The sequence below is a fragment of the Aethalodelphis obliquidens genome, unplaced genomic scaffold, assembly GCF_003676395.1.
Source record: "Aethalodelphis obliquidens isolate GAN/ISIS:26980383/991018 unplaced genomic scaffold, ASM367639v1 scaffold53, whole genome shotgun sequence".
NCBI classification, from domain to species: Eukaryota; Metazoa; Chordata; class Mammalia; order Artiodactyla; family Delphinidae; genus Aethalodelphis; species Aethalodelphis obliquidens.
Window position 1 is genome coordinate 12,957,181 of NW_020837997.1, and position 60,948 is coordinate 13,018,128.

The 60,948-nt window shown below is 56.2% G+C and overlaps 3 protein-coding genes across 20 annotated transcripts in view; 1 reads left to right on the forward strand and 2 right to left on the reverse strand.

Moving 5' to 3' along the window:
• MOB3A (MOB kinase activator 3A) overlaps positions 1 to 10,995 on the reverse strand; it is a 22,699-nt gene extending 11,704 nt beyond the window's left edge. The window contains exons 1-4 of one of the 8 annotated variants that reach the window (XM_027085652.1): positions 10,846 to 10,995; positions 10,192 to 10,251; positions 645 to 757; positions 1 to 320 (exon numbers count right to left, since the gene is read on the reverse strand). The exon at positions 1 to 320 is cut by the window's left edge and continues 204 nt beyond it. In XM_027085652.1, coding sequence (XP_026941453.1) covers positions 1 to 217 — 217 coding nt within the window. In that variant the 5' untranslated portion in view covers positions 218 to 320; positions 645 to 757; positions 10,192 to 10,251; positions 10,846 to 10,995. Of the gene's footprint in view, positions 321 to 644; positions 758 to 6,046; positions 6,163 to 6,297; positions 6,630 to 9,677; positions 9,762 to 10,191; positions 10,252 to 10,845 lie in introns of those variants that run through there. The other 7 variants (XM_027085651.1, XM_027085654.1, XM_027085650.1 and 4 more) reach the window with 7 other exon arrangements.
• A 327-nt stretch (positions 10,996 to 11,322) lies between these two features.
• Positions 11,323 to 14,175, forward strand: IZUMO4 (IZUMO family member 4). 8 transcript variants are annotated; one of them, XM_027085662.1, is made up of 9 exons: positions 11,323 to 11,606; positions 11,689 to 11,769; positions 11,886 to 11,957; positions 12,435 to 12,461; positions 12,570 to 12,645; positions 12,793 to 12,840; positions 12,919 to 12,933; positions 13,272 to 13,289; positions 13,850 to 14,175. In XM_027085662.1, exons 1-9 carry the CDS (start codon positions 11,393 to 11,395, stop codon positions 13,938 to 13,940), a joined length of 642 nt encoding a protein of 213 aa, XP_026941463.1. In that variant the 5' UTR covers positions 11,323 to 11,392; the 3' UTR covers positions 13,941 to 14,175. The 8 variants fall into 8 exon arrangements, 6 of the variants coding, with proteins under 6 accessions (XP_026941463.1, XP_026941459.1, XP_026941458.1 ...); XM_027085658.1 differs by having other exon boundaries at positions 13,738 to 14,170; XR_003428421.1 differs by having other exon boundaries at positions 11,367 to 11,606; positions 12,543 to 12,645; positions 12,919 to 12,982; positions 13,850 to 13,948.
• A 1,691-nt stretch (positions 14,176 to 15,866) lies between these two features.
• On the reverse strand, positions 15,867 to 60,641 carry AP3D1 (adaptor related protein complex 3 subunit delta 1). 4 transcript variants are annotated; one of them, XM_027085665.1, is made up of 32 exons: positions 60,311 to 60,640; positions 39,175 to 39,270; positions 38,502 to 38,582; positions 37,388 to 37,468; positions 35,848 to 35,955; positions 34,092 to 34,221; positions 33,243 to 33,382; positions 33,066 to 33,139; positions 31,831 to 31,880; positions 30,835 to 30,884; positions 30,693 to 30,741; positions 29,481 to 29,626; positions 29,257 to 29,405; positions 28,950 to 29,180; positions 28,304 to 28,535; positions 27,397 to 27,542; positions 26,816 to 26,957; positions 26,163 to 26,234; positions 25,452 to 25,527; positions 24,920 to 25,119; positions 24,502 to 24,575; positions 24,173 to 24,350; positions 23,789 to 23,845; positions 23,170 to 23,268; positions 22,844 to 22,987; positions 22,576 to 22,623; positions 22,080 to 22,269; positions 21,785 to 21,873; positions 21,618 to 21,703; positions 20,974 to 21,095; positions 20,788 to 20,867; positions 15,867 to 17,015 (listed from the first exon to the last, which is right to left on the reverse strand). In XM_027085665.1, exons 1-32 carry the CDS (start codon positions 60,404 to 60,406, stop codon positions 16,920 to 16,922), a joined length of 3,612 nt encoding a protein of 1,203 aa, XP_026941466.1. In that variant the 5' UTR covers positions 60,407 to 60,640; the 3' UTR covers positions 15,867 to 16,919. The 4 variants fall into 4 exon arrangements, with proteins under 4 accessions (XP_026941466.1, XP_026941465.1, XP_026941468.1 ...); XM_027085664.1 differs by having other exon boundaries at positions 22,844 to 22,990; positions 60,311 to 60,639; XM_027085666.1 differs by lacking the exons at positions 15,867 to 17,015; positions 20,974 to 21,095 and having other exon boundaries at positions 20,865 to 20,968; positions 22,844 to 22,990; positions 60,311 to 60,641.
• Positions 60,642 to 60,948: the final 307 nt, after the last annotated feature.

Sequence of the window (60,948 nt, forward strand, 5' to 3'; positions counted from 1 at the left end):
TGACGCGGTTGAAGAAGTCGACCACGTGCACGGCCACCCAGTCGTTGAGCTCCTCGCCGGCGGGCAGCTGCACGGCCAGCTTCAGGTCTAGCCCCGCATTCAGCGATGCCTGCGCCTTCTTGTGCAGCTCGAAACGCTGGGTGCCCGGCTCGAACTTGCGCTTGGGCCGGAAGGTCTTGTCCTTGTTGAAGACCTGCTTCAGGAAGGGGTTGGACATCTCCGCTGCGCGCTCAGGACGCCCCCCGCGAGGCCTCCACGGGGAGGGCCGGGCGGGACGCTCACGATGCGAAGGTCACCGGGCCCCCGGGTCTCCCCCAGACCTGGAACACACAAAGAGGAAGCACTGTCACCCTTCTCAGAACCCTGTTCTGTAAGCACCGGCGGGCAGACTGGGGACACTCCCGGGACTTCTGGTTTTGAGTTTCACCAAAAGGGCGCACAGCACTGCCCCAGGCACATCCCCCTGCCTCAGAGCAGAAGACACTGAGTCGGGCCCTGCATCATCCTCTCCACGCCTGGACGCTTTCAGTAAAGCGGAGAGAGCTGCTAGCTCCCACACGCTGGCTGAGGGCGGCCCCCACAGGCGAGGTGGTCTCTTCATCTCCACGAAGAGACATCCACAGCCCTGGGACTGGCGAATGGACCTTATCTGGAAGAAGAGACTTTGCAGTCTTCGCAGATGTGACTGGGTTAAGGATCTTGGGATGCCCTCTTCCCGGATTATCCCCGTGGGCCCTAAGTCCAATGATGAGTGTCCCTATAAGAGAAGACAGACACCCAGGGAAAGACCATGTGATAACGGATGCAGAGATGGAGTGATGTGTCTACAGGCTAGGGGACACCAAGGACTGCCAGCACCATTAGAGTCGGGAGAGAGGCCTGGGACATATGCCCCCTCAGAGCCCCAGGGCGAACCGGCCCTGCCCACACAGATCTGGGGCTTCTGGCCTCCGGGACTGGGAGGGGGTACAATCCTGCTGCCTCTCTGATCTTCCCTGTGTCTCGTGTCCCAATCTCGTCACTGGATTAGGGGCCGCCGTGACCCATCGTGACCTCATCTCTCCATTGTGACATCTGCACAGACTCCATTTCCAAGGGGGGGATATGAATTTGGGGGGACACTATCCACCCCAGTGCACTAAGTAAGATGCCTCTATGAGCTGTCTGGACTCGTGACTGACGCCGCCCGTTTTGGGGGATGAGGCCCCGATATAGGGGCTGCAGCTGCCATGGCCCTGCCGTGATGCCCGGTCCCCCCCGGCTCCTCCCGAGTCTTTGCTCTGCACCGTCTCCTCTGTTACAAACCCCACCTCGGAGGGCAGGAAAGGATGAAATCGAGCACAAGGAGCTCAGGTCGGGCTCACGCTCGGGACTGGTCACGGCGCCATCCCCGTCCCCATTGCTGCTACGATGACAGCGCTGGCCCGCCGCCCCTGGCTCTCCATCTCCGGCCCAGGAGATGCGCTTTCCCGGGAGTGTGGACCTGGCCGGCACGGGGGTGTCCTGGGCGCTCACCCAGGAGCAGCCACAGAAAGGGAAGTCGGCCTAGAGGGGAAGCGGAAGCAGAGCCTCTGCACCGCCCAGGCCGGGCTGCACCGCACGCACCCATGCACCCCCGTATGACGAATGACCACTTATCTGGAACGTTTTAATAAATCCCTCGGCAGTTGGTTTCTGGGCCCTGGGACCAGCAGCCTTGTCAGGTGGCCCGCCCTCCAGACTAGCACACTGTGTGGCAAACTGCCAGAAACTGAGGGGCTTTCAACAGCCCTCCTTCATTATCAGAATGTTCTGGACGTCCCACATCTGAGCCGGGCCTCATGTGTCCTTGAGTAGGGACCTGTCACCCCCCAGGCCCAGGGCGGCCCTGCAGAGAGGACGTCAATGCCACCAGGACGGCCTCAGTGACAGAGAAGCCGTTCCAGGTGGGCAGGCCCGAGGCCGGCAGGTCTGGTCACCCCGACCTTGGAGGACCTGTGTCCGCGGGTCCAGGCGGAGCAACCGGGATGGGGAGGATCTCAGCAGACAGTAAGAGCTGAGGCACGACCCACCACGTCCTGTAGGCCAGCGTCTCCTGCAGGCTCAGCCCTTCCACAGCTCAGAGGTCTGGAAACCCCCGCAGGCCCAGGGCTCCTGGCCTGGCCTTCAGCAGCTGCCTCGAGAATGTGAGCCTCTGGGTTAATTCCGGAGGCTGGAGAGATGATGTCTAGGGCTCAAACCAGCCTTCTAGCCAGGGCGGTCCTGCCCCCAGGGCAGCAGAGCCAGGAGGATGGAGACTTTAAGTTATGAGAATTTACAAAGAAAAACATTGCTCTGGCCTAAAGGGAGATGGTGCTCGAGCTGAGCCTGGAGAGCAGATCCTTCTGGAGCCCAGGCGTGGGGAGGGTGGGGCCCGATGGAAGGGGGCGGAGGAGACCCCAGCGTCTCTCCCCTCAGGGCGGGAGTGACCCTGACCCTACCTCCTCCTGTGTCCTCAGTGTGTCCACAGGGCCTGCTCACAGAGGGCTCAAAAAGAATCCAATGTGAAAGCATGGAGGAGGCCTCCCTGCCCTGGTTAGGGGAGAGGGCGTGGTCAACAGGATAAGGGCCCCAGAGACACCCCCGTCCTGGTCCTGGGCCCCGAGGACATGTCACCTCAAACGGCAGAGGGAACTTTGCAGACAGAATTAAGTTGAGGCCCCTGAGACAGGGATGACCCTGGATTCCCTGGGGGGTCCAGTGTCATGACTGGGTCCTTATAAGAGGGAGGCAGGGGGTGGGGGGGGCATGTCAGAGGCAGAGAGACACGGGAGATGCTGTGCTGCTGGCTGTGAGGATGCAGGAGGGGCCGCAAGCCAGGGGTGCGGCGCCTCTAGAAGCTGGAAAAGGCGGGAACCGATGCTGCCCTGGAGCCTCCGGAAGGACCAGCCCTGCCCACACCTGGATTTAGCCCCGTGAGGCCCGAGTCAGACTCCTGACCTCCAGAACCGTGAGATAATAAACCTGTGTAGTTTTGGGCTACAAAGTCTGTGGTGACTTATTACAGCAGTCTTAGGAAACTCAGACAGAGGCTACGCAGATAATCCTAATGAGCGCTGGGCAAAATAACTTGTAGTTGATGTAACTGGATCTGGTTACATGTGGGCCTGGGATCTTCTGTTCTCCCCGCTGGCAGGCAAAGCCCGCTCACGCTTCTGGGCCCCGCTGGACACTACGGGTGTGGGAAGGTCAACTCAAGGCAGCATGAACTGTGCAAAACACAGGAGCTGAGCATCCGGGGATGGAGCCAGATGGACGGGAGGAGCTCCAGTGAAGAGCGGAGGGACCCACCTCCCCCCATAAGGACGGCCGTAATCAAAAAGGACAATCAATAGGGCTGTTGAGGACGTGGACCAGTCGGAACCCTCCTGCACTGCTGGTGGGAACGTAAAATGGGGCCACCGCTGTTGAAAACAGCCTGGCAGTTACCAAAACACGGTTAAACCTCACCCAGCGATTCTCTCCTAGGTGCCCAGCCAAGAGAAGTGACAACACATGTCCACACAAAAACCTGTGCATGTGCCCAGCAGCATGATTCACAACAGCCAAAAGGCAGACACCCAAATGCCCAGCAACGGGTGCACTGATCCACACACGGGAACATCACTCAGCCCTGAAAAGGGGTGAAGCTCTGACACTTGCTACCACGTGGATGGACCCTGAGGACACGATGCTCAGTGAGAGAAGCCAAACACAGAAGGACCCACTGTGTGTGATTCCATTGACGGGAAACGTCCAGAACGGGCCAATCCACAGACACAGAGAGTGGGTTCCTGGTTGTCAGGGGCTGGGGAGGGGATGGGGAGTGACTGCTGTTGACGATGGGGCTTCTTCTGAGGTGATGGAATGTTCTGGAACTAGACACAGATGGTGGCTGCAAACGTTGTGAATGTACTGAAAACGCTGGAATGTACACGGGAAACAGGCGGAAAGTCCGGCATGTGAATGACAGTCAGTGAAGCTGCCATTTTGAAAGCAGGGCGCGGGGGACAAGCAGAGCAAGTGCGGGCTGAGCCGCTACCCCAGGCACCATAAAGAACTGAAGCAGTTTCCCTCTCAGCTCAAATCGAGGTCAGCACTACCTGTAAAATCTGTTTACCGTGAAAGGTAACAACACAAGCACGGAAAACTGCATGGGATAAAAGGTGCAGTCACTGATGCGCCACAGAGTGAACACTCGCTGTGTAAGGGCCCCCCGGCAACGCAGCTGGAGGCCACCTGTGCTCTGGAGCAAGAAGGCCCCGTGCCTCGTCCACAGACCAGCAGTGCCTTCGCTTCCTTCCCCAAAGCCATCATCACTTCCTGCCACCTTGGTTAACACCCAGTGAGGCATTCACAGTAACCCTCAGAACAAAACAGAACCCCCACTTTACATGGGAAGACTGAGGCCCAGACCTAGCACTGCTGACATTAGGGCCGTCCCAGGTGCTGTGGGGGGCGGAGCAGCATCCCTGCCCCCATCCCCTCGATGCCAGGAGCTCCCCCCAGTCCCGAAGACCACAGATGTCCCCAGACATGGCCCAGTGTCCCCTGGGGGCAGGACCACCCTAGGTGAGAACCACCAGGTTAGAAGATGGTGACTCAGTACCACTAGTTAATGATTAGTAAATCAGTGCTAAGCCACGCAGCTGGCAGCAGGAGGAGTCGACTCCACACCCTGAACCGTGGCTCCTTCTGCCTGCCACCGCCTCCACAGCCCCACCCCTCTGCTATTCGAGCTTCTGTCCGTCTCATCCCAAACCCAGGGCCAAGTGCCGTCTGGGCCGGGGCTGCTCCCGCACCAGGTGCCTCCACAATGCCTGCAGGCCGGCTGGGTACTTCCGGCTCCGACCCTCCCTGGTTTTGGGGGTGCAGGCAGGGATGCTGCAGGAAGGTGGTGCCTCCGAGAAGGGAATGCAGCTGAGTACAGGGTGCAGCCACAAACGCCCCACCTGCCCGCTTCTCTCCCGACATGGAGGACCTCAGACCCCGCAGGAGGCACTGATTAAAAGAGGCCACCTGCCCCGACCCTCTGTTGCAGAGACTGGCCGTGTCCCCTGCGCCGGGCAGCCAGGACCCCTCTACGCGAGGGCATGGGCGCTGGATGTGTCGCGTAGGGACCCTGCGGCCCCACCTGTGACTGCAAACTTCCCAGGGCACCGTGAACCTGCCCAGGTGATTAATCTGCAAACCAGCCACTCTCAGGCCACTCGGCTGCAGGTCAAGGGACGGTGACCCTGTGTGGACCCACTAGCGACTCAAGCCGTCCTGCCCCGTTCCCACCACCTGCCAGCGGCACAGACTGATTTCAGCCTCCAAACACCCTTCAGCCCAGGCTGAGCACAGCCCCACTTTGGTCACGAGGAGATGAGGCGGGGTGCTCCCCGCTGTCCAGCCGGCGGGTGGCAGGGCTGGGAGAGCTGGGCCAGACCAGCCACCGAGCCCTGGCAGCAGCTTCCGTGCACCCACCCGCCCAGGTTCCTTATCCACCCTGCAGCCAGCCTTCTAACCCTCACAGAAACCACAGCGTCAAGAAGAATGCAGCCCGCTAGTGTCCCGCTGCTGCCTTCTATTGATCCTGGGGCCTCTCTGCGGACAGGTTTGGGAGTCTAACTCCCCACGATGTTACCTGGAGACGCATGACATGTCAGACAGGTGTGGCTGTGGGGTGGAGAGGAGGGTCTCAGGGAGGGGGCTGGGGCAACCCTGCGGCTCTATCCACAGCCCATCATGCCGTGGGCTGACCCATGCCAGGACAGTTCTGGAAGACAGGGCGGGGCAGCGGAAGGGGATTGTAAGGTTCCTGCCTGCCCTTCTGTCTCCTCAGAAAGTGGGAGGGTTTTTTTTCTAACTGGAAGCAACGATTTTCTGAACAACTCCCTGGATGGGCAAAGGTCCCATCAAAAGCAAAGAGCTTTCTATCAGAAACACATGCTCCCGCGGCCGCGGGGTGGCCGGCCACCGGAAAGTGCCTTTTCCTTGAGAAGCGCTGCCACAGGCCAGGGCGCCCGGGAGTTGCTGCCCACCACCGCCCCGCCGTTCCAGGTACCATCTCTGGAGCTGCTTTGTCTTGGTCCTTCTCAGAACACCTCCAAGGACGGCGGGGCCGGGGGGAGCCAGGACAGGCTTCTCGGAATTCAGCACTAAGGGCTCCCCTGGTTCTTCCTGCAGATGAGATGCGTGTGGCACTCAAACTCTGTGACAAAAGTAAAGGTGACAAAGCTCCCCTCCCCGGCACACACGCACCCCCGTTTTCTTCTAAGAACAAAATGAAACAGTTCTTGTAAGCAACTGCCGCACCTTGGCCCGGCAGCCACTTCCTTCCGGTGCTTCCACATCCTGGCCGGCCACCACCGCCATGGAGACAGGCCCCAAGCTCAGAAGTCCCTCATGTTTTCGGTTGACATGTAAGCCCTGGCCCCTGGCCTGGAAGGCTAAGTGTCTGGCTGGAAGATGCTCACGGCCCAGGATCTGTCCTGTTAAAGATGGCTGCGCTCCAGAGCTGTCTTCCATCAACTAAATGTTTATATTTAAATACTGCGACTGCAGCCTGGGTGGGGAGGCTGCCCGCCATCCTGCAGGACACACATGAAAGCCAGGTGCTTTAGGCATGTTCTGTATATTCCAGCCCTCCTGATAATCTTTTTTTTTTTTTTTTACACAAAAGCCAATTGAGGGCTTCCCTGGTGGCGCAGTGGTTGAGAGTCCGCCTGCCGATGCAGGGGACACGGGTTCGTGCCCCGGTCCGGGAAGATCCCACATGCCGTGGAGTGGCTGGGCCCGTGAGCCACGGCCGCTGAGCCTGCGCGTCCGGAGCCTGTGCTCCGCAGTGGGAGAGGCCACAACGGTGAGAGGCCCGCGTACCGCAAAAAAAAAAAAAAAAAAAAAAAATGCCAATTGAGATATAATTCACACAGCTATAAACTCCACCCTTTAAAAGTATACAATTCAACGGCTTTTAGAAACATCATGAAGTATGCAACCATCACCACTATCTAATTCCAGAACATTCTCATCACCCCACAACGAAACCCCGTGCCCATCAGCAGTCGCTTCCTATCCCCCTTTATGAGCTAAATCACATTCCCCGGCCCCAGAAGACATACTGAAGTCTTAACCCCCCAAACCTGTGAAGGGACCCTGTTTGGAAGTGGGGTCATTGCATACATAATTAACTTAAGATGAGGTCACACTGGAGGACGGTGGGCCCTAGGCCAATGACTGTTGTCCTTATAAAAAGAGGGAGATCTGGACACAGACACCGGGAGACAGCCATGTGATGGAAGCAGAGATCGGGTGATGTGTCTACAAGCCCTACAAGCCAAGGAATGACCAGGACGGCCGGCCGCACCAGAAGCCGGGAGAGAGGCACGAAGGTCCCTCCCTGGGGCCTCTGAGAGCCCTGAGCCCACAGCAGATAAGAGCTGGTCTGGGATCTAAACCCGGCTGTCCCCACGTCCACGGCCTTCACTCCACCCAGACGGAGAGGGGCTGCCGGGTGCACACAGCCCAGCGCCACGATTCTCCTCCGAACCTCCTTCCTCAGTCTCAGTTCCCCATGGGGGCAAACGCGATTTTCTGTTCAACAGAACGGTGTCACGGGGGGGTGGGGGTGGGGACAGAAAGGAGAAACGCGGGGGGAGGTCATGGGTGGTGTGTCTGTGTAGGAGCCACACCTCTTCCTTCTGAGGACCCGGTCTGAGGCTGCAAGAGCCATCACCGCGTGTTTAACTGACCTGAGTCCTGAGTGTCAGAAAGGGTAACGGACAAGAAACCGCGGCCCGATCTCCCGTCCACCGCGAGCTCCCCTTCGCTGGCTGCCCAAACTTCCTCTCAACATCAGGGTCCTCGGGATCTGGACTTGCCTGTGTGCTGACCCAGTCTGTGGGGAGGGTGTCCACCAAGGACCGCACTCTCTCCAGGCGCCAGCAAGAGCTCCTGCCACGCTCCACTGCAGCCGTGGGTCTCGAATGAGGCGACCCGGCCCCCAGGGGCCACGGGGGACATCTGTGGTTGTCACGACTGGGGATGCTCCTGGCACCGAGTGGATGGAGGTCAGGGAGGCTGCTCCACACCCCACGGCGCCCGGCACGGCCCCCCCAGAGAGTGACCCGGCCCCGGATGTCTTATTTGGGACTCAGGAGCTGCAGGAATGACCATCTCCTTCCCAGAACTCAGTTTCTGAAGTCGGATTCGCCTCTTTTGCTGCAGCAATCTGAACCTCGCAATTCCAGGAAGTCAAGAGCGGGGCTCACCAGCTGGGGCATGTCCAAAAGTTCCCAGAGTAAAAACCCGAGTTCCAAGCCGGCTGCCTGGGGAATTTCTGTTCAACCTCCATTTCGAGAAGCCCTGGAGATGTGAGAGCAGCTCCCGGAATGATGGTTAATGGCTGACTTTTCCATGAACTCTGGCTGGCTTGGGAGTGTCATCACACATGAAACAGACTAGCTTAACCTTCTTAGGAATACGGATCATCTAGAGTCCTGGAACTGAAAACAGCACTTCCAAGAACCCCCTCAGGGACTAAAATAACCACTTATGCTTTTGCTGAGAGACAGAGGTGATCTTAGAACTCAGCTTGTCACAGCTATTTGGGGCACCTGGTGTGCGAACGCCACGGTCCAGATTTTCAAGATGATAGAGTTACTCTTCTCCTTTAGGGAGGTCCAAATAAAAAGCAAATTATCAAGCCACGAAAAGAAACGAGGAACTGTAAACACCCACCACCAAGTGAACAAAGCCCGTCTGAGAAGACGACACTGCGATTCCAACTCTGTGACGCTGTGGAAAGGGCAGAGCAGAAAAGGACCAGTGGTTGTGGAAGGCAGTGGGGGTGGGGGCTAAGGGACAAATGAATGGGGGGCACACGGGGTTTTTAGGGAAGCAAAACTACTCCATGTGATAAGATGTTGGGTACATGTCAGTACACATTGTCCAAACCCAGAGAGCATACAACACCAAGAGTGAACTCAGGGGGCTTCCCTGGTGGTGCAGTGGTTAAGAATCCACCTGCCAATGAGGGGCACACAGGTTCGAGCCCTGGTCTGGGAAGATCCCACATGCCGCGGAGCAACTAAGCCTGTGTGCCACAACTACCGAGCCTGCACTCTAGAGCTTGTGAGCCACAACTACTGAGCCCGTGCACCACAACTACCGAAGCCTGCGCGCCTAGAGCCCGTGCTCCACAACGAGAAGCCACCGCAATGAGAAGCCCGCGCACCACAACAAAGAGTAGCCCCCGCTCGCCACAACTAGACAAAGCCCGTGTGTGGCAACGAAGACCCAATACAGACAAAAATTAAAAAAAAAAAAAAAGAATAAATGCCATGGAACACATTGAAATATAATGTACACCACGTATGTAATTTTTAACCTCTGGTAGCCACACTGAAAAATAAAAAATGAAAAAAATGACTTAAACATTGATAATATATACTATTTAACCCAAGAGCACCAAAACATCACTTCAACACCTAACAAACATAGAAAATATTAAGGAAATAATTTGCACACACTCCCCGCCCCACCCCCGCCTTAACACACAGAGTCTGCGGAAACTGGTGCATATCTTACACGAATGGCGCATCCCACTTTGGACCAGCCTCGTTTCAGGTGCTCACTAGCCTGGCTGCTGCACTGGACAGCCCAGCTCCGGGGCGGTTTAAAAGGGGAAAACTCACCTGTCAGAGGACAGGAGCAATGGGATGGGTGCTGTCTGAGGTGGGCACTGGATTCGGACCCCAGGGAGGGGAGAGGCTCTGGATCAGAGAAGGTTGAGGTTTGAGGTGAACAAACAAAGGGCGCCTCCGGAAGGGAGGGGAGAAACAGGGCGCCCCAGGGTGCAGGCAAGGGCGGGGCAGCCAGGACTTCCACTTGCTCCACTCCATAATCAGTACAACAGACACTGACAGGCTACCATGAACTTGGGGTGGGGGGAGGTGGGTGGACGGGTGCTCAGGGCTTTGGGAGGCTGCAGCGTCCTGTCCTGACACTGGCCAGGGCCAGGATTCTTGGCATCACTCCACGCTGAGTCTGTAAAATGGGCTAATAAAAGCCCCTGAACTTTATGTTGCGGGGAGGGAAGAACAAAGAAGCCGCCGGCGGGGGCCACGTGTAACAGAAGCAAGTCCAAAATCACGAAAGTGCGGACAGGCAGTGGGGGTGAAATATGAAAAGTGCTCGCGCATCACATACCAAAATTTATCCAAGTGTGTGCTGTGAATGTATGCAGTTCACTGCATGTCAGTTGAGCCTCTATAAAAGGTAAAAAAAAAAAAAAAAAAATGCAAGGAGCAGAAGGCACATATGAATAAAGACTGGAAGACTCTTACCCCAAAATAAGCAGTGAGTGGCTCTCTGGGGGGGAGCATCACTCGCAATTTATTTTCTGCTTTGTGACTCTCCGTCACAAAGAGAATCACCCCGATCACACACCCCCTTCCCTCCTCAGTGACATTTTGTAAAATACATGGGCCTTTAAAGCAAACGCAAGCCCTACAGCCAGTGCACAGACGGAGCGGTGGAGTCAGCCAGTGGGCAGTGCTGACACGCAAACACCTCCCACTGCTCAGGGGTTCTGGGGACCAAGAAGCCTGCTTTCAGAGGGCGGGGTCCCAGTGTGCTGGGAGCCGTAAAATCCTGTGGACTTTCCATCCACACCAGGAGATGGGGTCCTGGTTACTGACACGGCCAGGGGGTGACCCCAAAGTGACACATGTAACCCCTAATTCCACCAAGGGCCGCCACCGTTCACCCCTCTGAGGGGCCCGGTCTCCCCGCCGCCCGCGGTCTCCTCTCCTGAGGGGCTCGGTCTCCCTAACGCCCGCGGTCGCCTCTCTGAGTACCCACCTGCCGCCTGCCGCCAGAAGAGTCGGGCCAAGCTCGCCGCTGAACCGCGTCCCCGGGCCGTTAGCCAGCGTAGCCTCGCCGCCAGGCCGGAGAAGCTCCGCGCACGACCACCCCGCCCCCCGGCCGGATATACTTCCGCTCCGGGCCGAGGCCTCCCAGGCTTCCGGGGAGGCCTGCGGGCGGAGCTTGCTCGTAGAGCGGGGCGGGGCCTTGAATAGAGGCCAGCCTGGAAGGAGGAGCTTGCGCCGGCCTACGGCGCATGCGTGGAGCGAGGTCGCGGGCGGGGCCAACAGAGAGGTGGAGCCTCCCCGGGAGCGGCGGCTCATGGGCGGGGCCTGGAATAGGATCCGGCGCCCTCAGTTGTCCGTTGCGGGGGCGGGGCCTACGCCGGGGGCGGGGTTGGGGGGGGCGCGGCCCGGGCCCGAGAGGGCGTCGTTGGTTGGTGCCCGGATAGGGGCGTGGCAGGAGACACCGTTGGTTGGTGCGCGGCGGAGGGGCGTGGCACGGGAGGCGCCGTCGGTTGGCCGGCGGCGGGCGGGGGCGGGCCATGGCGCTGCTGCTGTGCCTGGCCCTGACAGCGGCGCTGGCCCGCGGCTGCTTGCACTGCCACGGCAACTTCTCGGAGAAGTTCTCCTTCTACCGCCATCACGTGAACCTCAAGTCCTGGTGGGTGGGCGACATCCCCGTGTCGGGCTCGCTGCTCACTGACTGGAGCCAGGACACAATGAAGGAGCTGCACCTGGCCATCCCCGCGGAGATCAGTGAGTGCGGGGCCCCGCCCGGGAGCACCCCCGGCCCAGTCAGGCCCCGGCCCGCTCACACGCCTCCTCTTGCCGTCCCCAGCCTGGGAGAAGCTGAACCAAGTGGCGAACGTCGTGTACCAGAGAATGGATCAACTGTACCAGGGGAAGCTGTATTTCCCTGGTAAGGGGGCGACCGCCGCGCATGGGGAACTGAGGCAGAGCCCACCCGCCCCATGACACCTCAGGTCCGCCCGCCAACTGTGCGTGACCCCCCACCCCTTGCCTTCCCGCCATCAGGGTATTTTCCCAACGAGCTGCGAGCTATCTTCCGGGAGCAGGTGCACCTCATCCAGAAAGCCATCATCGAAAGTGAGCAAACGAGGGCTGTGGGGGAGGGAGGGTGCTGCTGCCCAGGGTCTGAGGACCCAGGGCCACGCGAGTATTTCAGTCTCCTTCCAGGCCTGGGGTCCCGGCCAGGTCGTGGTGAGACTGGAGTAATGTGAATAGGGCGTCTGGCCTGGTGCAGCCAGGTGTCAGAACTCAGAAAGGGCAGAAACGGGGGAGAAGGGCCACACCCTGAGGGGAGCCCTTTTCATCCAGTGGGCACCAACAGGAGGCCTTGAAGGATAAATCCCACCCGTCCCTGCTGCCTCCCCCCAACGGGTCCCTGGAGGCCTCAAGAGTCTTGCGGCTGCCCTCCCCCGTGCTTTGCCCCATCCCAGGCTGGGGCCCACCTAAGTGGCCAACGGACAGGCCCTGAGCCTTGGGCAGCCTGGGAGGGGGAGAGAGCGGGGGACAGGACAGGCCTGCTAAGAAGGCGCCGGCTGTGCTCTCGTCCCCCCACAGGCCGCATCGACTGTCAGCGTCACTGCGGTGAGTGAGCCTCTGTCCCGGTTATGGGGTGTGGCGGCAGTGGCGGCAGCTCGGGGCCCCAGAGGCTGAGGGTGAGGGTAGGGTGCGGCCGCCTCTGGTGTGTTACAGGCATCTTCCAGTACGAGACCATCTCCTGCACCAACTGCACGAACTCACACGTCGTCTGCTTTGGCTACAGCTGCGAGTAGGGCTCAGACGCGGGCGGCCCCCTGCCCCTGGGGTCCAAGGCTCTCCCTGGAGGGTCCCCTCATCACCCAGGCAGGGAATTGAAGCCCCCCACCTGGCCCGTGAATGTGGGCCGCGCCCCCCTCCACACCCCATGTCCCCGCAGGTCGTCGGCAGAGTGGAAGGCAGCAGCGCAGGGCCTCCTCCAGCACATGTGAGTCAGGGCAGCTTGGCTCGGGGAGACCCCGATCAAGGCCGCTTGGCCCTGACTAAAGTCCTGCTGTCGTTGTAGAAATAACTGGAGCAAGTAAGTAGTTCCCGCTCCGCAAAGGCAGTGTGCATGTGCGTCCTCGTGGGTGAGTATGCGCCGGGGCAGCCACAGAAGGCAGCACCTGCCCCCGGTGTGGCGGGCCCAGCCTCTACCTCCCAGGGTCTCTGAGCTCGTCTGGCACGAGGGGGCACATCCCAGTTAAGTGGTCCCCAGAGTCTGGTCCTACCCCTGCCCCAGGCTGGTGGCAGGCTGTGGTCGGAGCTGGGGAGGGCGCCCCCTGGTGGAGGCGTGCTCCAGTGGAGGCACCTCAGGGCCACAGGCACAGCCTCAGCCCCAAAGCTCAGAGCTAACTGGGGCCCCGTTGTGTCTTTCAGACAGAACACCAACACAAGGTAAGCCCCCCCCCAACAAGGCCTGTCCTCCTGGAGCGGGGGTGTGTGGCGTGGGGTTGTCCCGGTCAGTGGGGGAGGGCAGGGGTGTTGGATGGGGTGGGCGCAGCCGGGCAGGGCTCCCTCTCTGCACCTGGGACATGTGGACATCACCTCTGCAACCCCGCCCATGCCATCACTCCATGAATAAACATGAGCTCCTCCTGCCCCTAGCCTGGACACACAGAACCACTCCAGCCTTTTGAGTGACCCAGTGGGGGTAGGCCGCAGGGACATGGGTGGACTCCAGGGGCAGGAGTTGTGCCTAAGCCAGAGATCAGAACCCCATGCCCCCCCACCATTGCTGCCTTCGCAGCCCTAGTCGTGGGAGTGTAGGGCGTGACCCCACTGCTGTCCTAGGGATGTGAGAACAGGCAAGGCCTCCGAGTTCAGCTTGAGGGTCTGTCTGCAGCCCTGTCACATGCCCAGCTGGGACAAGGGGCCCAGGCCTCCAGCAAAACCCCACCAGGGAGAGCAAGGTGTGGGAGGGGAAGAAGGACTGGGGCACCCACGTCTCCTTGCAGCTTGATATCACCAAGCTTCAGGTGTCTGGAGTCCTCGCACCTGGCCAACCTGACTCTGGAAAACGCCTCCAAGTGCCTGATACAGCACTGAGGGCGGCCAGGCCAGCCAGACCCGCCCCCGCCATGGTGCGGGGCCTCCGCTGGACCGCCTCAGCCTGGCGCTGTGGAGCAGGCCTGCTGCTGCCTGGGTGCTCCACCCGGCTCGGAGCCCGGGCTGGGCCGGGCTGGGGCTGGGAGGACGGGAAGGGAGGTAGATGGGTTTGTATATAGCGGCAGGATCACAGCTGTTTGAGGGAATGATTAAATATCCCTGACATTTCTCATCCCGAAGTAGTCCTTGTTGGGGCTCCGGGCTGGGGCCCCAGGCGAGGTGCGACCTTGGCCTACAGGGCAGGGCTGCGGGGCTTCCCAGGCGCGCACGGCAATCAGCCTTCAGGGCAACTGGTTCTTTTGATGACACGAAAGGAGGCTGTTTGGTGAAAGCCAAGGCCAGCATCGGTGTATCTTGGGGCTCCTACCACATCGGCTGCATTTCAGCCGAGGCACAGGAACTGCTGTGTCCACCACTTGGCTTCTTAGTTTCGAGAAAACACCCAACATGGGTCATGAGGGGACAGACCCAAACTGTGACCCAGGGCTCAACATCCATCCAGCAGACGGGAGGTGCCTCTGTGCCTGTGGATGCCATGGTGAGCCCAGCAGTTGTCTGGCTCCTGGGCTGGCCCTTCCCAGCCTGGTCAGCCGACGATCCCTTCCCCCAGCTAAGGGGTCCCCTGCCTGGCGTGGCGCCTTCCTTCCAAGGGCTCACTGACAGAACACTGGCCTCTGCCTGCCCAGGAATGTTGAGATCAGGGGAACGGTGAGCGGGAAACTCCAAAGGGATGCTCCAACGCCCCGGGACCTGTGCGGGGTCCACGAGCTGGAGCAGGGCAGGCCAGGCCAATGACCACCCGGGGGCCACCTGAGGCCTCTCTCCCCACCCGCTGCCGGAGGGGGCTTCCGTGCGGGGCTCCGCACCTGCCCACGTTTTGGATTCAGGTTGGAGTTGATTTGGGCTCTGCTGACACAGTCCTCTGTACACATGGCATCAGTGAAGCCATATGAAACCTTGAGAATTAAAACAGCAGCAGGGGATTTCCCTGGTGGCGCAGCGGTTAAGAATCCGCCTGCCAATGCAGGGGACACGGGTTCGAGTCCTGGTCCGGGAAGATCCCACATGCCACGGAGCAACTAAGCCCATGCGCCACAACTACTGAGCCTGCGCTCTAGAGCCCGCAAACCACAACTACTGAGCCTGTGTGCCACAACTACTGAAGCCCACGCGCCTAGAGCCTGTGCTCCACAACGAGAAGCCACTGCAATGAGAAGCCTGCGCACCGCAACTGGGAAAAAACCTGCACCCAGCAACAAAGACCCAACACAGCCAAAAATAAAATATAAAATTAAAAAAAAGAAAAAACAAAACGAAACAAAAAAACCGCACAACAGCAACACGGCCTTCCTTCCAGCATCTGTTCCTGCTGATTCCTGGGGCCCTGGGGTCTGTACACGTGTGTCTGGACTCCTAACCCTGCCCTTTTCTCACTAGGCACTTCGAAGATTAGAAATGAGGGTGTGTGTGCGCGTGCACGTACAAGCGTTTACCTAACTTAAACTTTATTTTAGTAATGTTTCTGCTTACCCTGCACACCACTTACGAATGGGGTTCCCTAGTAAAAGGAGGGAGATCGGTGGACGCCTCAGAATCCCGTGTGGGGGGGTGTCAGGTGGCTCCTCATTACCACCAGAGCCCAGGGGCCTGGATGACGTGAGGACCACGTCCCCTCCCGAGGGGCCGAGGGGTGCATGGCAGGAGGGCAAGGGCTCCCCCCGCACACTGCAACCTCCATGAGGGTGCCCTGCAGCCCCCCTCGGACCACGAGCATTTCAGGGGCTGTGTGCTGACCCGCACAGTGGGTCAGAATCCCCTGGCTGGGGGGCATACACTGTCATGGGCCAGAGACCCAACAGGTGAACGTCTGTTTTGCAAGTTTATTGGATCATCTTGACACAGAATCATTACAGCAGCGTGATATGTCTCTCCTTTATACGGGAATGTCGATAGCAAATAAATTCTTATATAACACATCATACATTTCGAGATTCTAGAATCACTGCACAGGATTCTGTAATAGGTTACTCTACATGCTAAAGTGACAGTTTTCATCAAAAGGAAAAGTTAAAACGTCATCGAGGACTGTCATTTCTGAGGAAAGTTCCGTCTCACGGGGGTGGGCTGGGGTCCCCCCTCCCTGCCCCTGAGGTGCATTTCAGGGGCCCAGCCGCCCCTGGACACACGTGCTTCGCCATCAGGGCTGCGGAGCCCAGGACTAGGCCCTTCCACACGTGCAGGCACAGACCTGCAGAGAGTCCAGTGATGAGCAGAGGGGCCAGAGTCGCAGCTCTCCACCACTCACCCCAACACCTGACTGGGCACGGAAGCCAGTGAGGTCCGGGATCCCCGCTGGGCACCCCCCGCTCAGCGGACACACGAACACGGTGGTGGGATGAACGGGATGTGATGGACGAGAGCCTGCACGACCCTCTCCCACCATGTGTCCTGTGGGGAGGACGTGACCCTTGGCGTCAGGGATGAACAGGAATGTCGCCTGAGTAGCTAGCCTGTTCTTCACCCCCCAGCTGCCAGTGGGCAGGGCATCTGGGGACTCATGGGACTTGGATGGCTTGACAGAAGCGGGACGCGCCACCCCGTCTGGTCCCCACCAGGAACCGGCCTGGATGGCGGTCACCCCCACCCTCGGGCAGCTCCTGTGGCCACGTGCACAGTCCGCTCCGGCTACAGAAGTCCCTGCTGGCCTGGGGAGTGGAAGGGGGCTTCTCGCCAGAGAGAGCAGTGAGGGCAAAGTAAAAAAGATGACAGGATAAATCAACGCAACATAAACCTCAGTGTCTACACAGTGGATGACGGTGGACTGGGTTATCTCCCGGCTGCACCCAGTCCTTGCGACAGAGGAGAAACCCGGCACTTGGCCGCCCTCCCCGCGAGCCCTCCCCATGGCGGGCGGCAAGCTCAGCATTTGGCCAGCGTTTCCTTCATCTCCTCCAGCACGTTGCTCAGCAGCGTTGAATCGCTGCACTTCCCATCCACCGACACCGACTTCTCACCCTGAAACGGGGAAATAACGGCCAGTGCCTTGAGACGCCACCCTGCGACTCCCAAGTACCTCCAACTTTTACAAATGCTCTCCTATGCCCGGGTGCTTTCACAATCAAAAGGAGGGGCTCCAGGCAAGAAGGAGCAGGTGCACCGCGCCCTGCTGTCTCCCAGGGGCCCAGGATGGATGCTCTGGCAGAGCGCAGCAGAGGCAGCAATGCCAGCCCTGCAGAGGACACACAGCCCCACCCGGCCCGGCCCCACGGGCACGCAGGAGGCAGCTGTGCAGAGAGGAAGGCTGTGAAAACCGGAGGGCGTGGGACCAGACATCCTGCAGCTGGAACCTATGTGTCAACGCTCTCCACAGGGTGTAAGGAAGGCCCAGGGTCTCCTCCTATTCGAAATGTCCAGGATATAGTCCAAAATCACTTGGCACCGCAAGACCGGGGAAATCTCAGCTCACGTGGAAAAGACAATCAACAAACGCCCACCGAGAAGATGTGGATGTTGGAATCACCTAACAGGCTTTGAAGTAGCTACTAGGAGAACCTCCCATCACCAACCACATACACTCCTGAAGCACACAAGAAAACACAACATCTCAGCAAAGGAATGGAAGAGTCAAGATCAACCCAGTGGAACTTCTAGACCTGAATACAACAGCCAAGATGAAAAGCTCACTGGATGGGCTCAACAACAGAATGGACATGACAGAAGAGTCAATGACCCAGACAAGAGATTAATGGAAATAATCCAAGCTGAACAGAGAGCAGAAAGGAGTCGGAGGTGGAGTAGGGTGGGGAGAGTAACAAAAGGTCTGAGATTCACATCACAGGGGTCCCGGAAGGAGGGGACAAAGAATGCAGTGCTGAAGAGGTATTTAAATCATAGCTGAAAACTTCCAAGTTGTGCAAAAGACATAAACGCACAGATTCAGCAAGTTCGGCAGACTCCACACAGTTAACATAAACCCAAGGAAGTCAATGCCCGGACACATCACAAACTGCTGAAAACTGAAGACAAAGAAAAACCTAAAATAGCCAGAGGAAAACGATGCATTCCCCAGTAAAAGTAAAATGTTCCTTGTCAGAAACCACAGACACCAAAAGGAAATGGCCTAGGGCCTTCCCTGGTGGTCCAGTGGCTAAGACTCTGTGCTCCCGATGCAGGGGGCCCGGGTTCGATCCCTGGTCAGGGAACTAGATCCCGCATGCCGCAACCAAAGATCCCTCATGCTGCAACTAAAAAGATCCTGCATGCTGCAACTAAGACCTGGCGCAGCCAAATAAGTAAATATTTCCTTTTTTTTTTTTTAAAAAAAGGGGGAAATGGCCTATTTTTGAGGTACTGAGTGAAAAGACCAACAAAGCCAGAATTTCATACCCAGCAAAAATAGCCTTGAGGAATACTGAAATAAAGAATAATCAGATGAAGGAAAACTAAGAGAATACATATCCAATAGACCTGATCTAAAAAGTTGTTCTTCAGACAGAGGAAAATGAGCCAGAAGGGTGGAACGTGAGGAATGAAAGCGACAGAAATGGTAGACACGTGGGCGAGCACAAGAGGCTATCTCACCCCCTCCCACCCCCACCTACACCCCGAGTTCTCTGAAATCTGTAAAGCTGTAACGTGGCGTAAGGCGTCTTCAACGTCTGCAAAGACAAAACCTAAGACAACTGCCCATGAGAAGGGAGGGTCAAGGGACCGAGAGGGTGTGAGCTTTTTACATTCCGCCTGAGTTCCAAGTAGACTGTGCACACCAAGTGTGTAATGTAATCCCTCGAGCCCCCCAAGCAGATACACGGAGACCATCAACAACACAGCCAACATATAAACGTGGGATACTGTAATGCTCACATACGCCACAGAAAGTGGGAATAGGAAGAAGAGGAACGAAAAACACAGGGAAAAAACAAAATGTGGGACAAACCCAAATGAATCAGTAATACTTTAAGCACAAATGGTCTAAACATGACAAGTGAAAGACAAAGATTGACAGGATGAATAAGGACACGTGACCCGAACTCTACAGCATGCACAAGGAATTCTTATCCAAACAGGATAAAGGCAGGTTCATAGCAAAAGACATACCACGTAAGCACCCATCAAATGAGAGCAGGAGTGCCTGTACTGATACCAGACAAGGTAGCCTTCAGAGAAAAGAACACAGCCCAGGACAGAGAGGAGCACACCCACTGATGAGAGGGTCCCTTGCCAAGATCCCACAATTCTAACGGTCCACACAGCCAACAACAGGGCTCCCACACATGGAGTAAAGCCTGACAAACTGGGGGAGCAGACCAACTGACCACCACTGGCCTCATGCTCCTTGCTCACTCATCAAGGCCCAGAAGAAAATCTGCAATCTGCAAGGATCCAGAAGAAAAGGAAAACGCCATCAACCAGCAGGATCTAGGTGACAGGTATAACATGCTTCCAGGCACCTATGGAATATCCACCCAGAATGACCACATCCTGGGCCAGAGCGCAAGCCTCAGCACATTTCAAAGGCCTGAAAAGTCAAACTAGAAATCAGTAACCAAAAAGCAACAGGAAACTTTCTAAATGCTTGGAAATTAACATACTTTTAAGTAATCCAAGGGTCAGAGAAGAAGGAGTGATAGAAAGTATTTTGAACTGTATAGAAATTAAAATGAATCATAAAAATGTGTGCAGTTCATCCAAAACAGTACTTAGAGAAAATTTTATAACACTAAAAACTTTATTAGAAGAGACAGGTCTTGGACTTCCCTGGTGGTGCAGTTCCCAATGCAGGGGGCCCGGGTTCGATCCCCGGTTGGGGAACTAGATCCCGCATGCCGCAACTAAAGATTTACATGCTACAACGAAGAAGTCCGCGTGTGGCAACTAAAGACCTGGCTCGAGTCAAAAATAAGTAAGTAAATAAACGAACAAACAAACAAATATTAAAAAAAAAAAAAGAAGAAGAGACAGGTTTTAGTCTAAGTTTTCACCTTAAGAAACCACAAATGAGCAAAATAAACCCAAGGCAGGCAGAAGTAAGGACACATGCAGCAGAACTCAATACAATTTATTGTTTAAAGAAACATTAACTTTTTTTTGGCCGCACCACGCCAGGGATCAAACCCGGGCCCCCGGCAGTGGAAGCACGGAGTCCTAACCACTGCACTGCCAGGGAAGTCCCTAACTTTTAAAAAGATTGGTTATCAAATTGATCTTTCAAAAGATCAACAAAATGGATAAGTAAGACTTCTGGCCAGGACAGAGAGGGAATAGGGCCAGGATAACCAAGACACCAAGAAAAATGAGAGAAGACACCAATCACCAACATCAGGAATGAAAAATAATCACCACTGAGCCCTCAGACACTAAAAGGACATGAAGAGAACTGGATGACTTGATACACCATCAGCTCCGTAACTTGGATGAAACAGACCTATTCTTTGAAAACTACGAACTACCAAAAATCACCCAATAAGAAACAGAGAAAGCAATAAGTCTTACAACTATCAAAAAAAGAAACTGAACTCGTAGATAAAAACTTTTCAAAAAAGAACCCCCCCCCCAAAAAAGAAACCCCCAAACGATTTCCTTGGCAAATTCTACATAACGTGCAAGAAGGAATACTGACTACACGCAATCTCTTCCGGGAAATGCGAGAGGAGGGAATGCACTAGTGCCCTGATGCCAAGGCCAGATGGACAAAAGGAAAGGCCGACACTCCTCACAAACACAGGCTCAAGGAGGCACAGCGGCGAGGGGTGGACAGGCCTGGCTGGGGCCCTCCCATGGGGCTCACCTTCTTCACCAGGAGGCAGACGTGGTGGCCCTGGATGGAACGGCTGTACATGGAGGCGCAGGAGTCCACCCGCTCCACGACTGCAACAGAGGGCCTGGGGGTGAGGCTGGGCCAGCCCCTGGCGGCAGGGGACAGTCACAGGTACGGGAAGAGGGCCGAGCCATCTGTTGGCACGTCCAGTCTTACCGGAAAAATGGTGGTGAAAACAGATCTTTGCCAGAAGGTTCTGGAAGGACATACTAATGCCATCAACCTTGACTGAGCTCATGCTCAGGTCCCCGGACTCCAACAACTTGGCAAACGCGTCACTGTGGGAAGGACACAGAATGGGGGGGGAACAACAGGGGGCTCCCCTGCAGCAGGGCAGGCAGAGACCCCAGCCCAGGGGGTGGGGCGCGTCCTTTATGGGTAGGAAGTCAAGAGCTGAACTGTGTCCCTAGGACACGACTGCACTTGGAGACAGGGCCCTAATCTAACGTGACCAGGGTCCCTGTGGGAACAGGAAATGAGGATACAGACGTGCAGGGATGGGCGAGCATGTGAGGACACGGGGAGACGGCCACGGAGAGGGGCCTCAAGAGGGCTAGCCCTGCCTACACTCTGGGCTCGGACGTCCAGCGTTAGGGCCGCCAGGCCTGTGCTGAGAGTCAAGCGCCCGAGCTGGCTGGCCCGGCAGACGTGCTGGGCGTTCTGCGCCAACCACAAGCCGGTCACCCAACACTCCGTGCACATCCTCGTCTTGGGTCAGAGGACGCTGCCAATGTGACAGCATGGAGAGCTTCCCATAGCACAGAAGTGGGGAGCCAGAGGTGGGCGGGAGGGTGGCGCACCTGTAGCATGGCGTGGTGACCAAGTACGAGGTGCAGGTGAAGTGTAGCTTGAAGTCCAGCTTCTCATGGGTGGAACCTTCATCATTCTGCAGGAGCAGGGGCGCAGGGTGGGTGGGGGCGGGGCACGCAGCTGACCCTCAGGGTGCACCCCCTCCCCCACCAGGTACCTTGGCGATGAAAGACAGGGTCCCTTTGAGCTTCTGCGCCGTGACGATGCTCTGAATGGTGAACACAAACTGGGCTTCGTTGGAGATGCCTGGAGAGGGCGAGAAACGTACCTGAGAAGCAGCACGGGGCACGGCCTGGGGTGGCAGATGGGGGTGCAGCCACCTGGGCAGGTGGCAGGGATGCAAGCCTGGCCTGGGTCTGTCCTCAGTGCTGCCTGCCTTGGTCAGGGAAGCCAGGCTCAGCCCTGAGGGGGCACCAGATGACAGGATCCGGGGGCTCCTGGGCGCCACTCACCAGGGGGCAGCTGGAAAGGCACGGGGACACCGTCGTGGACCGAGGAGCCCTCTGGCCGGGCCAGTCGGGCGTTGAGTGAGTCCAGCACGTTGAGCTCCATGTTCTTGAGGAAGCTGCTGCTCTGGTTCTCCAGGACCATGGACACCGTGACCTGGCTGTCCTTCTGCAGGCTGCCCTGCACGTCGTACGTCTGCAGAGCAAGGTCCGGGGTCGGCGGGGCAGGGGAGCCCACCAGGGACCCCCGTGGGCCTAGACGAGGGCCTGGGAGAGTGTGGGCACCACCCGCTCTCCCAGCGCATGAACGTGCAAACAAGGGAACGTCCTGAGCCCTCGCACAAGCACCCGAGTTCCAGCTCTGTCCGCGACTGTCAGCTGTTCCCGACCCACAGTGAGCAGGCCTTGCCGGCCACCCGGCTCCGCTGCACGCCCTGCACATCCAGAAACAAGAGCCCTGAGCCCGCCCAGCCCCACCACCCGTAACCCCCACGTGGCTCACCATTTTGATGTAAGAATTTTCAGCCAGGAGAGAGTAGCTAGACATGGGCTGGAACAAAAGAGAAACGTTTCAGCTTTAGGCGGTGAGGACCTGGGGCTGACGTTGGGAGCTGCCAGGTGCCACCGGCAGGAAACACTAGGGACCCCCGCGGGTCCCGGACAACATGAGTCTACACCCCGGGGCTCCTGACACTGGCAGGGCCGGGAGGACCGCAGGGAGGGTGCAACGCCCACAGCCCGCTCCCAACGTGCTCGGGAAGCACCCTCACCGGGAGGGGCTCCTCACGGAGCGCGCCGTTCTGCACGGGCTCGGCGTCCCCTTCCCTCGGAGGCGCCCTCTTCTTGGGTCTCTTCTTGTCTTTGGAGCGCTCCCCCTTGTCCTTCTTGTGTTTCTTCTTCTTCTGCTCGGAAGGCTTCTGAGACAGAAAAGGGCTCAGGTCAAGCCCATGCTCCTGTGCGAGTCACAGCCCATGGAGCCGTGTGGAAGCAGAACCCCGTAAGCACAGCGACAGGAGGCCCCAGTGGCCCGCTCGGTGGGACCCGGTGGCGGGCTAGCACCTCCCCCAGCCCGGCTCCTGCACAGCACGCCCCACACCTTCTCAAGGTCCTGCTCCGCGTCCTCGCCGGCGTCCTGCTCCTCTCCCCTGGGCTCCTCCTTAGGGGCAGTGACCGCGGCGTTCACGCCAGGCTCCTCCTGCAGGAAGCCGGGTGGCAGCTGGCGCCCAGGATGGGGTGGCCTGCGCCCTCAGCCCTGACCTGCCCTGGTCCAGGACACCCCGCAGTGACGAACCTCCCTCCACACGCCAGGCGTGTTGTCAGCACGCAGACAGACATGTGGCCCCCAGTAAGTGCCGGTGGCCAGCAGAGGGAAAAGGAGGCCCGGCCTGTGGCCGGCTGGCACTGACCGGGGTCACGGCTGGAGACCCCAGAGCCACCAGGCCCTAGCCACTAACACAAAGCGGTCGCTCAGGAGCGCTGCCTGGCTCTGGGGGCCCGGGCCCTGCGCCAAGGGCCAGCCACGCAGCCACTGCCTGGGCGAGACCTTGGGCACAGAACCGAGCCGGCCCAGACCGGGCTTCTGCCTGAGGGTCCCCCACCTCCTCCACCGCCAGGGCAGGGCACCGAGGTGGCACCCTGACGTCTCCAAGGCCAAAAACCACAGGTGTCCACCGAGGGACACTCGGGGCCAGCACGGGTCACTAGCAGGCTCTTACCGGGGCCGGGGTGGCAGCAGGCGGCGTGGTGGACAGCCAGAAGTCTAAGTCCACACCCTGAAACCACAGGAACACGTGCCTTTGGCCAGAGCAGCAGCCCCGAGAGGGCACAGTGGCTCCGCCAGGCACAAGCCACTGCGGCCCCGCAGGACCCGAATGTGCAGGGAGCTGGGGGCATGTCCAGCGCTACCACCACAGAAACGAGCGCCCGCCAGGACCACGTGGCCAGGTGGAATCACGCTGCTCTGCGGCAAGGCCCACGAGCCGTGCGTGACGGTTGTGTAGGAGCCCCCCTCCACACGTGTGACACACACGTAATGGAAGAGGGACGGCTGGCAACCCGGGCCCGCCCCGCCCAATGTGACATGCTGCCTGGCCTCTCACCTTCTCCGCCTCTTTCTTCTTTTTCTTCTCTCGCTCTTTCTCCTTCTGCTTCTTCTCCTTCCTCTTGGGCTTCTTGCTCTTCTTTTCCACGACAGTGACGTCCTGTCTCTCCGGGGACTTGGAAGTCTCAGTATCTCTGTGTTTCTGGACGGGCAGCTTCTCACTGTCGGCTAGGGGCCTGGGGGTGGTCACAGGAGGCGTGGCCCGTGACAAGGCCGCTCCCCCTCTGTGCAATGAACAGAGAACAGAGAGAGGAACCAGGCCATGGGGAGCCCAGGCCACGTCCAGCCCCACGGGGCAGCTGCCCAGGTCTCAGTCCCAGCACTCACTTGTCCAAGTCGATGTCCAGGGCCCTGTAGGGGTCGTTGGGGTCTTTGTCGTCCTCGTCGCTGGGCAGGGCGTTCTGAGGGGGGAGAGAAGCCCTGCGTCCATCCAGATCAACCCATCCGGCCCCTGACCCCGCCAAGCCTTTACGGGTCCACAGGGCCCCCATCTCCCTTCTCAGAAACGGGCCACCAAGTCCACACCCACGAGGGAGTCTGATCTGGGGCCTGGCGCTCAGCGCGGGCAGCAAACTCAACACAGGTAATGGGGCAGGAGTGCAGGGGCCGCCTGCTCCCAGTACACAGGGCACAGCTGGCTGAGGCTGCCCCGTCCCATGGAGGCAGCAGCGATGGGCAGGCCCACGCCAGGGTGGAGCCCACCTCGGGGAAGGGCGCCCACCCGACACGCAAGCCCGCGGCTGACCTCGGGCATCTCCTCGGTGACGATGTCCACACGCTGGGCGGGGGTGATGTCCTCGTCGCTCTCCGTGTGCAGTGAGGTGTGGCGCCGGGCACCCCGCCTCTCCCGCTCCCTCTTCTTCCTCTTTCTCTTGTCCTTCTCCAGCCTCTGCCGGTGCCGCCGTTCTTCCTCCAGCTTCACGTACTGGTCTGACATGGGCATCCCTGCCGACAGGCGCACATGCGGCACTCAGCCCAGAGCCGTGGACACGTCCCACCCGGCCAGCACCCTGCTGCCACCTAGTTCACCCACAGCCCCGAGACCCATGCCTGGGGGAAGGGGATGCTGGGCAATGCCCTCTGGCTACCGAGATGCAGATGGGGGCCCCTGGGCGGCGAGGGGTGTGGGGCTGAACCTGGGGGCCGTGGCGTGCACCCGTGCCTGCTGGGACGAGGATGCAGCATGGGGTGCAGGGCAGGGCTGGAGCGCAGGCCCGAGGCGGTGCCTGCACCTGGCCTGAGGTCCCCGTCACCCGTGCCACTGGGCACACACTTGCCTGGCACCTTCAAGGGCACCGAGAGGTCAATCTGCACCACGGGAATGTGGTCCACACCTGGCGCGTCCTGGTACCGCTGGAGAGGAGACACTGAGGCCCCGTCAATGGGCAGGGCGGCGGGCCCAGCGTGATGCGCCGACGCCCCACAGCAAGGGGTCACAAAGACGGGGGTGGGGTGTCAGTGGGGACGAGTACAGGATGGGGCGCAAGACCTCCATTTTTTGCACCTGAATCTTTTTTTTTTCCAAGTCGGAAAAACAGTGCAGGCTTGGAACCATGGTGACATAGTGCTTCCCGCCCCCAGGACGGCTGGAATCAGCAAGCCCGACACACAGGTGCCAGCGGGGGACAGTCTGCAGCCCCTCAGAGGGGTGACCCAGAAATCCCAGGATCAAGGAAACCACGCAGCACCCGCCCCGTGGAGCCACATGTCCCCAGGGGAGCCCAACACGGATGACGGGTCTGCAGTGTGGAGGGTACAGATGAAGGAGGTGGCTCCAGGCAGGACCCCAGGTCCCCTTGCGCCCCCTCCCCTCCCACCAAGGCAAAGGAGCCTGACCTCGCCCATGCAGGACTCACTCCCCAGCTGTTGGTGTCGGGAGCCCCTCACGGTCCTGCCCGCGGACTTGCTGACAGCCCCGCACAGGCCGTGGACAGAGAGCGGATGGGCCCCGTGGGAGCGTGTCTCAAGGACGAGCAGGCCGGCCTCACCTTTTGGGGGGACGGGGAACTCTTGATGTAGAATGGGTTGTTGGCCTGCTCCTGCTTCCGGGCCTCGCGGCGCTGAGGGAACAGGATGCAGCGCACACGTCAGCGGGTACACGGAGCCCTCACCCTCGCATGCTCCCAAGGTGGGGGCCTCCTCCACGCGCCAGACCCAAGGGGGCCGGGACCCCTCGCCACTTTCACTGTTGGCCTTTGACCACCAGGAGACAGAGGCCGGCGGTGGGAAAGAGCAGGTGGAAGACAGGCAGGCGGCAGGAGGGACAACCCAGGAGCTGCACAGGCGGGGGTCGGAGAGACCGCGTGCTCTGGGGTAGGGCCTCGGGTGGGGGGCAGGCCGGGCGAGGAAGGCCGGCGGGGGAGCGGGGGACGCAGCACGCCTTGCTTCTCCATTCTGCACGACACCCTGAGGCCCTGCACCCACAAGCGCAGGCAGCAGGCAGGCGCAGCATGCCGGGCACCCCAGGGCCTGAGCATGCTCGGGCCCCACGGTCTCCCTAGGGAGCTCCTGGCTCAAGAGGCCACTCCTGGTCTCAACGAGAACCCCCACCCAAAGTCGAAGGTGGGCTCAGCGCTGCCCACCGGACAGTGGACCCAAGCCCAGACCTGACCATGCGCGGCCCAGGCCCACCCCGCCTCACCCGGGCCAGTTCCTGCTCGTCCGCCTCGGGCGGCCGCTGCTTGGCGTGCCGTGGCTCCTCGTCGTGGAAGATGGCCTTGGGCTTCTCATCCTCAGACTCACTGTCCGAGAGCGGCTCATTGATCCAGGCGTCCAGGTCCAGGCTGCAGGACACAGTGAGATCACATGGTGGCTCCAGCCTGCATGCCTGGCCCTGGGCGCTGCCGTCCCCTTGGAGACAAGGATATGAAGGCTGGGCAGTGGCCCAAGGTCACAGTGGGCAAGGCAGACCAGGGACCCTGGAGCCTGGGCAGCCCGCCTCCCCCGTTCTCACGCTGCCCGCAAGGTTTGTGGGCGACAACTACCAGCCAACCTGCTTCCCAGGGGTGGGGCAGCAGGGCCCCAGGAGAAGTAGTGAGTGCCGTGCCTACGGTCTGTGTGAGAAGGGTCTGTCCCGTCCACAGGCGACTGGGGCCTCAGGGGACCTTCCTCCCAGACCCCTCCACCTCGCCCGTCTGGACAGCAGGTCCGGGCTGTGGTTCTGCTCCCACGGGCCCTCATGCCACCCCGTGTCTGTGTCCTCTGACGGACCGCACAGCTCACCCTTCGGGGACCGGAACCTTCTTCTGTGCCTTGGGAGCCACCGGGTTCAGCTCCCCAGCAAAGAGCGCACTCACTTCTTCTGCCACTGGCACATCCCTGGCCTGAAGCTTCTGGACGTGTTTGACCAGCTGCAAGATGCAGGATGCCTGGGGGGGCCGTGGATGAGTCAGGAAGGAGTTACGGAGGCCTGGCTGTGAAGGCCACTCAGCCCCCGCAGGGCATTGCTCAAACCGTGCAGACGCCCAGCCAGACCCCTGCTGAGGACTTGCAGAACACACCGCGAGGAACCGCTGACCGGGCCAGCCAGGAGGCCAGCCCAGCTGCTGTCTCCTTCACGAGGACACAAAAAGGCTCCCAGATGAGACAAGGGGTTGGGGGTGGATTGAGCACCACCCCACAAGGCAACCGCCCCAGCGAGCAGCGGCGCCAGCCACCAGGGCACCTTCACACGGCCCCCAAGAGTGCAGCTGACCCTCGGCCAGCAGACAGGCGCAGCCCGCCCATGACCGCAGAGGCCGCCGGGGCCCACTGAGCGCCGGTGCGGGGTCTGGGTAACTGAGAGCCCCACGTCACCACAGAGCTAAGAGGTGGGCTCCTAGGCCACCGATGCCCAAATGCCATGCCAAACTCTCGTCCAACCAGCTCTCCTCCACCCTCCCGGCCAGCGCCCTCCAGGACCGCGGTCACCTCTGAGGCTTCCCTCTCGGGTTGACCACATACCCTCACACTGTCTCCCGTTCGCTCACAGTCTCCCACCCACCGACCCAGGGCCTCCCCAGCACGGTGGCTTCAGATCTGCCCACCCCCCCAGGCCGAGTGCGGGGGAGCCAGGAAAAGAACACCTGCCCAAGCTGCTCTCCCGGAGCTGACCCGACCCCCTGAGGACGTGCTGACGTGCGGCACTCACCCGCTCCTGGGCTTCCAGGTCCGCGCTCTGCACAAACTGGGGCAGCCGCTCCACTAGGAGCTGCGTGACCTCCTGGGCCGCCTGCGCGTCCGCGGCCTGCTCTTTCTGCTGCAGGATGGCTGCGTACAGCTTGACCACGTTCTGCACATACACGGCTTGGATGTGGCCCGGCAGGGTGGTGACTTTGGGCCGCAGCATGGCCTCCAGGGTCTGCTGGGGCTCCTGTAGGTGCCTGAGGACAGGGAGGGCCGGTGAGCAGCCGCCCCAGCGGGTCTGTGTGCCAGGGCTGGCCGATGCCAGGTGCTGAGGGAGGGGATGTGAAGGGAGAAACCACAGCAATGGCATGACAGTCACAGCGCGGCCGCACAAAGCAGTCGAGAAAAAGGAGAGGAAAGCTATCAACGGCCTGGATTTGGCAACGGACGACCTGTGGCTGCAGCAGTGAAGAGGGGAGGAAGGCTGGGCCAGCGGCTGGTGGACCTCTCACCGCTCCCCGTGACGGGAGACGTTCGCCGCGAGAGCAGCTGTTGCCCAATGAGGGCGGGAGAGAGGAGGTGGGCGGGTGGGCGGGGCGGCTGCCGGGACTGGGGTCTGGCGGGCACACCCGCTTCCCCTGGGGAGCAGGAGGCCCCTGGCCCCCACTCACTCGGAGAACTCCCCGCAGATCCAGGCGGCCGCGTAGAGCACCTCGCAGATGCCGCTGCGCTGGGTGCTGCTGGCCACCAGGTGGGCGCTGTCAAGCAGCGCGGACATCTGCGACACGGCAAACCGGCGGATGGCCTTCACGCGGATGGCCACATCCAGCATCTGGGCGGCGATGAGGTGGCCGTGGCGGGTGCCCTCCAGTCGGGTCAGCTCCACCAGGATGCTGATGTACCTGCGGGACAGAGCCCGTGAGGGCAGCGCCCCCACCTGCCCGCCCACCCGCCTGCACGCTGGGCTGCGGGCCGCACCACTCGAAGTTGGTGATGTGCTGGTAGTTGGACTGGCTGCAGATGTCAATGATCTTGGTGAGCAGCTCGTCGCGGTAGGTCGTGCCCTCGGCCTTGTCCACGTGGGTCATCAGCTTCTTGACAATCTCCATCAGGTTCTTCTTGGACACCTGGAGCGGGGGCGGCTGGTGAGGGAGGGGCGGGGCGGGCCGGCGGGGCGGCCAGGTGGCAGGGTGGGCACGTACCATGCCGTACAGGAGGTCGAGGGCCCGCAGCCGGATGGACTCGTCCTTGTCGTCCAGGCACTGCAGGACAAGATCCTTGTGCGCCTGTACGGACTTGGGGTGTGTCCTCAGGATCTTGGACATGGCCAGGAGCCCCAGGTACTTCACTGCAGAGACAGCGCAGCGCTCTCAGACGTGGACGAGGTTCTGAGAGCAAGGCCGGGCCTGCAGCCCCACCCCAAACCACCTGGACCCCGTCGGCCCACGTCTCACAGGCACCAGGCCCACCTCGTTGCCCACCTCAAGCAGCCCAACGCACCATCATCTAGATTAGGTCGCAGCCCGTTTCTAGGGCAGCGTTACTGGCACACGACAGGCCTGTGGTCTACACCCGCCAGCAGGCTTCTACGCTACAGTGGCAGAGACCACACAGCCTGCAAAGCTGACAAGAATTACTATCTGGCCCTTTCCAGGAAAAGTTTGGCAACTCCTCTCAAAACAAACAGACCTGGATTCAAAATGAGCAGCCAGGGAATTAATTCCCTGGCTGTCCAGTGGTTGGGATTCCACACTTCCACTGTAAGGGCCCAGGATCAATCCCTGGTCTGGTCGGGGTACTAGGATCCCAGCAGCCACAAGGCACAGACAAAAAAAACAAAAAAAAGCGAAAACCAAAAACTGAGCAGCCCACATGACCAGGCCCTCAGAAGCCCTCTCCACCGTGGTCCTGGCAGCAGGGGCGTGTGACTGGCTGGAACCCTCGACAGCACATGTCGGCTGAAGGAAGTGCACGAGTTGGCACACGAGCAAGACGTACAGCAGCTCCCCCTCGCTCGTCAGGAGCCCCACGCACCACCCCATCTGATTAACCGCCGGGGGTGCCTGCAGCATGCCCGCGGGGACTTTCCTCCACGCCCAGCCTGCTCCTCCCGGGGCTGAGCTCGCCCTTTATGTCTCAACTGTGCTTCCGCTGGCCTCCCCGGCTCCTCCCTGCAACCGGGTCCCAGCTCCCCGTGGATGTGGGCCCGAGTTTAAAGACCTTTCCAGTGGACACGGCCGAGCGACACCCTGAGATGCCAGCTGGAAGGAGCCCGCCGTGCAGACGAGGGGGCTGTACCCGGGGAGGAATCTGCCAGCCGTGCCAGGCTCGCTCTCCTCTCGGGCGGGGACGAGCCCTCACTTGCGGAGGTCTAGGGCGCAGGGCCTGCAGGACCTGCAGAGGGAGCAACTCACAGTTCTGATCGGAGTCTTCTATTAATATCCTCAGTTTCTGAACACAGAGCTGTAAAGAGGGGAGATGCCACTCGTCACATCTTCTAAACCAATGGCAGAGTCCCTGGGGCCTAGGAGAGGAGCCCCTGGTCCCATGACATACCTGGATGCTGGCACTATGGTTGGGCATGCCAGACGACAGAGAGATGAGCACTGAAACAAATGACTGGGGTGAGGGCCCTGCGTGACCAGCCCCAGTGAGAACCTCAGGCTGGGTCTCTGCGACCAAGAGAGCAGACCACAGGCCCCGGGCACCAGGGGTCCTTGTCCAGGGCAGGTCTGTGGGCCAGCCCTCAGCTGAGACCCGCTGGCCCTGCAATGCACAATGGACCAGGCCTACCTCCCGTCTGCATCCCCACTCCCTCTGCCCATAACCAGGGCCATCTGCGATCCTGCCACACCTTGGTCCTCCCCATGGACCTTTCCAGACTCAGGGACCACTCTCTGGCCAGCCTGCCCTGCTCCCAAGTCCCACACTCGCCCTTCCTCTCCCTTTCACTGTCGCTGACCCTCAGCGACACTCACAGCCCACACAGCAGTCATGAGTGTAGACCCCGGGCCAGTTTCCTGGGCTTCACTGAACTTAAGGCTGCCCATGGGCTGTGAGGAGCATCTGACAGTTTAGGGCAGGGACAGGCAGGCAGCAAGAAGCTGAACCCTTGGGCCACCAACTCCCTCTGCCTATCTACAGGAAACTGGGCTGCACGGACAAGTCACCAGGCGGTCTGATTGTAACTAACGGACTCCACGAGACCCTTTGGGGAGCACGTGCCGATTCCCTCTCGAGAACTCTCGTGGTTGTAGGTCCTATGCTAAAGACACCACAGGGAAAGCGGCCTGAGATTTGCTTTAAAATGCTCATGAAAAGCGGTCTTGCTGGTGGGTGTGGCAGATGCCAGGGTGCAGTGTTTATCACTGGACCCCGAGGTTGGCAATGGCTCTGGCTGCAACCGTGTCTAAGCTGACACTTCCAAAGGGGCTGCAGATGGGCCGGGCCAAACAGCTTCCCAGCCGGGAACAAGGTTCTGGTGAGGCCCGGGGACCAGCTCCCCCGCCGGCGACAGCTCCCTGCTCCAGAAGAGGTCACCCCGGTGCTCACCTGCGATGACGGTGTTGACACACTCGTACAGAAGGGACATGGCAGACGTGCTAGAGAAGGAAACATAGGAGCCGAGAAGACAGGGCCGCCTGCCTCCCGCTCACCCCACCGAGACTCCTGGGGGCACCACCTCTGAGGAAATGCGGAGCCCAGGAAGCCTCGGGTCTGAAGGCCATGCCGGTGACACCCCACCCTCGGCAGTGAGGCCATCAGATTCCTCCAAGGGACGGAAGCACCCCTTCTAGCCCTCAAAAGCGAACTGAAATGCTCCCGCCACTGCAGCCCACGCACGAATAACCTGATTCTGCGACCCCCATGAAGAGAATCCAAGTTCCCCAAAGGCCTCTCTCCTCCAGCCCAGACCCTGCCGGCCGCCTCCACTGGGACAGGGAGTAGGCCTGGCCACGCGCAGGCAGGAAGAACACGGAGTCGTGCCCCATGTCATCCCTCGGGGGCGTCCAGGGCCACAGTGAGCACAGCCCAGGACGACCAGGGTGGGCACCAGGCACGTCCACTCCACTCTGAAATTCTCACAGTGATGTTCTCAAGCCCAAATCCCCCAAACCCGACAGCACGGGCCACCAGAGGCAGTCCACATGAACGGTCACAGGACTCATGGCTTCTCGTAAATGCTCTGAAAACCACAAGCTGCTATAAACCCGGTGACTGGTGATTTGTTTAAAATCAGCAACGTCCCAAGCCCTTGGCCACTTCCCAGGGGACCCCAGGAGCAGAATCTCCTGGCACCTGAAGCTTGGCCCCCACAATTCAACCACCTGAAGGCACCTGAAGTCGTGTAGAAGCTCCTAGAACATTCCAGAACTGGGCGGTGACACACTCACCTAGGGCTCTTCAATTAGACTGCTGAGCTCTACTTGTGAACCAGAGACTGGCTGGGACAGCTTTCTCCATCCTTTTTTTATTTTTAAAATATATCCCCATTGCCTGCCTATCTATCTGTCTGTCTGTCTACTTCTGGTGGTGCTGCACGGCTTGTGAGACTTTAGTTCCCCAACCAGGGATTGAACCCGGGACCTTGGCAGTGAGAACTCAGAGTCCTAACCACTGGACCGCCAAGAAATTCCCTCTCTCTCCTGTCATGAATATGCTGTCTGCAAACTGAGGAAGGGAGAACCCAGAGATGCGGCTCCTGGCGGCGGCAGGCCCTCAGGCCTGGGTGCCCCTCCACCCGCCCCTCCTTGGGGCACCCCTCCTACGCCCGCCCCAAGCCCTACCTGTGGATCAGGTTGGTGAGAGGCTCAATCAGCTTTTTACCCAACCTTGGCTCCAAGGGAGTCAGAGCACCAAACTAGGGGACAAGAGAGGCCAGTGGTCACCCGAAGCAGGGATGGGACGGCAGCCCGGGGCTCTGCTGGCTGGCATGCCCAGGACACCCCAGGGGCGACACTTGCCAGTTTGATAATTTTAATGAGGACCCAGTTGTTGGTGGAGGAGGTCATGAGCTTGAAGAAGAGCGGAGCGAGAGAAAGGTAGTTCTTGGGGTTACGTCTGGCCAGCTCACAGATGACGTTGACTGCCGCCGACTGGACCCCTGAGAAGCGAGGGACGCCATCAGCAAGGGGGCGCCCACCAGAGCAGGCGGGACCCTCGGGGTGTGTCCCCAGCAGGATCAAAGTCACTCCAGGTGCTCTGTCCGCCTCCCCCCGGGGCTGCCCCCGCTCATGCCCCCAGCCCGCCTCGCCTGCCCCTCGGCTCCTGACCCTAACCACGACGCTCCACACCCCGTGATCCTCTGCGATGCACAGCAGATTCTCCCGAGACAAGCAAAGATTTGGAGAAGCTGTTTTACATCTGCATGGCCCGGGGTCTCTCCGGAAGGAGTTACAGAAAAGGACAGGCGGAGGCAGGAGTGAACCCTGTGGTGTGGGACTGCCAATCAAGGCAGCAGAATAAACACGAGACTGCGAACATGCGGACAGAGAGGCCTCCCCAGTGAGCGAGTGTGGTGTCTGCTACGGCCTGGAGGCAATGACAGCTGGCAGAAATAAGCACACCCAGTGGTCTTGGTTTCTAAATCCCACACCAGCTAACAAAACTAGAGCTGTTTGGAGAAACGGCGGATTCCAGGACTGGCGGGAAAGTAGGAAGCGAACCTGGCATCTCGTGGTGCCAGAAAGTAAGAACGTGCCCTATGGGGGAGGGCTAGGACGGGGTCCTGGGACCTAGTTACCCCCCTCCACCAAGCCTTCACAGATGCTGGTGGAGCATCACGGGCCCCTTCTTAACTCAAGTCAACAAACCGGGATCGGGGTCCTCCAGCTTCTCCTTCAGGCGGGGAAAGGCAGGGCGCAGAGACTCAGGGTACTTCAGGAACACCTTGTACATGATCAGCACAGCCTTCTTCCGGATGTACGGCTTGGTGTGCGACATCTGCAGGGGCAGAGGGTGTCAGTCTCCCTGCTGACACCACTGCGCCCACCCCTCCCCGGTCCTTCCCACACCCCCTGCTCCCCCCCACTCGCCTCCCCTCCCCTCCCACACCTGCCCGCATCTCGCCTCCATCACCTGGAGGATAACCCTCTCTCCAGCTCATCTGGCTTCTGGCCTCTGAGACCAGCCTGCAGGTTTACTCCACTGCCCGCCCCCAGCCCAGGGATTACACAACAGTGTCTTGGACGGAATCGAAACCTGCCTCCCTGAGTCCATGACCCCAGCTTGCCCTCTGGAGGCTGAGACCGGCCTCCTGGACTCACTGGGGCGCACTGAGAGACAGAATGAGGGAGGGGGGCCCCAAATGGAAGGTCACGCTGGAGAGAGCCTCCACCTGTCAACACTGGCCTCGGACTCTTAGGGCCACCAAGACCTGTCCCCAGAGCAGTGCCCCTCGCCCGGGCCTCAGCCCCCTCCACACTTCTGCACTGCACCCCTGGAGCTCCTGTCCTTCTTCGGGACCGTGCTCCGGCCAGGAGGGCCTCTGGTCTGCAGGTGGGCACACTCCTCACCTGTCAGGGCCCCAGGCAGCCTGGCCCTAAGGAAGCCACCCCCGCCCCCATGACCCGGCACCGAGACTCATTGTGATAGCTCACTACCGCCCCCCTGTGGACTCGTGACCGCTTTCACCTAGAGAGCTCCTCACACTTCCCGAAGAGGGCCTGAAGATCAACACTATCGGCTTCGCAGGCCAGAGTCTCCATCTGACTCTGCCCTTGCTGCTGGGAAGCCCACCGTGTGGACGAAGGGGCGGGGCCGTGTGTGGACAAACCATTTATAGCAGGCGGTGACTGGATGCAGCCTGGGATCTAGAAGTTGCGTGTACCCAAAGCCTTCTAGACCGTGAGCCAAGACCTGACCATCTGCACAGAGAACGGGCCACGTACGGACAGAACCCTCCTGGGAGGAACATGCCACCCTTCCACGCTGCTTTATCGTGGCCGGAGGGGGGAAGCCTCCCAATCATGGAGAATCTGGAGTGCAGGCAACCCTCTGAGGGCTGTGATTTCTTTCCGTTTTTTTTTTTTTTTTAGGGTCAATTCCAATTTTGTTTTTATTTTTTAAATTAATTTTTATTGGAGTCGAGGATTGTGATTTCCAAGAGCACGTCCACATTTCAGAACAAAGTTCTTGCCCACCTTGGAGATCAAGGCTGGCTGGGGTTTCTGCCTTTTGGATGGACTGGGCCCCAGACAACAGATTTGCTCAGATGAAAATAAAAAGTTCCCTCGCCAGAGAACCACCTGACCACGCTGCCTGCCAAGACCACTGCCATCACCACCCATGCCTCAGAACACAGCTGATGGGTCATGCGCTCACAACAGGCCATCGTCCCCAGCCAGACCCCGCCCCTCCCCAGCAGGACCATTTCAGAGGAGGTGAGGTGTGAATGCTGGGCCCCACCAAGTGATGGAAGGGGAGACAGTGACTCGGTGTCCCAGCTCATCCTGGGGACCCAGGCCGTTTCCACCCACCCAAGTGCCCTCAACGTGACATTACAACCTCGGTTTTCCAGGCACGTCAGGGAGCAAAAGCCAAGGGGGGCGGTCACGCTCCCAGACTCACCAGTGTCATGATGTCGTTGGCCAAGTCTCTGGCAAGATCTGGGGTAACAAAACAGGACAGGCCAGTCAGCGCAACGCCAGTGTCGTACTGGCTGGGGCTGCTCAGGTCCTGGAAAGGGAGGGAGAGGGTTAGAGGCAGGCGCCCACCGTGCCTCACTGGGTCCCAGCTGCGCCCGCCAGTCCTGCTCTGGGTCTGGAGACGGGCTTGGACGAGGACTCACAAGCAGCAGCCAGCTCCACGCTCTGTCACCGAGCAAGAGCCGGGACGGCTCCAAGGGGAGGGCTGTCTTGGGTCCGCCCCTCGCTCCAGGGGTGCAATGGGGCAGAGCCAGTGCCACCCATGGCTTCCCTATGGGAGAACCCAAGGGCCGAGGAAATGGTGCAGCCAGACGGGCTCTGACCGCCCAAAGGCACAGAGTGGGGGCCGCCCAGGGTGGAACCCCAGAACCTCTGCTTCCATTGGGGTGTCTCCCCTACTACAGCCAGGGGTGACTCCTCTGGGCCCCTCCCCAAAGCGGAGAGAAGCTTCCACCAGAGCTCCACCCCTCAGGGGAGCAGGAAAAGCAGCCACAGGAAGCGCACATCTGCCCTAGCCTCTGACGGCACTCGCCTGTGCTCCCGCTAAAACCGATGCGGAAGCCCCATCTCGGCACAAAGAGAGGACTCTGTTTACATAGAGAACCTCCCCAAACTTCACACATGTGGTAAAAGATACACTGAGAGACGTTTTAAGAGTTAATCTTCCAGGGACTTCCCAGGTGGTGCAGTAGTTAAGAATCCGCCTGCCAATGCAGGGGACACGGGTTCGAGCCCTGGTCTGGTAAGATCCCACATGCCACAGAGCAACTAAGCCCGGGCGCCACAACTGAGCCTGCATTCTAGAGCCCGCGAGCCACAACTACTAAGCCCATGTGCCACAACTACTAAAGCCCGCACACCTAGAGCCCGTGCTCCGCAACAAGAGCGGCCACTACCATGAAAAGCCCACGCACTGCAATGAAGAGTAGCCCTGCAGCCTGCCCTGCAGCGCCCGCTTGGAGCCCCGACACCAGCCACCTGCGGGGCGACCACAACAGCTCTGCCCCGACCCTGGCGCCAGCTGTCTGAGAGCCCCGGGGCCACAGGGTCCGATGCAGGGTCTGGGGTGGGAAAGGGTGCCTCTGACACCCCCTCTGACCACTTGCAGCGAAGCGGGAGACAAGAGATACTCAAAGTCCTGAGGCCAAGGAGGAGCTGACTACTCAGTGCTCTCACTGAAGAACATAGAATACCACACGGGGCCGAGAGACGCACCTGGTCCGACTCACAAGACCCAGTGGGCACAAACGCCCCCACGCTGGGAGGGGCAATCCCTCAGCAGGCGCCCCCAAAAGAGGGGAAAGGGGCTGAAAAAAGGAGTGATCGAGGGGGCAGCCCCCATCGCCAAGGGGGGAAAACCAGAGAGGAAAGCCCCGCGTGCCCCGCCGTCCCTTTTCCCATTTCCGAGGATCGCAGAAGGCTGTCCATCTGCCCGCTAACCTGCTCCCGCAGGAGGGGCCTACCTTGCGGATCTGGTTGGTGGTCAGCATGATGACGTCGGTCCCTTCGTGAAAGCACTGGGAAGCAGCGAGGTAGCCGATTCGCTGTGAGTGGAACAAATGGAGACGTCAGGGGTGACAAGGGGACTGGGCGTCCTCGGGGAAGCACCCAGCCCTCCTGAGCTTCACGCCAAGCAGCCCTGGCCGGCCCGTCACAAACCAGGAGGAGGGCACCCCTCGCCCTGTCCCAGGCGTATGGTCTCTGGAGCACAGTGTATTTCAGGGGTTGCCAAGCACGTCCTGTCGCTAACGTGTGCATCCTCACCGCCTTCTTGGCAGCGGGAGCTGCTGTTACGGCCTGACGGAGTAAGTCATCACAAGCGCCTAAACTCGGGCTGAGTGTAACCTAAAGTCACACCCGCACTTGCACGTGATACTTAAACACACGTGCAGAGCACTGGCCCAATTTTGGCAAATACGGCATTTCGTTTCTTCACCAAGAGTAACCGGCAGGCAGGACAACTGTGTCCTTCAGGAGGACGGGAACCCGCTCTCGGCAGTGACCCGTCGGCAGGACACAGCCTCAGCCGCCGCAGGGTGTGTGTTCCCAAGGAAAACTGAGCCAAGCCAGGAAAGCCACGGAACACCCCCAAATGGGCTGTGGGCACTGAAAACCGCTTTTCAGAACATTTACTAAAGCAGAAAACATGCTTATTTGTTACGATATCAAGTAAGAAGAAAACAATGTCCCAAACTGCGCATGAGTAGGATCGCTGAGACGCCAAGAAAAAACGCTCAGAGGGTCCTAAGAGACACCGCGACAAATGACAAGTGGTGGCCTCTCGGGGAGACGATCAGTGTCTGCTTATTTTTTTGAAGAGTCACAAATTTAATCTGTATTATGAAACACATAACCAACCCTACAAACCCGAATTTCACTGACACTACTTAAAATGGAAAGAAAAACGTGATGCAATAGTGCTAAGACCTAACTGGACAGAAGTGGTGATGGGAATGGGTCGCTGGTGTCTGTCACTGTGTGCCCTCCCAGCATGGCCTGCGTCACAGGATGGACGCCCTCCTCCCCCAGGACCCCACCCACAGGGCTCAGGCCCCAGAGCGAGCTGGTTCCCTTCACCTTGAATGTGAACTTGGAGGCGCTCATCACTTCTATGATGTTGAAGGCGGCCCAGCTGATGTCATATCCTAGCATCTGCAGCTGCGGAGGAAAGAGGTCGATTCTCACGCACCTGCCCCAGCTCCGCACCCCCATACACTCTGGGGAGATTCATTTCTTTTTCTGACAGGTGAGTCTTCACATTTAAAACCAAAGTGACAGGTTAATAACACACTAAAATAATGCCCCTGATAAATAAACACCTGCAGTTGAAATACCAGCGTTACATGGGTTAAAATTCCCCACAAGGACCGGTAAACGGGCAGGCCGTTCATCTCCCTTCTCTGACCAGGGGAGGCCAGCATGGGGTGCCTGGCCCAGGCTCACACCCCGACCAGGGACTGCAGGGCTCCACCCACCAGGTTTCGGGGCCCAGCCCGCAGGGCAGTCGTGAAAGCAGGGACGCTCCCGCCCCTCCAGGTGGGAAAGGCCCACTGGATGGGGCCCCAGCTTGCCCTGTGCCATGTGATCCTCACGCATGCCTCGCCCTCCACCCCAAGTCAGCCCAGCGTGTGCCCCCAGGCTGACGCCTGGAGCGGATGGTGTCCATCAGTGATGGTGGGACGGATGGACAGACAGCAGGGGGATGCTGGAGCCAGACCCGGCCTGACAGAGCGAGCGGCCCGGCACTCACGTAGGTCAGCTTGCAGACCGCATTTGCTTTCACTGCAATGTTGTCTTGCTTCAGCTCTTGCTTGATTTCATCAATGCACTGAGAGATATATTTTGCCTAAAAGGAAAAAAAAATTGAAAAGTTGCAAGTGTCTGGCTAAAACCTAAAGAAGCCAGACACAAGAGGTCACACAGTGTGCAATTCCATTTAGATGAAACGTCCACAGCAGGCAACTCCAGAGAGGCAGAGGGGAGTCCTGGTTGTCAGGGGCTGGGGGAGGGGGAGAGGGAGGGTGATGGAATGCTCTGGAATTCAACAGAACTCTGTGACTATACTAAAAACCACTGAATTACACATATTAAAGGGGTGAGCTGAATGGTATGTGGATGATAACAAGGCTGTTATCCTGAAAAGCCCTGTCAGTGCAATAAGCTGCCTGGGATCCCCCAAAGCTCTCCTCCCAAGGGGCAGGGGGCCGTGAGAGAACAGGAGTGGCCTGGGCTGATCTAGCCTGAAGCAGGCACACTGAGCTGCGGGAATTCTGCTTCCCCTACTCGTGTGTGTATCTGACACTTTCTATGATGAAAAGTTTTGAAACTTAGAAAAAAAAGAGTAACCATTCCAACACAGAGCATTAAGACACGGAAAAGTTCTTAGTCCTCCAGTTTAGCCCTTTAACCAGCTGTGAACGAGAGAAACTGCAAGCCCAGAAGAGATCCCACGTCCCAGCGCCAAAGGCCCATCCCTCAGCCCGCATGGCCAGGGGCAGCAGGTCCACCTCGGTCCCACGCTGCCGTGACCGGGGAGCCCAGGAGCCCCACCCAGCACGGCCACCCACGCTGGGGGGCCCCACTGGCACCCACAGCAGGAAGGGCCTGGCCGCCCCAGGAACCGTGCCTGTTGGGCCCCTCCCGTCCACCTCCACGCGGCCCGGGTTCATTACTGGCCCGGGCAGCCATTCTCCTTCCCCACACCGCACACATCACAGAGCCGGGGCCCAGCAGGTGACAGGCCACGCCGGGGCCTCCCCCTAGGCACCCGCCACAGCGCTTCACATAACTCCACTCGTTTGACCCCCCTCCGTGCCCCCGTCCAGGTGAGCGCGCTGGTGCCTTCCAGCTCCTGCAGGGCTGGGGCTCACTGCCCATGTGCAGCGCTGCCCCCCGTGGGCAGGAGCACCCATGGGTCCCCTGGGAGGGCCCCTCGCAGGCCTCTCGCTTGCTCTGGGGCTGGCCACCCAAGAAGAGCGCCGAGGCGCCTAAAGCCTAGATGGGCCAGATGGCATGGCCGCCGGGGGTGGGAGGGTGAACACCTCCAGCCCCTGGGACCCCCGGCTCCTCCCAGGACCAGCCACACTGGCAGGGGCACCGCAGGCTCCCCTTGGGATCCCCCTTCGCTGAGGCCCTTCTCTAGGCAGCCTCTCCCGCAGGCTTCTCAGGGCCTGTCTGACGGGGTCTGTGTGCGCGCCCCACTGGCCTTCTGACGGACGCTGCAGCGTGTCAGTGCTTGGCTGCGCTGCCATCATGCGTGTCCACCCACCCAGCAGCGCAAGGGCTTGGATCCTTCCCACTTTCCGGCTCCCGTGATGCGCACTGCCGTGGATGTGTTTATACAGGCGCCTGTGTGGACACCTTTTCGATTCTCTTCAGTTTCCTCACTACCCCAGCACCTGTACTAAAACACGGACCAAAAGGTCAGTACCGACACACGCGGTCCAGAGCGAGGAATGTGTCCCATGGGGCGCAAGGCTCCACCCCCCAGAGCCGCACAGAAGTCCCATTGGCAGTCCCAGGAGAGCCCAGCCCTGCCCAGAGACGGGTCGTCACTCAGGGCTGGGAGGAGTGTGGTGCCCCGCGCTCCCGTCACCCACCAATAGTGGCATCGCCTAAACCTGCCAGGCTAGCGAGCTCAGTGACCTCGCCCAAGTGGCTGCACCCTCCTCCCATGTCACCCCAGACCACTCGTAGGCCCAGCACAGGCTCCCGGGGAAGGCGCCACCCTGAGAGCGCTCTCAGCGAGCGTCTGATGAATATTCCATGACCAAGAGTCGGACAATGGAACATGGGTCACCAGATCCTTCCAACGGGCTTCCAGTTACTAATCCCCCAGGCGCCTCAGTTCCCATCCCAGTGCACGATAACCCCTTCGTGCACCCTGGATGTGCTGTTAATGATTCAAAAGGGAAAGAACAGAGAGATGATCCCAAGCGTGGGAGAACAGGCCCAGCACACACCGCTGTGGGAGATGGTCTGCAGGTCCCAGGTGCAAACTGGTGCACGTGCACGCACACACACATGCTGGCCCCTCAACGCCCAGATGTCCGTCCGCTGGTGAACGGCCAACACGGTGCACTCTCTGCACAAATCTATTTTCTAGGTGGCCCAACGACCTCTCAGCTTTCAGGAAGCCAGGCACAGTCCACTCCTGGTAATGTGTGCGCAGCCACCGTCAGACCACGCCTCCCACCAGCACTGTTTGGAGACAAATGTCCAGGCAGCACAGGACAGGCGAGACCACTGGTCCTGCCCCGGCTTTGATCCTGAGAGCCACGCAGAGCAGGGAGCAGCCTGGGCAAACGCAGCTGTTGGGAAGTGAGGGGGGAATGGGGGCAGGGGGTGGCACATCCTCACGTGAACTCTGCACCCACCGCAGCACTCCAGCGGCCTCCTGCCCACTGTAGGAGAGGCTGAGCCGAACTTCCAGCCCAGACAAGCTCACTGCCCCTAAAACACATCCCCTCTCTGCAAAACCAACACTCTACTGAGAATACAACAGAATCCAGTGACTACAACATACCAGCCACAATGTCCGGTTCACAAGCCCAAATTATTCAAATTAGAAACAGGAAGGACTTCCCTGGTGGTGCAGTGGTTAAGAATCCGCCTGCCAATGCAAGGGACACGGGTTCGAGACCTGGTCCAGGAAGATCCCACATGCCGCAGAGCAACTAAGCCCGTGTGCCACAACTACTAAGCCTGCGCTCTAGAGCCCATGAGCCACAACTACTAAAGCCCACACGCCTAGAGCCCGTGCTCCGCAACAAGAGAAACCACCACAATGAAAAGGTCATGCACCACAATGAAGAGTAGCCCCTGCTCGCCACAACCAGAGAAAAGCCCGCATGCAGCAACAAAGACCCAACACAGCCAAAAATTAATTAGTTAATTAAAATAATAATAAAAAAAGAAACAGGAAAACATAACCTAACCTATACCCAAGGAAAAAAAGAGACGGCCAATGAAGACGGGCCCTGAGGTGATCCTGGTGATGATGAACGCATTCATTTGCTGACATTTCAACACAGCAACTGTAACCATGCTCTCATGACCAAAAAGAAAATATGCTCCTAATGAATAGAAAGAGAGGAAATCTCAGCAGAGAAAGGAAAGTGACACAAAACAACCAGATGGAAACCCTAGAAATGAAAAACAATTTCTGAGGTAGAACAGGCACTGCGTGGACTGGACGGGGAGCTGGAGCTGAGAAGAACAGGGAACAACAGGGCCCACTCATTCTGAAGGGAGGAAAGCCAGGCAAGGCTGTGGTACACCAAAGGTGTAGCGTGTGTACCACTGGGGTCCCAGGAGAGGAAGGACAGAGAAAATATGTGAAAACCTAACAGCTCAAACTTCCCCAGATTTGGTGAAAGACATAAACTTACAATTTCAAGAAGCCCAGCACCGCCCCCCCCAAAACAGGAAATATAAAAGAAAATCACACCCACACATATCACAGGCAAACTGCTAAAAACTGAATATAAGGAGAAATTCTTCAGAGGAGCCAGAGGAAAAGGGTGTGCTGCTACAGGGGAGCAGGGGGCTGAGGGAGGTGGGAGGACTCCAGGCCCAGGGCTCTCCATCCAAGAACACCCCTCAGGAATGAAGGCACAGTAACATCCCTGCACCTCAGAGCACCCACGGGGGCCACAAATGAGCCCACAGGAAGTGGTTAACCTGCAGGAAGACCCAGCCTCAACACTAGTTTTTAGCTATAGGACAAGTGCACAGGCTCATGGTTCCTACAGGCAGGAAAAGGGAGGAATGGGTTGTAAAATATTAAAATAATGTTTCAGGAGGGTGGAGTCAAGATGGCATACTAGAAGGATGTGGAATTCGCACCTCCTCACAACTAAGAGCACCTACCAGGCACCGGTGGGGGACCACAGACACCTAAGGGGACGGGAGGAACCCCCAGCGACTGGTTGTTTCCATTATAGTTTTATTTTTCCTAATATATTTTTTATTTCTCTAATTTTATTTTGTTTTTTATTCTTTGATATTGTACTGCTCCTTTTTTTCTTTCTTCTTCTTTTTTTTAATTTTTCTTATTGCGCCACAATGCTTGGGGAATCTTGGTTCCCAGGTGGGAGGTCGGGCCGGAGCTCCTATGGTGGGAGCTCCAAGTCCAAACCGCTGGACTAACAGAAAACCTCAGACCTCTGAGGAATATCAATCAGATATTCAATATCAATCAGAGTGAGGCCTCCCGGAGGTCCTCATCTCAGCACCAAGACCCAGCTCTATCCAACTGCCTGCAAACTCCAGTGCTGGACGTCTCAGGACAAACAATCAGTAAGACAGGAATACAGCACCAACCATCAAAAAAAAAAAAAAAAAAGACAAAAAAATTTGTTTCAGACGAAGAAGCAAGGTAAAAACTACAAGGCCAAATAAATAAAAACAAAACAGGTAACCTACCTGAAAAAGAATTTAGAGTAATGATAGTAAAGATGATCCAAAATCTCAGAAACAGAATGGAGAAAATACGAGAAACATTTAACAAGGATCTATAAGAACTAAAGAGCAAACAAACAGTGATGAACAACACAACTACTGAAATTAAAAATACTCTAGAATGAATCAATAACAGAATAACTGAGGCAGAAAAACAGATAAGTGAGCCAGAAGATAAAATGGTGGAAATAACTGCCAGGGAGCAGAATAAAGAAAAAAGAATGAAAAGAATTGAGGACAGTCTCAGAGACCTCTGGGACAACGTTAACGCACCAACATTCGAATTACAGGGGTTCCAGAAGAAAAGAGAAAAAGAAAGGGTCTGAGAAAATATTTGAAGAGATTATAGTCAAAAACTTCCATAACATGGGAAAGGAAATAGTCAATCAAGTCCAGGAAGCACAGAGAGTAGTACCATACAGGATAAACCCAAAGAGAAACATGCTGAGAGACACATATTAATCAAAGTATCAAAGATTAAATACAAAGAAAAAATATTGAAAGCAGCAAGGGAAAAGCAACAAACAACATACAAGGGAATGCCCATAAGGTTAACAACTGATTTTTCAGCAGAAGCTCTGCAAGCCAGAAGGGAATGGCAGGACATATTTAAAGTGATGAAAGGGAAAAACCTACAACCTAGGTTATTCTACCCATCAAGGATCTCATTCAGATTTGACGGAGAAATTAAAACCTTTACAGATAAGCAAAAGTTAAGAGAATTCAGCACCACCAAACCAGCTTCACAACAAATGCTAAAGGAACTTCTCTAGGCAGGAAACACAAGAAAAGGAAAAGACATACAATAACAAACCCGAAACAATTCAGAAAATGGTAATAGGAACATACATATCAATAATTACCTTAGGGCTTCCCTGGTGGCGCAGTGGTTAAGAATCTGCTTGCCAATGCAGGGGACAGGGGTTCGAGCCCTGGTCTGGGAAGATCCCACATGCCACAGAGCAACTAAGTCCGTGTGCTACAACTACTGAGCCTGTGCTCTAGAAACCGCGAGCCACAACTACTGAGCCCACGCGTCACAACTCTTGAAGCCCGCACACCTAGAGCCTGTGCTCCACAAGAGAAGCCACTGCAATGAGAAGCCCGTGCACCGCAACGAAGAGTAGCCTCTGCTCGCCGCAACTAGAGAAAGCCTGCACTCAAAGACCCAATGCAGCCAAAAATAAATAAATAAATTAATTAATTAAAAAAATATATCTTAAATGTAAATGGATTAAATGCTCCAACCAAAAGACACAGACTGGCTGAATGGATACAAAAACAAGACCCATGTATATGCTGTCTACAAGAGACCCACTTCAGACCTAGGGACACATACAGACTGAAAGTGAGGGGATGGAAAAAGATATTCCACGCAAACAGAAATCAAAAGAAAGCTGGAGTAGCAATTCTCGTATCAGACAAAATAAACTTTAAAATAAAGACTATTACAAGAGACAGGGAAGGACACTACATAATGATCAAGGGATTAATCCAAGAAAATACAACTGTAAATATTTATGCACCCAACATAGGAGCACCTCAATACATAAGGCAAATGCTAACAGCCATAAAAGGGGAAATCAACAGTAACAATTATAGTAGGGGATTTTAACACCTCACTTTCACCAATGGACAGATAATCCAAAATGAAAATAAGTAAGGAAACACAAGCTTTAGATGACACATTAAACAAGATGGACTTAATTGATATTTATAGGACATTCCGTCCAATAACAACAGAATACACTTTCTTCTCAAGTCCTCATGGAACATTCTCCAGGATAGACCATATCTTGGGTCACAAATCAAGCCTTGGTAAATTTAAAAAAATTGAAATCATATCAAGTATCTTTTCCAACCGCAACGTTATGAGACTACATATCAATTACAGGAAAAAAACTGTAAAAAACACAAACACATAGAGGCTAAACAATACACTGCTACATAACCAAGAGATCACTGAAGAAATCAAAGAGGAAATCAACAAATACCTCAAAACAAATGACAATGAAAACATGATGACCCAAAACCTATGGGATGCAGCCAAAGCAGTTCTAAGAGGGAAGTTTATACCAATACAATCCTACCTCAAGAAATAAGGGAAATCTCAAATAAACAACCTAAACTTACACCTAAAGCAATTAGAGAAAGGAGAACAAACAAAACCCAAAGTTAGCAGAAGGAAAGAAATAATAAAGATCAGATCAGAAATCAATGAAAAAGAAATGAACGAAACAATAGCAAAGGTCAATAAAACTAAAAGCTGGCTCTGAGAAGATAAACAAAATTGATAAACCATTAGCCACACTAATCAAAAAAAAAAAAGGGAGAAGACTCAAATCAACAGAATTAGAAATGAAAAAGTAACAACTGACACTGCAGAAATACAAAGGATCATTAGAGATTACTACAAGCAACTATACGCCAATAAAATGGACAACCTGGAAGAAATGGACAAATTCTTAGAAAAGCACAACCTTCCGAGACTGAACCAGGAAGAAACAGAAAATACAAACAGACCAATCACAAGCAGTGAAATTGAAACTGTGATTAAAAATCTTCCAACAAACAAAAGCCCGGGACCAGATGGCTCCACAGGCGAATTCTATGAAACATTTAGAGAAGAGCTAATACCTATTCTTCTCAAACTCTTCCAAAATACAGCAGAGGGAGGAACACTTCCAAACTCATTCTACGAGGCCACCATCACCCTGATACCAAAACCAGACAAAGATGTCACACAAAAAAACTACAGGCCAGTATCTCTGATGAACACAGATGCAAAGATCCTCAACAAAACACTACCAAACAGAATCCAACAGCACATTAAAAGAATCATACACCATGATCAAGTGGGGTTTATGCCAGGAATGCAAGGATTCTTCAATATACCCAAATCAATCACTGTGAGACACCATATGAACAAACTGAAGGCTAAAAACCATATGATAATCTCAATAGATGCAGAAAAAGCTTTTGACAAAATTCAACACCCATTTATGATAAAAACTCTCCAGAAAGTAGGCAGAGGGAAACTACCTCAACATAATAAAGGCCATATATGACAAACCCACAGCCAACATCATTCTCAATGGTGAAAAACTGAAACCATTTCCACTAAGATCAGGAACAAGACAAGGTTGCCCACTCTCACACTATTATTCAACATAGTTTTGGAAGTTTTAGCCACAGCAGAGAAGAAAAAGAAATAAAAGGAATCCAAATTGGAAAAGAAGAAGTAAAACTGTCACTGTTTACAGATGACATGATACTATACATAGCGAATCCTAAAGATGCTACCAGAAAACTACTAGAGCTAATCAATGAATTTGGTAGAGTAGCAGGATACAAAATTAATGCACAGAAATCTCTTGCATTCCTATATACTAATGATGAAAAATCTGAAAAAGAAATTAAGGAAACACTCCCATTTACCACTGCAACAAAAAGAATAAAATACCTAGGAATAAACCTACCTAAGGAGACAAAAGACCTGTATGCAGAAAACTATGAGACACTGATGAAAGAAATTAAAGATGATACAAACAGATGGAGAGATATACCATGTTCTTGGATTGGAAGAATCAACACTGCGAAAATGACTGTACTACCCAAAGCAATCTACAGATTCAGTCCAATCCCTATCAACTACCAATGGCATTTTTCACAGAACTAGAACAAAAACACTGCACAATTTGTATGGAAACACAGAAGACCACAAATAGCCAAAACAATCTTGAGAAAGAAAAATGGAGCTGGAGGAATAAGGCTTCCTGACTTCAGACTATACTACCAAGCTACAGTAATCAAGACAGTATGGTAATGGCACAAAAACAGAAATATAGATCAATGGAAGAGGATAGAAAGCCCAGAGATAAACCCACGCACATATAGTCACCTTATCTTTGATAAAGGAGGCAAAAGTATATAATGGAGAAAAGACAGCCTCTTCAATAAGTGGTGCTGGGAAAACTGGACAGCTACATGTAAAAAAATGAAATTAGAACACTTCCTAACACCATACTCAAAAATAAACTCAAAATGGATTAAAGACCTACATGTAAGGCCAGACACTATAAAACTCTTAGAGGAAAACATAGGCAGAACACTCTATGACATAAATCACAGCAAGATCCTTTTAGACCCACCTCCTAGAAAAATGGAAATAAAAACAAAAATAAACAAATGGGACCTAATGAAACTGAAAAGCTTTTGCACGGCAAAGGAAATCATAAAAAAGACGAAAAGACAACCCTCAGAATGGGAGAAAATATTTGCAAATGAAGCAACTGATAAAGGATTAATCTCCAAAATATACATGCAGCTAATGCAACTCAATATAAAAAAAAAAAATCCAAAAAATGGGCAGAAGACCTAAATAGACATTTCTCCAAAGAATATATACAGATTGCCAACAAACACATGAAAAGATGCTCAACATCACTAATCATTAGATAAATGCAAATCAAAACTACAATGAGGGCTTCCCTGGTGGCGCAGTGGTTGAGAGTCCGCCTGCCGATGCAGGGGACACGGGTTCGTGCCCCGGTCTGGGAAGATCCCACATGCCGCGGAGCGGCTGGGCCTGTGAGCTATGGCCGCTGAGCCTGCGCGTCCGGAGCCTGTGCTCTGCAACGGGAGAGGCCACAACAGTGAGAGGCCCGCATACCAAAAAAAAAAAAAAAACCTACAATGAGGTATCACCTCACACCGGTCAGAATGGCCATCATCAAAAAATCTACAAACAATAAATGCTGGACAGGGTGTGGAGGAAAGGGAACCCTCTTACACTGTTGGTGGGAATGTAAATTGATACAGCCACTACAGAGAACAGTTTGGAGGTTCCTTAAGAAACTAAAAACAGAACTACCATATGACCCAGCAATCCCACTACTGGGCATATACCCTGAAAAAACCATAATTCAAAAAGAGTCATGTACCACAATGTTCATTGCAGCTCTATTTACAACAGTGAGGACATGGAAGCAACCTAAGTGTCCGTCAACAGATGAATGGATAAAGAAGATGTGGCACATATATACAATGGAATATTACTCAGCCATAAAGAGAAACGAAATTGAGTTATTTGTAGTGAGGTGGATGGACCTAGAGTCTGTCATACAGCGTGAAGTAAGTCAGAAAGAGAAAAACAAATACCATATGCTAACACATATATTTGGACTCTAAAAATAAAAATGGTTCTCATGAACCTAGGGCCAGGACAGGAATAAAGACGCAGACGTAGAGAATGGACTTGAGGACACGGGGAGGGGGAAGGGTAAGCTGGGATGAAGTAAGAGAGTGGCATGGACTTACATACACTACCAAATGTAAAATAGCTAGCTAGTGGGAAGCAGCCGCATAGCACAGGGAGATCAGCTCGGTGCTTTGTGACCACCTAGGGGGTGGGGTAGGGAGGGTGGGAGGGAGACGCAAGGGCAAGGGGATACGGGGATATACGTGCACATATAGCTGATTCACTTTGCTGTACGGCAGAAACTAACACATCACTGTAAAGCAATTATACTCCAACAAAGATGTTTAAATAAATAAATAAAATGTTTCATATTCCCTTGGGAGTATTTAAATATTTATCTAAAACATAGTTACACACATGAAGTTAAAGTAAGGAACGTGGGAGAGAATGATTAGTCTTTGCAGTCTTATTTACACACAGCATTGCTAACAAAGAACTATTTACTCTCCTTTTCACAAAAAAAGAAAAAAAAATGGCCAAGGTATACAGGCATGATCTAGATCCAGGAAATTATACAGGCAGACCTCAGAGATATTGTAGGGAGGGTTTCAGACCACCTCAATACAGTGAATATCACAGTAAAGCAAGTCACACGTAAAAGTTACGTTTACGCTGTTCCGTAGTCTGCCAGGTATGCAGTAGCACTATGTCTAAAAAAACAACATACACGCCTTAATTAAAATCACTTTATTGCTAAAAAAGGCTAACCATCATCTGAGCCTTCAGCGAGCCATCTTTTTTTTGGGGGGGGGGGGCGGGGGAGGGGGCAGGATCTGAGTTCCCTGACCAGGTATTGAACCTGCGCCCTCAGCAGTGAAAGCGCCAAGTCGTCCTAACCACTGGACCGCCAGGGAATTCCTAGCGAGTCAATCTTTTTGCTGGTGGCGGGTCCTGCCCCCATGCTGTGGACGGGGCGGCTGTGGCCACTTCTTAAAATAAAACAATGAAGTCTGCCGTATCGGTGGCCTCTTCCTCTAACGAACGGTTTCCCCGTGGCGTCCGATACTGTTTGACGGCATTTTACCCGCAGTAGAACGTCCTTCACAGTTCGAGTCAATGCTCTCAAACCCTTTATCAACTAAGTTATGTAATATTCTAAATGCTTTGTTGTCATTTCAACAATCGATTATGTCACGTCTTACGTGGGCGAGGTTCGTGGAGTCCCAAAACAACAGCAAGAGTTAACATCAGAGATCACAGACTACAGATCATCATCACGTAATAATGAGATAGTTTGAAAACTTGTGAGAATTACCAAAATGTGACACAGAGGAAGTGAGCAAATGCTGTTGGAAAAATGGCGGCGACACGCGTGCTCCCTGCAGGGTCGCCACAGACCTTCCATTCGTGATAAACGCAGTATCTGCAAAGCACAACGAAGGGAAGTGCGAAAAAATAAGGCCCGTCTGTACCAAAAACATGAAATAGAAATATTTTAAGATCTAAAGTATAAATAGCTAACACATATAACGGACACTGTTTTCAAAAAAAGAAGTTGGAGATGCAAGCATGACGAAATTCTCAAACACCTTGGCCTGTTCTGAGCAGGGTCACACTTCACCACAGAGCAAATAGTACTGAAATGGATGTGTGATTCAGAATTTACCAGAGAACAAACGATACAGCCTTCCCTCATATATGAACCCGGCAGCTATAATAAAACAGCCATTTCAATACTGCCTGCTCAGCAGAGTTCCCTGGGACACTTAAAAATCCCCAGGATCCCCAGGCCCTCCCAGAGGAGTGGAGTCAGACCTCGAGGGCTGAGGCCCAGAGAAGCTGCCGTTGACCCGGAGGTGCTGGCAGGCTGCAAAACCATGCAGCTGGACCCTGGACTCCTCTTTTAGACTTCTTTAAAGAGATTTAGGTTCACAGCAAAACTGACTGGGAGGCAGAGGTTTCCCACCCCCCGCCCCACGTGTGCACAGCGTCCCCACTAGCAGTATCCCCCACCAGTGCGACGTGTGTTACAACCGATGAACCTACACGGACACGTCGTTATCACCCAGGAGCCACAGCTGACGGAGGTTCACTAGTTTGTGGGTTTGCACACACATACACTGACCCGCATCCACCGTTACGGCGTCACACGGCGTAGTTTCACTGCCCTAAAACCCCTCTGTGCTCCGCCCATTCATCCCTCCTCTCCCCAATCCCCTCACCATTGATCCTTCCCCCCCTTCCAGAGTTCTGCCTTTTCCAGAATGTCCCAGAGTTGGAATCACAGTGTGTAGCCTTTACAGACTGGCTTCTTCCTCTCGCTCATGTGCGTTTAAGGTTCCTGCGTGTCTTCTGTGGTTGGATGGCTTTCTCCTTAGCTCTGAGGGACACTGCATCGTCTGGATGCTCCGTCCACAACCTGGGCGACATTATCTCTGCTGCCTCGTCCCCTGCCGTCTCCCAGAGGTGCTCTCTGGATCGTCCCAACATGCCGGTCCTGCCACCACCCACAGCTGCCCCGGCTCGGGACCCAGAGCCCCAGCACCCTGCTCTCATGAGCACCAGCACCAGCAGTGCTCAGACCTTTGGGAGCTTGGACGGGTTGAGACCACCACCGCCGCCGCCAGAGATGGGTGTAAGGACAGCAGCATTTCCAGGGCATGCCAGTGTCAGACCAGAAACATTTCAGAAGTCGTTATGATACACGACCAGGGAGGGCTCTCCCCGTTATTCCATCCACCTTGCCAAGAACAACCCAGCTGCCATCTACAACCATTGCTTCCACAAGAAAATATTAACATTTTAACCCAGAAACGTAGGCGAGTCAGCGTCGAGACGAGAGAACTTCTCCTGACGAGATGCAAGCAGGACCCACAAGGAGGGCACTGTCCTGTGCTCACCTGGCTGGGCATGGGCGCCGATGCCTCTGCAGCCGGAAGAGTCAGGCCTCCTGTAGAAGCCCGAGCTGAGGCCCACCTGGGGTCAGGACTCTTCACCATCCCAGCAACAAACACAGCCAGGGCATGGCGCTGAGGAGTTCAATGGACAGAGGCCAGACAGCCCATCCGGACCACTGCCACCCCATCTACCCCACGAGCCCCTCGTCCCCGCGCTCAGCCCCCGGCACCCCACGCAGGCACATCAAGCAGCTCCTGACGGCCAATCATGGCCCTTCTCGTCACCTAGTCGCTCTCGGCTCGGACTGGAGCCCCACCTCGGCAGAGACAGAAGCAGATGGGTGGGGGCCGGGGGAGGGGAAATGGGGACCGTAGAGTGGGCACGGCATCTCTGGTGGGGTGACAGAAATGTAAAGGTAGATCGTGCTGATGGCTGCGCGTTTTTGTAAATACACTAAAACCTTCACAGAATTTCACACTTCAAGCAGGTGGATGCTAAGCTATATAAACCATACTGTCTCAATAAAGCCACAAGAGAAAAACCACTTCGGTGCCACCAGAATGGAAAGACGTTATTCAGCGACACGTGACCCGACGGGCCTGTGCCTCTGGTTCTGCAAATGCTCACAGCACTAGTCTACACCAGAGCGGCGACCCTCCTCCCTGCAGGGCGACAGCGGCCCGGAGACCCGGCCCAGCAGTGGCCTCCAGGGCCCGAGTCATTCAAGTGGAGGAGGAAGAGACCCTCAGCGCCGGGGTCCCCCGGCAGTGGACGGCAACGGTGGCGCCAGGACTCACCCTGAGCCTCCGCACCCAAGTAAGCGCTGGGGTCGACAAGACCAGATCAGAGGATTCGTGGCGGCACTCTGGGGAGGCCGAGCTTTGGGAGACAGCGAGGGAGGCACGCCCGTCCTGCCTGTGCCCACCGCGGACCCGGCACAGCCGGGGTGGCCGGGACTCGGCCATGGGGCCGCAGCCTAGTCTCAGGCTTCCCGACCTTCGAATCCCACCCCGTCCCCCCAGCAGAGCTCCCAGCGCAAAGGCTCTCAGCTCTGCGGCCGTGCCCCCAGGGGACACCGGGCCACACCTGGGACTTCCTTGGTCCTCAGATTGGAGGGTCTGGCAGGCAGTGCGTGGGGCCAGGGCGGCTGCTCCACACCCCAGCGCCCAGGACGGCCACCCCCCAGGGGATGAGCAGGCCCCAGAGTCCACGGTGCCAAGGGGGCACCCCAGCATCGAGCCTACTTAGGTCACCATTCCTTCCTTGTTTTTCTTTTTGTTTGTTTAATACTTTTGGCCACACCGCGCACAGCTTGTGGGATCTTAGTTCCCTGAACAGGGATTGAACCCACGCCCTCAGCAGTGAAAACGCAGAGTCCTAACCACTGCACCGCAAGGAATTCCCCCCTCCTGCTTTTCAACCTCCTGGAATTGTTATGCAAATGGAATTCCCGAGGGCTGGTGACCCGCACAGACACAGCCCACTACAGACTTGGTCCTCACAACTGCCACCGCCCACAGCCTGGCCACCCACTGCGCCCAGGGCCCGGACTGTGTGCCCTGTGAATAACTCCTCCAAGTCAGGGAGAGCTGAGAGCCTTATGCTGGGAGCTCTGCTGCGGGGACGGGCTGGGGGTCGAAGGCTGGGAAGCTTGAGGCTTGACTGCAACCCTGCGGCCGATCCGTGGCCGAGTCCCGGGACCCCCAGCTGTGCCCGGGTCCTCGGTGGGCACAGGCAGGACGGGCGCGCCCCCCTCACTTTCTCCCGAAGCTTGGCCTCCCCAGAGTGCCGCCACAAATCCTCCATTCTGGTCTTGTCGGGCACCAGTGCCCAGACTCCCAGCGCAAAGGCTGGGAGGGTCAGGCAGACGGCGTCACGAAGGCTGCAGATGGCACTAAGCCGAGGAAAGAGTAAAGGCAGGCAAGGCCCCGGCGGCTGCTGCTGGGAACGGGAGCCACAGGAGCGCTTCTAGTGGTCGCGACGCTGCCCTGGAGGCCAAGGCTGCTCCTGCCCATGCTGCTGCAGTGATTGCCCTCCCACGCAGGGCGCTTCATCAAATGCCCCAGGCGGGAAACAACCCAGAGGTCCAGCAACAGTCCGAAGGATGTTCTGAAGGATAAATCAACCACAGCAAACCCCTGCCGGCGACCAAAGCGAACAAGCCACCGTGGCCCTTCCCCGCAGCAGCAAGCGACAGAGGCGGCCACTGACACCAGCCTGCAAGCAGAAGTAAGCGAGACGTTCAGGGACATTTAAGAGACAAAACTATAAGCAAGGCAAGGAAATTACCCTCAGAGAACTTAGGATAATTATCATATGATACTTAAGCTGTACGAATGTGCATTATATACTTCACAACTAACAAGAGTTTGAAAAAAACACACAAATCTAGGAGACTCACCCTGTGGGCTGTCTAGGAAACCTCCCCGTTTCCCTTCACTCTGACATCCAGCGCGGGCGTCCCGCACAATGACCGACTCCCTGACACCAGCTGGGTGTCCCAAAACTCAGTTCGGATCTGACCCTCTCTGCTCGGCATCAGCGCAGACCCCACAGGCTGAGGGCTCCGTCACAGGTCTGTCCCCACCTCACACACCCGCCAGCTGTAAACCAGAGTTCCCATGACCCGCTTCTCCGCAGGGAAGCACTTACTCGTTCGTGTTTTCCAGTTTATCACACGGTGTGAGAGGCACGACAAAGGATACAGATGAACAGCTGGACGAAGAGGCGGAGAGGGTGGGGTTCAGAGGGTCAGGAGGCAGAGCTTCTGTCCTCGTGGCACTGGGGGGCGCCACCATCCTGGCACATGGATGCTTTCACCAACCGAGAACCTCCCTGAGCCTCATACTTTAGATTTTTATGGAGGCTTCATCACGCAGGCATGATCCATCATTAACTCCACCTGCAGCCCCTCTCCCCTCTCCGAAGGATTGGCGGGTGAGCGGGTATGAAGCTTCAAACCACGGCCTGGTCTTTCTGGTGACCTGTCCCACCCAGGAGCCCACCCCGGATCATCTCATTAGAACAAAAGACACTCCTATCACCCAGGAAACCCCAAGGGATTCAGCAGCTCAGTGTCAGGAACCGGGGGCAGCGACCGAATAACCCAACAAGGATGCCCCTAGTACCTCTGTTGCTTAGGAAACGACAAAAGCTCCAGGAGCTCTGCGACAGGAGCAGGGACAAAGGCCATCTTATCTCACAACAGCACAGCGTCCAACAACACAATGACAACACAGGGGACAAGGGACGCCTGGATGAAGGGCCAGCATTAGGGAATTCTGGGAAATTTTCCTTTATCAGTTTGGGTCAGGGGTTCTCGTCTGGGCAATCCCACCCCCCCAGGGGACACTGGGCCACGTCTGGGGAAACTGTGGTTGTCAAGACTGGGCATGGCCTGGTATCAGATGGGCGGGGCCAGAGATGCTGCTCCACACCCCAGAGCGCCCAGGCCAGCCCCCCTCAGAGGAATGACCCAGCCCTGATGTGGGCAGTGCCGAGGGGGAGAGACCCTGACTTAGGGTAACAACCCATTTACTAAACGTCCTATCTTCACTCTCCTCAGAAGCTGTTAAAAGGAATCTTACAGAAATAGCTTAAAAGCACCAAGTGCTTAGCCGTGCCAGACATAACACGTGCTTTCGTCACTGTCCTCGGAGCGAGGGCCAGCCCCACACACACCTCACAGCCCGAGGAGCCCCACACAACTCGGCACAAGGATGAACCCCAGGAAATTGCCATTTTTGAGGTCAGAAGCACTAGAATATCAGCACTTCACACTGTTCCATCTTAATCCCAGATTATACCCAATTTCAAATTATCTCTCTACAGTCACCCCTTGGTATCTGTGGGGGATTGGTTCCAGGACCCCCGAAGACACCGAAATCCTCAGACACTCGAGTCCCTTGTATAAAATGGCGCAGACTTGCATACAACGTGCACACAGCCTCCGGTACACTTTAAATCATCTCTAGATGACTTACAATACCTGATACACTGCAAGTGCCGTGTAAATGGTTGCCTGCGTTCAGCAAATTCAAGTCGTGTTTTTTGAAACTTTCTGGAAATTTTTTTTTGGAAATATTTTTTAAATGTGTTTAATGTATGTAACAGCACATATATGATGTATGCTTTTAAAAAAGTATTTACTTATTTATTTATTTGACTGTGCCAGGTGTTCGTTGCAACACGTGGGATCTTCGTTGCTTCGTGCGGGATCCTAGTTCCCTGACCAGGGATCGAACCCAGGCCCCCTGCGTTGGGAGCATGGAGTCCTAACCACTGGACCACCAGGGAAGACCCGAAACTTTCTGGAATTTAAAAAAAAAATACTTCCAATCCACAATTGGCAAATACAGAACCTGCAGATACACAGAGCCGACCACACACAGTTAAAACTGAATTTTTTAAAGTTCAGAAACTTCGGGACTTCCCTGGTGGTCCAGTGGTTGAGAATTCGCCTTCCAACGCAGGGGATGCAGGTTCGATCCTTGGTCGGGGAACTAAAATCCGACATGCCACGGGGCAACTAAGCCCATGCGCCGTAACCACTGAGCCCGTGCACCGCGACGAAGACCCAACGCAGACAAAAAAAAAAAAACAAAATTTTAAAAATTTTAAAACAAATAAATAAAAACAAAGTTCAGGGGACTTCCCTGGTGGTGCAGTGGATAGGACTCTGTGCTCCCAATGCAGGGGGCCTGGGTTCAATCCCTGGTCAGATCCCACACGCGTGCCGCAACTAAGAGTTCACATGCCACAACTAAGAAGCCTGTGTGCTGCAACTAAGACCCAGTGCAACCAAATAAATATTTAAAAAGCAAATAAATAAATTAAAAATAAAGTTCAGAAACTTCAGTTAAGTGGGTCGGAAATTTTTAGACCCAAGAGAAAACGCTCAGACACCACCCAAACCCTGGCTGATACTGCTGAGCGTCGCCTGATGGAATAAGCTGTGGCACCAAACAGAAAACATGGAACCCACCTCAACGCCACTGGGGGGCAGGGTACATAGACTGCAGTGCCCCACGTGGAACCCACACTCGTGAGGGCGAAGCCCTCAGGAGCACTTGGCGTGCGTAGACAGCACTCAGGAAGGCTAACAGGCAAGACCAGGACAGAATCTTAACAGACAGAACCTCCCTCAATTTCTACACACAGAAAAAATTCTGAAATTGATTTCTGGGGAGAAGAATGTTACCTTTTGACTTAATAAAACGCTAAGCTCGTTACAAAAAGTTACGGGTATAGTTTAAAAGACTGAAAGAAAAACCCTTCCCCAAAACATGAAAAGTACTCGTAAGAATGAAACGTTAAAAAGTCATTTGTTTTTTCCTAGTCATACCCAAGTTTTGGAAGCAAGGACATTCGCAAGTGAATTTCCACCTACCTGCCAACATTACCTGTACTGTATCTTAGGGACTGAAACAAACTCAAGCATCCAAGAAACAGGTGAATTAGCCAACTGTTTCTCAAACTTCTTTGACTCATTGGAAAACATATATTTTCCATGGTAACCCAACTCACAGGCATACATACACTTAGTATCATAAACTGAAACAAAAGTTTCAAAAAACAAGTTACTCCACCAGTGATCGGGATTTCCTAGTTTCTTCTTTTGGGGGCTCACAGAAGCCTGCATTCTGTCACTTGCTGCACCCTCACAGGCGCTCAGCAAGGTGGAGAGGTGGCTGTCACCCCCACTTCAAAACATCAGGGGGCTCTCCCCAGGTCACCCAAAGAGACCCAAGAACCAGGATGTGGGTCTCCCAAAGTCAAACACTAAACCACGCTGCCTTTCCACATGGCTTTTAAAGTCACCGATAACCCTCACTTCTGTGGTGCCGCACAGAAGTTTTAAGCTAAAATCTATTACTTTGGGGACTTCCCTGGTGGTCCAGTGGTAAAGAATCTGCCTTACAATGCAGGGAACACGGGTTCAATCCCTGGCCGAGGAACTAAGATCTCACATGCCGCAGGGCAACTAAGCCCACACGCCTCAACTAGAGCCCCCGTGCCACAAACTACAGAGCCCACGCACTCTGGAACCTGCGCACCACAACTACAGAGCCCACGCGCCACAACTAGAGAGAAGCCCATGCACCACAACGAAAATCCCGCACACTGCAACTAAGACCCGACGCAGCCAAAAATAAATTAAATAAATAAATAAAAAATAAATAAGTAAATCCTTAAAAAAGAAATCTGTTACTTTGAGGGGAAACTATACTGCTGCCAGAAGTCTTCCCTGGAATGTGTGGGGCGGGGCGGGGTAGAAGGGAAGAAGTCATCTTGGAGCTAGAAGAGTCACCCCACAGCCACCTGCTGTGCTCCAGAACATCTGGAACCAGTAATGACCCTCCAGATCACAACTCTTCTGATGAGGAAACCTCCACATCCCGACGCCACGTCTGTGGGAATCGCCACGTCTGTGGGAATCGCCAACAGGCTAAGGGCAATATTCGCGTGGAACCTTGCCTTGAGGACTCCCAGCACCAGCACCTCCACCACCAAAACCCCATTTAGTAGGCTCCGAGCCTGTGGGGACAGCGCCATCAATCCCAAATGAATAGAGCACAGCCCAGGGTACTACCAGTGATGACTGGCACACGCCGTAAAAAGCAGACCCCCCTAACTGCATTGTGCATCTCTCTACTGGAAAGACCCCTCGACCCCTCCTCGGAATCCTGGAACAGACTGCTCAGTAACATCCACTAACCAAGGCGGGAAAATCAGGAGGCCAACTGGCACAGAAAAGGAAATCTAAGGGTGCAGACACCTTCCAAATTCACTTAACCATGCTTAGTATCTAAAATGCAGTCCAGGGCTTCCCTGGTGGCTCAGTGGTTAAGAATCCGCCTGCCAATGCAGGGGACACAGGCTCCATCCCTGGTCCAGGAAGATCCCACATGCCGCGGAGCAACTAAGCCCATGAGCCACAACTACTGAGCCCGCGTGCCACAACTACTGAAGCCTGCGCGCCTAGAGCCCGTGCTCGGCAACAAGAGAAGCCACCGCAATGAGAAGCCCGTGCACCGCAACGAAGAGTAGCCCCCGCTCGGCGCAACTAGAGAAAGCCCGCGCGCAGCAACGAAGACCCAACGCAGCCAAAAAGAAATAAAATAAATAAATATTTAAAAAATTGAAATAAAATAAAACAAAATGCAGGCCAACCAGTACTCTTTCAACTCAAAGAGAAACTGAAAATCAGACCAAGAGTTCCCTACACTTGTAACCAACGCAGCTGGCCAGAGCTTCCAATGTGATTTAAAACCCAAGTGTAGCCAGAGAAGAAAAGGAGAGACAGAAATGAACCAAAACAACCTAATTACGTTTCAGCGAAGTCACACCCATTCTGAGAAAGTGCAACAAAGAGGCAAGGAACTCAGGCTCTCAGCTGAAGGACAGAGCCCAGGGCCCTTGGTGCCTCCCAGCAAATTCCTTAACTTCTCTGCACCTTCCTCCGGGTACTGCTGGGCTTCCCGGGAGCCACTGTGAGGGCCGGCGGGGTGTAATCTGGTAGTGGGACCTGCACAATGTCTAACAGTTGCTCTCCATCGGGCAGCCTCACTCTCCAGCCAGGAAAAGGGGACCTTCTCCAACACCCCATTGTGTAAGTGCAGGCTTGGGCGTCCATTCATGGAAGTCAGAGGTCTGGTGGTCACTAACTGTCCCCGATCCTCCTAAATCTAGGTCACAGGTTGGGGGGTGGCGGGAGGGAAGAAAATGGTGCCCACGATTACATTACTTCTGGAAAACCTTTTCCCTCCGACTTTCGGGTGTCCAGTTTAAGTCGGCTTCCCTATTCCAGGACCCCTGAGCGGCTTCCTCATTTCGGCCGAGGACATCCGCTGCCCCACCTCCCCCACCCCGTAAGAGGCGCGGCCCCACCTTCCGGGGGACATGGGCCCACGAGGCAAGGCCTGGACGTGCGTTTATCCCACCAGGGGTTCCCCCGCGGAGAGGAGAGTCCCCCAACCAGGAGTCCAAGGCGTGGGGCGGGGCCGGGGGCCCTCCCTTTTGAACAGGAGACCGAGAACCACACTCAAGATTGGAGATCCACCACTGGGGGGGCGGGGGTGGGCTGTGAAGTCTCTTCCGGGCCACCCTCGGGGAGGAGGCGGGCCCCCAACGCCGGGCAGTAAACTAAGGCTCGGAGACGGAGCGGGCGTGCGGAGGCCCAGGCCGCGGGCAGCCGGGGCTCGAGCCGGGAGCGGGGCCTCGGGGGCGGGCTGGGGGCAGGAATCAGGGGCAGGGCCGGGGTCGGACTGCGTCGGCGCGAGGGTCCGGGTCCGGATCCGGGCCCGGGCCAGCGCGCCGGGCTCACCTCGTCCTCCTTGTGGTTGCGGATGCCGCGCACCAGATCCTGCAGATTCTTGTCGAACATGCGGTCGATGCTGCCCTTGACCATCTTGAGGGCCATCGCGGCTGCTGCCGTCGGGCCCGAACCCCGGGAGGCCCGCGGCCAGGCGCCCTGTGGGGGCCCGGGGGGCCGCGTCTGCCGCCCGCGGAGCGCTGCGCTGCCAGCCGCCGCGGCGGGGCGGTCTCCCAGGCCAGTTCGGCGGCGGTCGGCGGGGCGGCGGCGGCAGCGGACCCGCTCAGCAGGCCGCGCTCCCCTCCCCTCCGGCTCCGCGCCGCTTGCAAATGGCGGACAAAATGGCGGCCGCTCAGCTGACGGCGGTAACCCGGACCGGGCGGCCCGCCCCCATAGGCCCCGCCTCCCTATAAACCCCGCCCCTTCACCCCTAGACGCCGCGTTTCCCTGACAACGCCAGACAGCCCAATGGAAACGCAGACAACGGCTTCCGGGCCGCTCGCCGCGACCCCTCCAGCTCAGGGCTCTTCCCTCTCATAGGTCAGTGACCTCCGGAACTCCACCTACTTCCTCGTTCCGGTTGTAACCACGCCCCCAAGCGCTCCCTCCCTGGCCCGCCCCTCAGTTAAGTGACAGGTGTGGGCGGGCCC

What these genes read in the sequence shown, in the direction of transcription:
- IZUMO4 (XM_027085657.1), top strand. Translation starts at nt 11,393, where the DNA reads ATGGCGCTGCTGCTGTGCCTGGCCCTGACAGCGGCGCTGGCCCGCGGC. An exon ending in GGCCATCCCCGCGGAGATCA is followed by an intron (nt 11,607 to 11,688) that starts GTGAGTGCGGGG and finishes TGCCGTCCCCAG; the next exon opens with CCTGGGAGAAGCTGAACCAA. An exon ending in CCAGAAAGCCATCATCGAAA is followed by an intron (nt 11,958 to 12,434) that starts GTGAGCAAACGA and finishes GTCCCCCCACAG; the next exon opens with GCCGCATCGACTGTCAGCGT.
- AP3D1 (XM_027085664.1), bottom strand. Translation starts at nt 60,406, where the DNA reads ATGGCCCTCAAGATGGTCAAGGGCAGCATCGACCGCATGTTCGACAAG. An exon ending in GCTGGAGGACCCCGATCCCG is followed by an intron (nt 33,383 to 34,091) that starts GTTTGTTGACTT and finishes CTCGCTTCTCAG; the next exon opens with GGGTCCAGTCGGCGGCAGTC. An exon ending in TCGACCTCCTGTACGGCATG is followed by an intron (nt 29,406 to 29,480) that starts GTACGTGCCCAC and finishes CCCCCGCTCCAG; the next exon opens with GTGTCCAAGAAGAACCTGAT.